General features: G+C 32.7%; 4 protein-coding genes across 4 annotated transcripts in view; 2 read left to right on the forward strand and 2 right to left on the reverse strand.

The window, feature by feature from the left end:
* Positions 1 to 5,066: 5,066 nt before the first annotated feature.
* LOC132758275 (serine/threonine-protein kinase/endoribonuclease IRE1-like) lies at positions 5,067 to 33,899 on the reverse strand. Its single transcript, XM_060749837.1, has 20 exons — positions 33,693 to 33,899; positions 31,814 to 31,928; positions 30,592 to 30,628; positions 27,508 to 27,650; positions 25,161 to 25,289; positions 24,514 to 24,556; positions 23,034 to 23,092; positions 22,012 to 22,258; positions 20,450 to 20,531; positions 19,487 to 19,628; positions 18,985 to 19,292; positions 15,219 to 15,351; positions 14,872 to 14,962; positions 14,458 to 14,587; positions 10,057 to 10,210; positions 9,188 to 9,381; positions 8,409 to 8,678; positions 7,957 to 8,080; positions 7,180 to 7,247; positions 5,067 to 5,927 (listed from the first exon to the last, which is right to left on the reverse strand). The coding sequence occupies exons 1-20, from the start codon at positions 33,771 to 33,773 to the stop codon at positions 5,718 to 5,720; spliced, it is 2,760 nt and encodes a 919-aa protein (XP_060605820.1). The 5' UTR covers positions 33,774 to 33,899; the 3' UTR covers positions 5,067 to 5,717.
* Positions 33,900 to 34,070: 171 nt separating this feature from the next.
* Positions 34,071 to 57,852, forward strand: LOC132758274 (testis-expressed protein 2-like). Its single transcript, XM_060749835.1, has 8 exons — positions 34,071 to 34,215; positions 41,761 to 42,915; positions 44,066 to 45,019; positions 54,065 to 54,285; positions 54,956 to 55,042; positions 55,405 to 55,617; positions 56,498 to 56,618; positions 57,051 to 57,852. Exons 2-8 carry the CDS (start codon positions 41,833 to 41,835, stop codon positions 57,159 to 57,161), a joined length of 2,790 nt encoding a protein of 929 aa, XP_060605818.1. The 5' UTR covers positions 34,071 to 34,215; positions 41,761 to 41,832; the 3' UTR covers positions 57,162 to 57,852.
* LOC132758282 (uncharacterized) lies at positions 35,919 to 36,992 on the reverse strand. Its single transcript, XM_060749845.1, has 3 exons — positions 36,866 to 36,992; positions 36,560 to 36,740; positions 35,919 to 36,303 (listed from the first exon to the last, which is right to left on the reverse strand). Exons 2-3 carry the CDS (start codon positions 36,737 to 36,739, stop codon positions 36,091 to 36,093), a joined length of 393 nt encoding a protein of 130 aa, XP_060605828.1. The 5' UTR covers position 36,740; positions 36,866 to 36,992; the 3' UTR covers positions 35,919 to 36,090.
* Positions 57,853 to 70,707: 12,855 nt separating the features above from the next.
* LOC132758276 (peptidyl-prolyl cis-trans isomerase-like) overlaps positions 70,708 to 72,089 on the forward strand; it is a 9,088-nt gene continuing 7,706 nt past the window's right edge. Inside the window, exon 1 of the mRNA XM_060749838.1 lies at positions 70,708 to 70,874. Coding sequence (XP_060605821.1) covers positions 70,740 to 70,874 — 135 coding nt within the window. The 5' untranslated portion in view covers positions 70,708 to 70,739. The remainder of the gene's footprint in view (positions 70,875 to 72,089) is intronic.

Genomic DNA, 72,089 nt, shown 5'->3' on the forward strand with positions numbered 1-72,089 from the left:
TTGGTGAGCATAGTCTACTATAAAAAATACTGTCCCTGGCAAATTACTGTAAAATTAGTGGTTTTTATATCTAAAAATAGTATTTGAAATTTCATTAAAAAATTATTTTTTTGTAAATTATGTTTATACAAATGTGAATCATCTTACAAAAAAAATTTTGTAAAAATATAAGTCTTTGTTCTTTATAAGATATTAACATCATAAATTCAATATTTTTTTTGATATTCCGAATAACACAAAATTTACACATATGCATTTTTATTATTTCAATTAATTGGTCATAATGTTATTTTACTGAAATTTCCAAAAATGATTTTCAATAATTATATTTTGTATACAGCCTGAAAGGAAAAATATTCAAATCATTTTTTCTAGTAACTTCTTGGACAACCTTTGTAAAAAGGAAAAACTATAACAATAACTCTAGGTTTTGAGATTCAATTTTGTGCACATACCTTAAGCAAAGAAATATTATTTATCATAAAAATGTTTGTACAGGAAATAACCTAATAAAATCCCTATAAAAACTGACTTAATCATACCATTTTATAAAATACTGCAAGAACGCATCTATAAAAAAGCAAGCAATTTCATCATGCAAAAGTATATAAAATTTAACAATTTTATCACATATTTCTGAATGCTTGCAACATAAAATATTCAAAATGGTCTTGTCCATCATTCAATCCTAACTAATAATTTATCATTTTTAAGGAAAATTTCAAAATATGCACAGACAGAGCTCGATTAGATTAAAATGGTGCAGACCTCGGTTAGACAACTAATATTGGTCTTGTCCATCATTCAATCCGAACTAATAATTCATAATTTTTAAGGAAAATTTCAAAATATGCACAGACAGAGCTCGATTAGATTAAAATGGTGCAGACCTCGATTAGACAACTAATATTGGTCTGCACTCGTGACTTGATTTCCACCAGCAAAAGGATTTATAAATTTGCATAAAAAACAAAAATTAAGAAAAAGCTAAAAGTTCATAATTTATATCAGCTGCTTAAGATTACGGAAACAACATGATTTTACCGTTTACTTCTATAAATATATTTCAATAGATATAGATTTATACCCAATTATATTATAAATCTATCTGATATACATGTATATGTGCTTGCATATAGAGTTAATTAACTTTTTGTACTATGTAACATGATTCATTCTACAAAATCTGATCTATATAAGTTAAGGCACATTAGCATTTAAACAATGAAAAGTATAATAAACAATGTACAGTATACAACAATTGTAGTTCAGTAAGAAATCATGGGTATCACATCAATAAAATAAACTAGAATCACACAAATTATCTGCCTTCTTTACAATACATTAGGATTGGAAATTTACTTTGGCCGATCTTAACAAAAAATTGTACGCTAAACCACTTGACAAAAATATTAATAATTTGATGTAGTGCTCTGCTCACTAAACAAGTGTCATGATTATTTGTTACATGTAACAACCATTATAAATGAAGAGAAAATCTTATAAACTACCTACTTTTTAATAACTGCATATGAAATGACTGTTTTAATCTGATTTTTGGCCTTGGGTTTTGGATATACAAAAGCATATCTTACTTTTATCACTGATTTGTACCTTTCTATAAAATTTCAATTTTCTAATCCAAAATCTGACCACAAATGGAATTAACAAATCTTTAAAGGGACTCCACTGATGTTATTTAACATGAAGGGCCTGACAACATTTTTTCTGAGATTTGTTTGCCAATTGATTTAGTTCTTATCAAATAACTTGTGCTTATTCTCTCACCCTGTTTTACTAGAACAATCATTTTCATTGTGAAAAATAGCATAAAAAACGCTTTTCTCTCAAAATTCTGCTAATAACCGCATATAAAATCTATTTAAAATCGACTCTATTTCTTTGGTATCCTTTGCACATTATTCCATTTTAAGTGCTTCACATGATATTTGTATGATTTTTAAATTTTATGTTTTTATGCCTTTAGACCTCAGGACCTCAGTAGAGTTCCTTTAAGTTTACAGCAAATATTACTTTTTAATAAAGTTGTGATATAACAAAAATTATCCTATACCTTATGATAAAATTCATAAACAAGAGGGCCATGATGGCCCTAGATCGCTCACCTGATTTATCAAACTCATCCAAACAATTACCTAGACAAGCATTCTGACCAAGTCTCATGACAGGTGAGTCAAAAATGTGACCACTACAGTGTTAACAAGGATTATCCATATTTGAGCAGTGCGACCTAGTTTTTTACCCAGGTGACACATATTCAAACTTGACCTAGAAATCATCAAAACAAACTTTTAGACCAATTTCAAGGATACTTGGATCAAAACAGTAGCAACTAGAGTGTTAACAAGATTTTTCTATTTTTAGCTCCGGTGACCTAGTTCCACATGCGATTTCGAACTCATCCAAGCAATTACCTAGACAAGCATCCTGACCAAGTTTGATGATAATTGAGTCGAAAATGTGACCACTAGAATGTTAACAAGGTTTTTCCATATTTGGGCGGTGTGACCTAGTTTTTTTCATCCAAGATGACCAATGTACGAACTTGACTTAGAAATCATCAAAACAAACTTTCAGACCAATTAACAGAATATTTGGATCACAACAGTAGCCACTAGAGTGTTAACAAGATTTTTCTATTTTTAACTCCGGTGACCTACTTTTTCATCCGAGATGACCCATGTTCAATTTCTTCCCAGCAATGACCTAGACAAGTTTCCTGACCAAGTTTGATGACAATTGAGTCAAAATTGTGACCACTAGAGTGTTAACAAGGTTTTTCTATTTTAACTCCTGTGACCTAGTTTTTCATCCGAGATGACCCATGTTCGAACTCATCCGAGCTATCACCTAGACAAGCATCTTGATCAAGTTTGATGATGATTGATGCAAAAATGTGACCACTAGAGTGTTAACAAGGTTTTTCTATTTTTAGCTCCGGTGACCTACTTTTTCATCCGAGATGACCCATGTTCACACTCATCCGAGCTATCAACTAGATAAGCATCCTGACCAAGTTTGATGATGATTGATGCAAAAATGTGACCGCTAGAGTGTTAACAAGGTTTTTCTATTTTTAGCTCCGGTGACCTACTTTTTTATCCGAGATGACCCATGTTCGAACTCATCCGAGCTATCACCTAGACAAGCATCTTGACCAAGTTTGATGATGATTGATGCAAAAATGTGACCGCTAGAGTGTTAACAAGGTTTTTCTATTTTTAGCTCCGGTGACCTACTTTTTCATCCGAGATGACCCATGTTCGAACTCATCCGAGCTATCAACTAGATAAGCATCCTGACCAAGTTTGATGATGATTGATGCAAAAATGTGACCGCTAGAGTGTTAACAAGGTTTTTCTATTTTTAGCTCCGGTGACCTACTTTTTCATCCGAGATGACCCATGTTCGAACTCATCCGAGCTATCACCTAGACAAGCATCTTGACCAAGTTTGATGATGATTGATGCAAAAATGTGACCACTAGAGTGTTAACAAGGTTTTTCTATTTTTAGCTCCGGTGACCTACTTTTTAATCCGAGATGACCCATGTTCGAACTTATTCCAAGCAATGACCTAGACAAACATCCTGACCAAATTTGATGATGATTGAGGCAAAAATGTGACCTCTAGAGTGTTAACAAGGTTTTTCTATTTTTAGCTCTTGTGACCTAGTTTCTTATCCAAGATGACCCATGTTCGAACTCATCCAAGCTATCAACTAGATAAGCATCCTGACCAAGTTTGATGATGATTGAGGCAAAAATGCGACCGCTAGAGTGTTAACAACTAAATGTGAACGGACGACGGACGACGGACAATCATCGATCCTAAAAGCTCACCCTGAGCATGCTCAGGTGAGCTAAAAAAACAACAACAGATTATTTAACAATATGTAAATATAATAATAATAGATATTTTAAAAAGAGAAATAAATACATTCCTTACCAAAATGTTCTTTAAAATTATGCATTTTTCTCAAAAACCTGAACTTACATCAGCACATTTACTTCCCAAATTAGCAATTTTTCGTAAAAATGTTTTTCATTCCAGGTATACTGATTACCAAACACTAAATTTGAGCATAAAAACAGTCAAAACATCCTATCATTCTATAAAATATTGAAAAACAGTAAAACATTTAACAATACCCATGACAACTACAGTAAACAAATTTAAGGACTTTTCATGAAGTTCCCTTAATACATTCTATGACAATGCAAACTAACCAGAAATAATTTACTGTAACTATGAAAAATAACTATAACTCTTGACTCTTGTAACACTTGTCTTCAAAGGTGCCTAATGAGTATGTAGACAGTGATCATTAAAGACAGGTGGTTTAAATACAGAGGTTATCATATATTGTTGAAATGACTGAACAATCTTTGGTTTATAAATCATAATGCACACATTACCAAATTAAACTTTTGGCATGTTCCTTCCTTCTGTTCAATTTCATCCTATATATAAACTTGATAAAGGGCCCTACAGGGAGAAGAGGCAGCTATCAGCAGAACTATACACACATCATAATATTATAAATATCTAACATTTCTTAATTCCCTCATAAGCTTTTCCCCAGTCTTCAACATGGGGACTCTTTACTGACATACCATCAATTAAACAAATCATAAATCCATATTATCTCATTTAAAAAAAAATCCTATCAGATAAATTTTACACATTACAGTCTGTTTCACTATGTCAAATTTACACTTGAACAGCTATAACATGATTGATTAAACCATATTAATATATGGCAGATGTCTGTTATAATTATACACCCAGAGTGATCTTTCTTCAACTAAATAGATGATTATCAAACTTTGATCACATGCTGGAAACAACACAAACAGATTCCTAACACATTTGAGCCGCATCACAACAAAACCAACATAATGCGTTTGCTACCAGCATGGATCCAGACCAGCCTGTGCATCCGTGCAGTCTGATCAGGATCCATGCTGTTTGCTATCATTTTCTTTACTTGTTATAGGTTCTGTAAACAAACAGCATGGATCCTGATCAGACTGCGCAGATGAGCAGGCTGGTCTGGATCCATGCTGGTCGCAAACACATTATGTTGGTTTTGTCATGATGCGGCTCATATATATGCATAAATCGTTTTCAGTTCCAATGTATTTTCAGCTATCATTTATCACTGAGAAGTACTACTGTTTACTCTAGATCCTATAATTAATACTTTTAAGACTAGGTATCGAACTGGTTTCTGCGTACTAGGACTTATTTGCTATTTTAAACCTTATCTTTAAATGCCTTTGTAAAATAAACTATTCCTGACCCATGTTGTTTTAGTCATTTATATACTAAAACATTAGAATTTGTGTACAAATTTCACAACATTCAAGAAGCTAGGTACTTCATGAAATTTCATTGTTCATGTAGGCGGCACACATTCATAAAACACAAAATGGTTTGTGTTTAAAAGGTCTCTGCATTCGTATCAATTCCATTTCATCAATTGATATCAAGTCACTTTAATCAATTTAAAAATCACGAGTTTGTGTTTTAATTGTCTCACATTCTGCACATCTCGATTCCTTAACACATTTAAATCCACATAGTGGTACGTACCGGCCCCTCAAGTTTCAAAAAACTTCATTCTCACTTCAAGAAGTCATATCTTTGTCTGTATGTACAAATATATATGTAATTTATCACTGTACTTTCAATCATCTTATATCGGCAGCTTCCGGAGGAGGCGTGTGTTTACTGTCATCATAATATTGTTGGAAAACGCGTTCATGCGCACAGCATTCCATTGCAGTATATGTATGAATGAGAAGACGTGGAAATCTTGTTGTAAAGTAGCGGACAAACTGATCCGGTACAGAACCTAGGGATTCTTTTACGTCATCAGGTAATTCTCTATAATGGTGTTTCTGTAAAATATAAAAGTATTTCACTGTAATGACAAATAAATCTTTATTTCAATACAAAATTCCTAAAAACTGGACCTTGTCATTATAAGCAAGTATTCAAAGTTTCATGTTGATAACTTATAAATTGTTCGAGTTATGGGCTTAACAGAAGTTTTTGCATGACAACAACAACCAAGCCACAGTGTTCATAATAGCTTTAATTTTTCTTTGAAACAGGCGAGCCGAAAACATATTTCCAAGTGTATTTTGATGTAATGAGTATAAACAAAATATGGTAGAGTCACAGTACCTGTGCTCGACCAGCCCAGTGCTCGACCAATACTTCTATTTGTGTATGATTTATGCATTAAGGTGGAAAAACCCTGGGAGTTTGTATGTGCTATTTGTACCTGACCTGTAACCTCTACACCATGTACAAGTATCCCAAGTTTGTTAGAAGAGTGGCCATTTTGCAGACAATATTAAACAGCACAAAAATACATTTCTATAACAAAAGTAGCAGCAAAAACTTTTAAAACACTGAAATAATGATAATTTAGGACAAATGTGGACAATACTTTGTTAAATTGCCTTTACTCTTATGATTCCAATTGATTTCCATAGGAAAGGTGCATAAAAATCATCAAAACCCTGCTTTCCATAAAAGGCAGCGGCTATGAACATGTAAACAAATATGGCAGCTGTACAGAAACAAATCGGGAACACACCACTAAAAGCGTAAACCATTTGTATATTACACCAATTATCACACTTAACTATGTTTACAGAGTGATTTAAGTAAAAAAGAAATGAGAATAAGTTATCTCAAACACCCCAGTATATGTAAATTCCAAAACTCATATAAACACTATTTGTCAATGTATAGCATTTCCCTTGTATCATATTTGCTCTCATATTTACATCTATAGACACTAAAACATAAATGTTTCAAAATATTTTTGAAATAGAATTGTTGAACATAAAAAGTCATATCTATTTTAAAAAAATAAAAGTTCTGATAGAGATAAAACCACCTGGTCGAGCACTGGTTTTGTTGCCTGAAAAATATAGTGGTTTTATACCCTATATACAACTCCGTAGTAAATTGTATCCTGATCTGTGTAATTAAAACACTTTAGCTTATTGTGAGTTTGAAAGGGCCAGCTTTGTAACAAAAATAAGTTTCCCAGCAAACTTTTTGTTCTGAAAGAGTTTTTATGTGATTTTGTGAAAAACTGGTTGAGCACTGATACGGTGACTCTATATAGCAAACCTTGTTCCTCATTGCTCTTAAAAGATCCCGCACATTTTGTCCTTTGTATGTTCTAAACTTTCTCAGATCTGAAAAGAATTGCAAATTCTAATAACTGAAATGTATTAAATTCATTAACAAATTGAAAATTTCTGAGTTTATGAGCTCATGAAATCTTGAATAAAACATAAACTAAGTTATTGAATATCAATTACTTTTACCTAGATTTGATGAGATTTCCCAAACAGTAAATAAAAAGGAAGTTATAGAGAAATTTCTTGAATTCTGAAAAATTGATCTTGGAGGTTAAAGACATGTACTAATGTATTTGAATGATACCCTTTTCTACCTGAATGTTTTGTTCAAGGTTTACTTTATTTACAAGGGGTAGTGAGGGATGTTGCACCTTTTCATTATCCCTCATGTACAGACTCAATCAAACTGAGTCTGTAATTTTCATATAATTTTGTTGTGATTAATGCTTCTGAGGATCACCCTTTCTCCAGATTTTTGTTAAAGGATAGACAAACTAACAAACAAGAAAGAGACATTTAACTCCACATCTATCCACTGATTAGTGCATTGTTTTACTAAAACATCTTAAGTAAAATTTTCAAACTGCAATCACTCTATAAAATCCATTGAGATGTACATAATGTTGATAAAAACCACCTGCTTCCTGAAAGATTACATGTACCATATGAATTCTTAATTCATTCAAAAGAAACCATATGTGAATGTAATCTATAGTACACTAATCATAAAACTGATTTAGTTACAAAATAATTCTATGGTTACCATTTTGTAATTCCATAGAGATATGATTGCGCCAATCCCCTTTCACCACACGGTCGCCACCCCATTCTAATTTCTTAACAACCAAGCTTGATTCACTTTCTTTCTCTATACGATCACTTACATCCTGTAAACAAAAATATTTTCAAAATATATACATATAGCACTGAATTACTGTGGTATACTTAGGTATTTATGATAGCTGCACTGCAATTACTAAAATAAGAGGAGATGACACCTAGTTAACAGGAGAACACCGTACTACTATAACTGCCATACCTTGCCATGGTAATATATCTTTTAATAAACTTTCTAATACTCTAATATGTGAAGCTAGAATTTTTTCTGTTGGGTTTTAAGTTACACCAACACAGTAATAGTCTTATGGCAACTTTTCCTCTAAACTGGTGGACCTCTTAAAATAACAGATACTAAAATCATGATTTTTGTTATACCTGGAAAAAAGAGAGTTGTCTTTCCAGACTCCAGAAGAAAGGATGTTTAAGCACCATCTTTGCCAAAGGCCGATTATCAGGGTCAAAATCTATCATGGATTCAATCAACTGTTTCCTAACAAAACAGTCAGTGACTGGAAGACAATCTGTATTGTATTCCCCTGCCAGAATGTTGGCTTGGCGGCGTAATGGTTCCCCAAATGGATGTTTACCCCTCGTTACCACATAATATAAAACACAGCCTGCTGAGAATATATCCACTGCACATGTCTGGAAATATATCAATTGTTTACTCTAAGTTTTATTTTAAATATTATTCCATGAAAGATATATTAATATTTTGATGAAATAAATAGCTTAGAGTTGGTGTGTATATTGTAATGTATTTCAAGAATAGTTAATTGTTTCTTTTTTTTTTATTTATTAATTTTTTAATGGGTTTTATGTCACACAGACATAATATAGGTCATATGGCGATGTTCCAAGGAAGACCTTCGGTGCCCTTCCGTACACAGACGTTCGTTAAGCTAGCTGGACAGCTTCCTCACATGAAAGAATCCAAAGTCCCTGTAGGGATTCAGATCCACAGCGTTGAGGGGCAAGTGGTTTGAAGTCAATGACCTTAACCATGCCCCCCTTGTTTGTTTTTTTAATGTGAATGTTAAAATGTTTTTACAGTAGATTTACAGAAATTTAGGTATTTTGTAGTTCACTTGTTATACTTTACTTTTGTGAAATTCAACAAATAAAATCCAAATACTAAGTTTACAATTACTTACTGTTCTATGATCTTCATTTAACATTTCAGGTGCAATCCAGCCTTCTGTTCCAGCTGCACCAGACCTCCGTGAGAATGAGAGCCGTCCTGCGGCTAATTTTTTACAAAGCCCGAAGTCAGAGATCATTGCCCTAACTTTGCCCTGAGAATCTGGTTGTGATATCAACACATTTTGTGGTTTTATATCTCTGTGTACTGAAAACATTTAATTGATATTATACAGCAATACAGAATAACAATCTTAGAAGATAATATTGCTTGAAAAAGTTTTCGACAAAGTAATGTTGAAAATTTCTTATTGAATTTTTAAGAGTTTATATAAAAAGATTAACATTTTTTTTTTCAAAGATGGAGAAATTTATTTTCTTCTTTTCCCGAAGGTTGCATATAATCACAGATTTTTTATACAATGAAAATTTAGCTTTTAAAGAAACAAAATATCACCTTTGCCTTGGTTGTTCTGTTTTCATTTGATACAGGTAGATCAATTCAACTCATAGCTATTTTGGAGAATGAAAATCAAGGAATGCAACACAGAGAAATATAAAAATGTATATAAGGAGGTTTAAGCTAAGAATAGATAGGTAGAAATGTGTCCAGAGAACATCAATGCCCCCCTCCCCCCCAATCCACTGCTTTCTTAGTCCTACAGACAGACAGCTTGACAGACAAGTGTATATCTATAAAATATATAATATATTATGCACCCTCCATTCCAGTAGTGAGGGCTTAAAAAAAAGTAACAAAATGATTTGACCCCAATCTTTTGCAAGGTGTCTTAATATTGAAGATACTTTTAATATATCAGTCATGGTCATCATGATTTAAACAAATAGTTTATTAACAGAACACAGAATATAAATCACTCACCAATGTCTAAGGAATGTAAATGATTTAAGCCAGACATTGCCTGATATAATATGGTTATAGGATCTAGGTCAAACTTGCTCTTGCCATCTATATAACTAGCCAGTGTTGCTGTACATAACTCTAGGGCAATATATCTAAACTGGCTGTCTGCCTCCTGAAATAAAAGAGAAAATGTTTTGAATGAAAAAATGTTTAAAACAAATAAATATTGAAATAAAAAAATCATAGGGTTTTACATAACACCAACACAGTATAGGTCACATGGCAACTTTCCAGCTTTAATGGTGGAGGAAATCTTCAGCCCCTCTCTTTGTTATTTTAGGCACAAACAGGTACCCGAGTAAAACCACCACATTCTGTAAGCTAATTGGATGGGAAAAAATGTTTTAAATAAAAGAAATATTGAAAGAGTGCAAAATTCTAAGAGTTTAAACATATTTTAAATGTTAACAAGATTTAGAACTGATTTTTATTTTTGTTGCCATGACAACTAAAATCTTTCTTTAGAAATAGAATTACGTGAAAGATATACAATGATCTGTCATGGTTGGTATTGAAACTGTGTTTTATGAATGTGAAAAAAAAAATAGACAGACTGATGAAAGGACAGCAAAACATAACAATAGCTCTTCCTGAACACACTACTTCTTTTGTAACACATAGAATTTGACATGCAAAATTTAGCCTGTGGAATGTGTTTATATCCAATAACAAGGGTGCCATAGTCACAAAATACGCCCGTTTACGAAAGCTTTAGATGGAGATGGGGGCATTATGGATACGTGTTATCTAGCAAGCAAGTTTTTATTCTTGGCACTGTGTTGTTAAATGGACCTTAAACAAATCAGTAGGGAAGATATGCACAGGATGTGTGACCTTGACCTTGGTCGCAGGGACCTGAATTTTATGCACGGCACTCAGCCTCACAATGATGAACATTTGTGCCAAATTATATTGAAATCCCTCTATGCATGTAGAAGTTTTGCTCCAGACAAGCGTTTTTCTATGAGCTCTAACTGTGACCTTCACCTTTGACCTAGAGACTTGGTTCATGTGCAGGGCACTACGTCTCATGGTGGTGAACAATTCTATAAAGTAACATTAAAATTCCTCCATGCATGTAGAAAATATGCTCCGGACAACATCTGGATATTTAATCATCTCCAGTGACCTTGACCTTGCAAATATTAACCTAAATTAAATGTGTCACACCTGTAGTCATGATAGTTACCATTTGTGCTACAATCCATCAATAAATGATGACTAAATGGTCCCTATACACATCTTCAAATTTTTATCTGAACTTTTACCTCTATGTGTAACCTTGACTTTGGTCACAGGGATCTGAATTTTGCGTGCGACACTCAGCCTCACAATGGTGAACATTTGTGCCAAGTTATATTGAAATCCCCCTATGAATGCTGAAGTTTTGCTCTGGACAAGCATTTTTCAATGAGCTCTAACTGTGACCTTGACCTTTGACCTGGAGACCTGGATCATGCATGGAGCAATACATATCATGGTGGTGAACATTTCCATAAAGTATTATAACAAGAGGGCCATGATGGCCCTGAGGTCGCTCACCTGTATATAGCCCCCCCCCCGGGCAAATGTTTACCCAAGGGCTTTTATTTGTTTATTTGAACAAACTTGGTAGATACCCATAAGAAGATGTTTCATGCTAAACATCTAAGTTCTAGCTCATTGGGTTTTTTAAAAGAAGATTTTTTAAGTTTTTACTATACACATATAGTTAAAAACAATGACACCCCTGGGGCAGGGCCAGTTTTGACCCCCGGGCTTTTATTTGAACAAACTTTGTAGATATTTACTTAAAGATGTTTTATGCTTAATATCTAAACTCTAGCTATTTTGGTTTATTCAAAGAAGATTTTTTTTAAGTGTTTGCTATTATAACACATATACGGAAAATTAATGACCCCGGGGCGGGGCCAATTTTGACCCCAGGGCTTTTATTTGAACAAACTTGGTAGACACCCATTAGAACATGTTTCATGCTACATATCTCAGCTCTAGCTCTTTGAGTTCGTTAAAAGAAGATCTTTTAAGTTTTTACTATATGCACATAGAGAAAATCAATGACCCCAAGGGGCGGGGCCAATTTTGACCCAAGGGCTTTTATTTGAACAAACTTGGTAGACACCCATTAGAACATGTTTCATGCTAAATATCTTAGCTCTAGCTCTTAAGGTTCTTTAAAAGAAGAATTTTTAAGTTTTTACTATATGCATATAGGGAAAATCAATGACCCCCTGGGGCGGGGCCAATTTTGACCCCAGGGTTTTTATTTGAACAAACTTGGTAGACATTCACTAGAAGATGTTTTATGCCAAATATCTAAGCTCTAGCTCTTACAGTTTTTTAAAAGAAGATTTTTTAAGTTTTTACTATATGCATATAGGGAAATCAATGACCCCCTGGGGCGGGGCCAATTTTGACCCCAGGGCTTTTATTTGAACAAACTTGGTAGACACTCACTAGAAGATGTTTCATGCCAAATATCTTAGCTCTAGCTCTTTGGTTCTTTAAAAGAAGATTTTTTAAGTTTTTACTATATGCATATAGGGAAAATCAATGACCCCCTGGGGCGGGGCCAATTTTGACCCCAGGGTTTTTATTTGAACAAACTTGGTAGACATTCACTAGAAGATGTTTTATGCCAAATATCTAAGCTCTAGCTCTTACAGTTTTTTAAAAGAAGATTTTTTAAGTTTTTACTATATGCATATAGGGAAAATCAATGACCCCCTGGGGCGGGGCCAATTTTGACCCCAGGGCTTTTATTTGAACAAACTTGGTAGACACTCACTAGAAGATGTTTCATGCCAAATATCTTAGCTCTAGCTCTTTTGGTTCTTTAAAAGAAGATTTTTTAAGTTTTTACTATATGCATATAGGGAAAATCTATGACCCCCTGGGGCGGGGCCAATTTTGACCCCAGGGCTTTTATTTGAACAAACTTGGTAGACACTCATTAGAAGATGTTTCATGCCAAATATCTAAGCTCTAGCTCTTAGGGTTGTTTAAAAGAAGATATTTAAAGATTTTTCTTTCGGTTGCCATGGCAACCAGAGTTCTGTATGGAATTAAATTCTTTGAACAATTTTTAAAGGTGACCACCAAAGGAACATTCCTGTGAAGTTTGGATGAAATTGGCTCAGTGGTTTATGAGGAGATGTCATTTAAAGCAAAAGTTTACGGACGACGGACGGACGGACGGACGACGGACGCCGGACGAAAAGCGATCACAAAAGCTCACCCTGTCACTTTGTGACAGGTGAGCTAAAAATTCTTCCATACATGTAGGAGATATGCTCCAGACAAAATCTGGATATTTTACCATCTTTATTGACCTTGACCTTGCATATATTGACCTAAAGTACATGTGTCACAGCCGTAGTCATGATAATGACCATTTGTGTTACAATCCCTCAATAAATGATGATTAAATCGTCCCTATACACATCTTCATATTTTTATCTAAACTTTGACCTCTATGTGTGACCTTGACCTTGGCTGCAGGGACCTGAATTTTGTGCGCGACACTCCGCCTCACAATGGTGAACATTTGTGCCAAGTTATATTGAAATCCCTCTATGCATGTGGAAGTTTTGCTCCGGACAAGCGTTTTTCAATGAGCTGTGACCTTGACCTTTGACCTAGAGACCTAGTTCATGTGCGTGACATGGCTTCTCATAATGGTGAACATTTCTATGAAATTTCATTAAAATCCCTCCATGCGTGTAGGAGATATGCTCCGGACAAAATCTGGATATTTCATCATCTTTAGTGACCTTGACCTTGTATATATTGACCTAAATTATATGTATCACAGCCATAGTCTTGATAATGACCATTTGTGTTACAATCCCTCAATAAATGATGACTAAATGGTCCATATACACATCTTCATATTTTTATCTGAACTTTGACCTCTATGTGTGACCTTGACCTTGGCTGCAAGGACCTGAATCTTGCGCGCGACACTCCGCCTCACAATGGTGAACATTTGTGCCAAGTAATATTGAAATCCCTCTATACATGTGGAAGTTTTGCTCCGGACAAGCATTTTTCAATGAGCTTTAAGTGTGACCTTGACCTTTGACCTAGAGACCTGGTTCATGTGCACGACACTGCTCCTCATAGTGGTGAACATTTCTATGAAGTTTCATTAAAATCCCTCCATACATGTAGGAGATATGCTCCTGACAAAATTGGACGCCGCCCGCCCGCCAGGGGCGTTCCCATAATACGTCCCGTTTTTCAAACGGGCATATAAAAAGCCTGAAGTATGAGGAGAAATAAAAGTAGCAGATGACATTACAGGAAAACATATACATACGATACAAAAGTTATTTAAGTCATTAGAAGAAAACATACCATACAAAAGTAGCGTATGACATTAGGATGTTGGTCCGATTCCCGTAACAACTCCACCTCTCTGTCAGCAAAACTAAAACATTCTGGTAGTAACCTTTTCACTGCTACACTACGTTGATCAAATGTCCCCCTGAAATATTAAAATTTTGAGGACAATTTAAACTTTACAGTTAACATAATGCCTGCTTATACTGGAAGTTTTTTTTTTCATTCTTGTAGTAGAATAAAATACAAATAAAACGTATCTATAACCCTTGAAGTTCATAGAGTAGCATGACATGTTCTAGAGCCAGCCTAAACAGCTATACAGTCTGACTAGTCTACTATCGGCTGTTCATATTTAAAATCGAAATCCCTTACAAGTGGATTCTTTTGTTGTTATTTTTGTTTTTAATGATCTCTAAATAAACTTACTTGTAAACAAATGTGCCTTCACATCCATGCCCTAGAACCTCTTTAGGATTATACACAATTTTTCCAACTTGAACATGCCCATCTGGTACAGCTGTAACAATGTCAATAAATAATCATGATAATCATAGATCAAAATTAATTGCCATAGTTTTTAATATATTTGCTTGATTTATCACAAAGACCTAAGAAAATATAACAAAGTTCAATAAAACCAATTGACTGTGGTTCATCTTGACCCTTTTTACATTTTAACAGAAAAGAAAAAGCCACAAAAACTTATCTTTAAACATACATCTTAATTCATAGTGACCGAATCAAAGCAAGACTAACTCATATAAATACTGTACCATCATATTGTAAGTCAGAAAATGATCTGTCTCTCTCATTAAATGAAGTCTGTGCAGATTTCTGTGTCTGTTCATTCAACTTATGTTCTTCTATCTTACGTAATATCTTCTTGAATGACTCCTCATCTGGTGTCTGGAAAAAAATCATATTATAGAACATATACACCAGTCAATTTGTAGTTTATTTCACACTTACTATTTCCATGAATTGAGTCTCTTTCGCTCTCTTTCAACATTTCAGATATATATTAGCAATAGTATCTTGATCTTTCAAAGTTGTTGAAAGTGAAAAAGTGGTTTGAAAAACCACCACTGTTATTTCAGAACTGTAACAAAACTATTATTTGATAGCTTTACAACGATACCATTTAATCAAATTATGAAGATATTGCTTACACGTGACCAAGTTGCTACAGTTGTAACTGTGAAATTATGTACACCTCACCATGAGGGGTTTGAATCTTTTACGGTCATTTTATTTGTTTTCCCTATTAGGAGGCAACCTAGGTAGATAAAGGTTAGTGGTTCTATCTAAATGCCACTTTGTGACTGAAATAATGCTTAGAGTGGTATTCAAGGTTTTTTTCCCAATAATTAAGTTTTCCGACTCTTGGATTGTCAATTTGATTTAAAATATTAGCATAAAGAATTTACAGTTTATTAAGACCATAAACAGATTGGACTAAAGTGGTCTTAATATGCCGGGTGGTCTTAATTGTGGATATGATTATCAAGGCATATATAATTATTTTTTGACCACAGTCTAATTTAATCATTATGTATAAACATGTTCAAACAATATGTATTATAACCTTCAAATGAAATATAACTATACAGTCAAGACTGCCTTAGCGACCCCCTGATTTCAACGACTCCCTGTCTTATCCGACCTTGTTTCAGTCCTCCCAACGTATTTCCCTATATAAATGGTCTGAATTATACGACTCCCTGTCATATGTGACAAGCGACCCTAATTGTCTGGTCCCAATGCATTGCTTTGTCTGATTTAAACAACTTTCACACCTTTTAATTGTCCGTTTATCAGATAAATAATACCTGTTTTAACACACAGAGGGCCAAAATAATTAAGTCCAATTATTATCCAGTAGTCAGTACACTTCAAACAACCTCTACACAACATTGCATCAATACACAGTTTACTTGTACATACAGGTATCAAGTGACGTAGTATATGGTAAGCATGATGCAATCGATGTGTGTTAAGGTGACAACAGACACTTTCCGTGGTACTCACATAAATGTCATTTAAACAAAGTTATTTTAGTAATAATTGTTATTTATTTAATCTTTGTGCATTAAATGTCGTTGATCATCATAAAAAATAACATATTTGAAAAAAATGCCTTTGTAAATGATTGATTTTGAATAAAAATCCTAAAATTTTAAATCGTCACATCAAAGTCATTTTTCAATTTTTTGTCATCAAACTTTTTGAAAATAACCATACTTATATTATCTAGGGAACCGTGTCTCAAATTTTTTCTATCTTTTCTCAAAAAAATATTACGTAACGTCAAACATTTTATGCGACTTTTTTCACCATACATATTACGTAATTAAAGATAATTAAGTCGCCTATTGAGCAAACAAAAATCCCTGACACGGTTCCCTTCGTAAATGAATTTCCTTTCATGTGCTTTAAACCGCATGTTAATTGCTTGATTATTAAAAAAGTTATGCCGATTCAAAGTTAGTCCGACCCGCATCAAATGAAGTGTCATAAATCGGCTGTTCTCTCTCGGACCCCTACGTTTCACGCTAAATAATTGCATAATACACAAATATCGCACCAGAGAGGGTCACAAGTTGCGGTAACATACTCTAACAACATTTTATGACCCAGTGACATCTGACCAATTAAAAAAGCTGCTGATTAATATCAGTTTATAGCTGAAATTTCTTCAATTCTTAACGTGATTTACTGATTGTCTGGTATCTGTCTCACATGTCACGTGACTATCGGTAAAATTTGAGGCACTCAGTGGGGGGGGGGGGGGGGAATGGAACGCATTTGCGCCCGCTAGCGGGGTATTTAATTGTTTCTTTTTTGAAGTTTATTATTATTATCATTAGCATTATTATTGTATTATACCAGTATCACTCTGTCTGTGTATTCGTGTATGAAATTCCGTTTAAATATAAAATAAAATAACACAAAACTAAGCTTCTGACAGTCTTTTAAAGTCCATGGTAGATGTACAAATAAGCACGGGATATTATATATTTTTTCCACCAAATTGATAATGCTTCACATATTTTAATAGAAATAATAGGTATTACTAGATCATTATGATCTGGCCTTCTTGACTTCTATTGTGAATATCATCTATGCACGGCATAGAGATCCAGTTTCTACCGGGATAGACAATAAATTTCATACTTTGTCCCAGATTTATTAGTACTGTGTCCGATTTACTGGCGAACAATTTATTTTCACTGAGAATATATTTTAATATCTTTTTTTTATTTATAGAGAAATAATCATCCTTAGACAATCTAAAATGGTTTTAAAATTTGTCAGGGACACCTTTCCACAAGTCACATAGGCATTCACATATAAAAATGTTGTCTGTTTTTGTTGTTGTTTTACTTGACATTGTTAGAAAACGAGGTTGAATGTAAGGTAAGCCCTTGAATCCGTACAAAAGTCTATCAACTCAACGTAATATCTATCAGAATAACGGGACAGACAAATTATTTTCATACATTATGGATATTTTAGCAACTACATTTTTAATCAACCCCGTGGTCGTGCGATTTGCCGCTATGCTTAATTATTTATGTTTCATACATTATGTTACATACAATGGCCGACAATTTCTTAATTTATAAAAAAGGCTAAATGTTGAGATATTCATAAAAGATGTACGTTAGTTGTACGATACATGTATTACGAGAAGTATGGATCAGTATGGACCTATAATTCACGGATATATGGAACTACCGATTTCCCTCATTGATGCCTCAACAGGGGCGGAGCGTTATCGATAACCGACAGGTTACGCAAATAGCAGATACAAATAGTATAGGTTCCGTTTTAAAACGTTTAAAAACACATTTTTTGGACTAACTGCTTCCAAAATTAAATCACAAATGTGTTCAGAAAAGGTTGATAAATCTACTTAGCAAAAAATCTCATTTTAGGTATTTTCAGTGATAATTGACTCCGTTGTCACCTTAACAACTTGAGGTGTGAAGTACATAATGACCTGATCAAACTGGATTACGATTTTGGGTCAGATTTTTTTTTACTGTTTATGTAATGCCAACAGAAGATTTTTTTAGGCAGCATTTTTTTATTTCACCTTTCTATTGCTACATGAATTCTACGTGAAAATGTTGATAGATCTACCTTCCATTTAAAGAGAAAAAAAAACTTTGGATATGAATATGTCTTAAAGTATGCTATTTATTTTAAGGATTTTGAATGCATCAGATTCAAGTTTATTTGTACTAAAATGATTCAATATAAATCTAATATAAAAATAAAATTTATTTTTATATGATATACATGCAATTAATTATAATGTTTTGCAGTGATTCTCATTTTATTTACATCAAGTATTTAAAGAGTCTATGTTTATTTACAATTGGTTACATATTATTCCTTCACACAGTTATGTATTTTAATTTTCTTTGAGACTGTATTAAGAGACTCCCTGTCATATCTGACCTTTTTCTGAGGATCCCTTGGAAAGTCACATATGACAGTCTTGACTGTATATACTGTATAATAAACACTTACCCTTGGAAATATAACAACCACAGCTCCTATTGATATAAGCAGTATTACAATGGTCAAAAACTTGAAATCCACATTCAAATAATCCATGGCCTGTGCTAACAATCCAATTTCTGTAACAGTATGATTTAACTTCTCCTTAGTACTCTCCCCTTTTTCCAAATGTGGAGGAAATTTTGGTTTTGGTGAGGAATTATGTTTAGAAGGCTTGTGTCTAGGTGGTATGACTTTATCAGTAGTTTCAGACCTGTCTGTAATCTGGATTGCTGAGGTTATTTGGTTTTGATCTTCTTCAGGAACTTCATGATAACCTGTGAAAAAAAATTGTCAAACTTTAAAATTGCTATACAAGTATCTTAAATATTCTGTCATCATCTTTCATATACATTTTTGTCATATCAGTATCCTATACTGAAAGTTTTGTGTAACATAGTTTAAAGTCATTCATTTTACACCTTAATGCCTTATATTCTATAGACATAATCTGAATATTTTAATGTCATACCCAACAACAGTACAGCATCCTCTCTTCTAACTGTATGAGCCCTCATTTTCTCTTCATGTGTTTGAGGTAGATTATTCTTGGGTTTTTGGTCCTGTACACTTCCCTTTGGTCCCTCAAGCTGAGGTATGCCACCTGCCCTTGGCTGCAAAGTAACAAATTCTAGGTTGTTTTCAATATGATAACATACTAAATAAGAGTTGATTGAAATTCTGGTTTGAATTGGTGCACAGATTTCTGACATCAATGTCTAAGTTTAAAACAACTTTTCTCATTTTTGACCCTTATAAATACTTTCTAAATATATGTTTCTCGTTTTCAACCTCAGTCTGTCTCCCATTTGGCAAATTATACAGTGTTTTTAATATCAGCCTCTCTTTTTTGGATAAAATACACATTTTTAATCTCAGTGAGGTCTCTCTTTGGGTATAATACAAACTTTTAACCTCGGCCAGGTCTCTCTTTGGGTAAAATACACACTTTACTCTCTTTGGGTTAAATACATAATTTTAGCCTCAGTGTGTCTCTCTTTTGGCAAAATTGCACATTGCACATTTTTAACCTCTGCTTTCCTTTTTTACTTCAGTCTGTCTCTTGGGACAAAAAATACAAATTTTTAACCTCCGCATGTCTTTCTTTAGACAAAAGCACATGCTAAGCATATTTTTCTCATTTTTTTTACCTTAGCAATCGTTTTCATCATGCTTATATCTCATTTTTAACTCAGCAAAACTTTCCTTGTATTTTTTTTTTTCATAATCAAGGAATTTTTTTGATAAACAGCTGCAATGATAATTTGCCTTTGCCATCAACATAAAAGCAATGACACAGGCTGCACATTCAAACCAGACTCTACAGCATTAATTTCTGTTAATTTCAATATTTGCCTGACTTAAACTCACAATGGAAGTGTCAAACTTCAAAGTAAAGCAAGTCCGCAAAGGTAGGGTTTAAATAACAACTTACTGATATCGTGACAGTCTTCTCATCTACATATGATCCTGTAGCAAAACTTCCATGTTCATATTCTCCAACATACAATGTAGGGCTGAAAAAAATATACACAAATTATTCAGTCAGTTTGATTATTCAGTTTTGTTCATTTTTTACTTGCAGTGATTTTTTCACCTCTAGGGGAATGGTGGCAGGGCAAAATGGGGATTCAGAAACAGATTAAAAGTCAAATTGTGGTATAATACCATTATTTTTTCATACTATAATGTCCTTCTCTATCTAGACTGTTGCACTACAGTAAAATCTCACTGTTGCACTACAGTAAACTCCGCTTATAACGAACTCATTGGGACATTCAAAATCTGTTCCTTATATCCGGAGTTCCTTGTAACAACATATAGCAAATTAGTTCCTTGTATCAGGAGTTTTTATAGCGAACAGATTTACACATGACGAACTGATTGTTTACCATCGTCCTCCATTTTGAAGAGCATTTGTTTAAGAAAAATTAGTCATTTATTTCTTTTTTAGACACAATACCCTAGAGCTTACTTTTTGGAATTTTAAAATCCTTTGCTTTTTCAGTTTCAGTTTTACTCCCTTTCTCAATTTCTAATAGAATATCAGATTTTGTTTCTAAACTCTTTTCGTGCTTTTCCTTTTCTTTCCATGATTAAGAATAAACAAGATTTTCGAATTTTTCCTTCCTGTTTAATTGAATATCTTCTATTATATTTTAAGGGTGGCTTTTACTAATGAAAGATACAGATTTCTTTTCATTTCAATCAAGCATACTTTGTAGTTTTCAATGGATTAGCAGGGAATAGCCTGCATGATTATGCTGAAAACCACATATATAAATGATCATAATTATTTAACTCGAGCAAAACTATTGAAGAAAAGAAATAAAAGAATAAAAGCAATATCCATTTTATCTTGGTGACAAGAAGTCATGCTATAATATCCTAAATAGAAAACTATAACGTACTGCTATACAAATTTATTCAAGTACAAACAACAATAAACGGTATATTCGGCCGAGTCTCAATCCGTGCCAATGAGAACGAAAGTTGAAAATGCTGGATCTTTTTATGGATAGTCGATATTTGGAGTTCGTTATGAAAGTGTTTTCTGTGTACTTTTAACTAAACTGGGAATAAGAAATGAGTTCCTTATAAACGATAATTCTTTATAACCTTGTTCGCGATAACCGAAAATATTTATATCAAATAAAGAAGGGCAAAATTCGGGCCAATAAAGTTGTTCCTTAAAACTGGAAGTTAGCTATAACCGTCTTCACTATAAGTGCAGTTTACTGTATTCTGATAAAATAAACTTTTTTCAGAAATAGGGGGAAATTATATACTTTTTGGGGAGGGGACATTTATCATAGATGATGGCAAACGTTTTGAGAAAAATTTATATGCCTACTAAAAAAGGACAAAAAGCCAACGCAACTCTTTATGTTGATAAAGCTGAAGGTAATTTTTGACTGGTCTTCAGATCTAAACTGTCAGAGTAAAAAAAATATTTCAAACAGTAGCCTGTTGAAAGGAAAATTTTTAGAAACATACTAAAATATCTTCTTCTGTCCATGTTCTAAGAATCTGTTTTTCCAGAGTGTTGAGGAAAGTTGTCCTGTAAGATGATCCAGAGTTTCCGGTGCAAATGTTGTAAAAGGGATTTTCTGAAGCCCCTCGGAGTGCAGCACGTACATAGCGACAACAGGCGAGTCAAAGTCTGTATGCCAAAGTATATCACCAGTCACACTGTCAAGTGTCACTGTCAAACCACTGGAGCTTGCAGTGCAGTGTCGCATTTCTGAAAATATATTTAGATTTTAGAAAAAAAACTTTATGGACTGTAAAAAAGCATCAAGTGAAATTTAGATGAAGATGAAGATCTATCTGTCAGCTTAGCTTTAAACACAAATAAAAGTGCATTATTAATAGTTGTTGAAAAAGATCGGAACTATTTCTTTAACATACAAATTGATCTGAGCAGTAATTGGAATCTTAACATGACAAAATGAATCCTGTAAAATAATTTTTGTAAGTCATTCCAGTAAGCAATTGCTCATATTTTCTGTCAAAGAATCAGTAATAAAAGTAGTTAATTTAATAACCATTCGACTCAATGTCCGATATTAATTACCACGAAGAAATTACACCTCACTTGAGGATAAAGCCAGACACCAGTGGATTACTAGATTGACACTCTCTCTATTTAGTTAGGCCATGGACTAGGATTATGTTCCTTGTCATAAAACTGTTTCTTGTGAATATTTGAAATGATCCTACTTAAAGAGCAATTTGTCAAAATTTTAAGTTAAAATGTGGAATACTTGCTAAGATATTTCTTGCAGAATTATACCCCTTATCTTACAACTACATCTTATAATGATTATTTTATACTCTTTTTAAGTTTTGTGTTGATACCTTTAATACTGTCAGCGAAATAGGCAACATTACAGTTCTTGCAGGATGACAACGACTGCACAACAATCATAATAGCAGGACTTTTGTCTTCGAATCAGATAAGAAAATAATAAATTGAAAATCACTGTACACTTAGATATTTTAGTAATATATCTTACCATAATCTTGGACATCTGGGGCCACATGGGAGGAATAATCAAGATATGTAGCATTCCACCTACAGTCATAAAACACATTATCATAATAATAGACTTGTTAATGTTTTTATTACAGAAGATTTGCTCTTTATGCCCACTAGAATACATTCAAGCAATAAGTACTCTACAGCATTCATATTTGTAAATGGTCATAACAAAAAAAACTATTTTGGAAATCATTTAGTTTTATTTGTTATAGCTATATTTGAGCCGCGTCACAACAAAACCAACATAGTGCGTTTGCGACCAGCATGGAACCAGACCAGCCTGCACAGTCTTATCAGGATCCATGCTGTTCACTATCATTTTTCTACTTGTAGTAGGGTTGGTAAGCGAACAGCATGGATCCTGACAGACTGCGCGAATGCGCAGGCTGGTCTGGATCTATGCTGTTCGCAAACACACTTTGTTAGTTTTGTCATGACGCGGCTCATTTATTGAAATGATTATTCAGGATCAGAACAGATTTATATAACAAAAGTTACAGTATATTTATTTAACTTGTAAGCATTTCAAAATTGTACATGATTTATTCAAGACAGTATACCAAATTACAAACCATGTCATTTAAATTCCTAATGGCTATCATAAATTGTAGGTATATTATTCCAGCACAATATACTTACATCCGCAAACTATTTGTCTTACTTGAAGAGTGCTCCTTTTTTTTACCCTGTATTAACCATTCCCATATTATGAAGCAAGATCGGGGCCAATACCTCCTACCCAAGACCAGTCACCTCTTTCCTTGCTATAAAATGGCCTTGGAGAACCGCACCACAACATTTGTTGGAGAAATTGTGTGCCAGGATTTGGGATCGAAATGACTGAATAAAGACCTTAATCAAGACTTCCTCCATTTAGCTACCATATTATGAAATTTCCTCCTTTGCATATTTGAAAATACCTTCTACCAAGAGCATATTTCACAATATAATTCAACAGAAATTAGATTTTTCTGATTTGATTAAAAACCATAAAACTAAAATTATCAAAGAAAACATTTTAAACAGTATAAAATCTTTTTTGAAAATATTTCATCATTTAAAATATAAAAATATTTGTTTTAACAGTTTTCCAGTTATATACCACTGGGGATAAAGAATTATGATGTAAAGCTTGATTCAAGTAAGAAAATCACTAATAACCTTGTCTTGTGAATCCTTTTCCTGACATTCAATATTTCAACAGTAAACACAATGTACCACGATTATATGTCTTATCATTACAAAAAATTCAAACAGTCTGTCAATGTAGCATTTTGCAATATTGCATCATCTCTATTAATCTAAATAATTCTTACTAAATATGAAAAAAATTAGCAAGTTGAAATTCATACTTACCTATATACATGGAACAATGATGCGTATATACCTGGGGGAAGACTGCTGGCATTAAATTTATTATAGAAATATGAAATATGAAAACTAAATATTGTTACCTTTTTATTCCTGTTTTGCTGTCAAACATAACAATAGTGTATTCTGAAACAAAATAAATATATTAAGATATATATTTTTGCCAGCATTTTGAAGAGAAAAAATGAAACAAAAATAAGCTGCACTTCACTATTAATTAGTGCTGGTGAAAAAACAAAATGCGTGCAAAATAAATCACTGAATATTCATGATAAAATTATGGTAGTTGGTAACTGGCCACAAGACATTTATAAAGTTTAAGAGTATACCTACAGTAGCTGAAGAGATGCAAACAAGCATTTGAAATGAGAACAAGAAATTTGGTGAATTGACGACGGGAAATATTATGGTAAAAATCTATGCTACAGTCACAGGTCTTTGTGACCTAGAAAAGTTACATACAGTAGAGATGGTGTGACTGTATGGATGTGCATGCATCAATTTCAATGGTGGACATACACAATTTTGATGAGCTATGCTGTGTTTAGGAAATGTCCATGAAAACTGATTTCTAGCCATCACACTGCTAATACAATAATCATATCAATTAAGCTGATCAGATAAAACCATGTTGAAAATTTGTTGGTGATATATCTTTCGTTAAAGCATATTATCAATGTACAGTTTCTTTTTTAACCTAGTATACATACATTTTAGATCTTATTCTTACCAGTTCTTCCAATAAATAATGTATTCTCTTTTGTCGAAGGGCAAGTGTTCTGAGCACCATCCATTGTTAGTGTTTGAAGTTTGGCTCCTGTGTGTGGGTCTATGGCCATCCAAATATCACGCTTGTGACCTGAATTGTGAGAAAATTGTAGATGTACATGTAATTAAGCTTATTTATATATGATAACAAACAAATAAAGTACAAATTTTATAAAATATTTTGTTACAATGGTATTCAAACTAAATTTTAACAAATTATCAATTTAAATTAAAATTAAGAAAAAATAGATTTCCCTGTAATTCTTTTTAACCTCATTTTGATAGAATATTTAAAATTACACTAATTTCATTTCAAAATGTGTATACCGGTATGTGATTTAATTTCTAAATTAAAAAGTTTCAAATATAAATCAACTTGAATCAAATAATGTAAAGAACTTAGTACGTTCCAAAGAAAAAAATTCACAATTTACCTTGCCTCAAGGATTAAAAAGTTTCTCAATTTGGCAGGCCCTAAACCTGTTCCAAAAAGGGTGCAAAAACAGCTATAATAGCATTCTGTCTACAGAGAATAAAACAAGAGGGCCATGATGGCCCTAGATCGCTCACCTGAATTATCAAACTCATCCAAACAATTACCTAGACAAGCATTCTGACCAAGTCTCATGACAGGTGAGTCAAAAATGTGACCACTACAGTGTTAACAAGGATTATCCATATTTGAGCAGTGCGACCTAGTTTTTTACCCAGGTGACACATATTCAAACTTGACCTAGAAATCATCAAAACAAACTTTCAGACCAATTTCCAGGATACTTGGATCAAAACAGTAGCAACTAGAGTGTTAACAAGATTTTTCTATTTTTAGCTCCGGTGACCTAGTTTCACATGCGATTTCGAACTCATCCAAGCAATTACCTAGACAAGCATTCTGACCAAGTTTGATGATAATGAGTCGAAAATGTGACCACTAGAATGTTAACAAGGTTTTTCCATATTTGGGCGGTGTGACCTAGTTTTTTCATCCAAGATGACCCATGTTCGATCCTGACTTAGAAATCATCAAAACAAACTTTCAGACCAATTAACAGAATATTTGGATCACAACAGTAGCCACTAGAGTGTTAACAATATTTTTTCTATTTTTAGCTCCTGTGACCTAGTTTTTCATCCGAGATGTCCCATGTTCGATTTATTCCCAGCAATGACCTAGACAAGTTTCCTGACCAAGTTTGATGACAATTGAGTCAAAATTGTGACCACTAGAGTGTTAACAAGGTTTTTCTATTTTTAGCTCCTGTTACCTAGTTTTTCATCCGAGATGACCCATGTTCGAACTCATCCGAGTTATTACCTAGACAAGCATCTTGATCAAGTTTGATGATGATTGATGCAAAAATGTGACCGCTAAAGTGTTAACAAGGTTTTTCTATTTTTAGCTCGGTGACCTACTTTTTCATCCGAGATGACCCATGTTCGAACTCATCCAAGCTATCAACTAGATAAGCATCCTGACCAAGTTTGATGATGATTGATGCAAAAATGTGACCGCTAGAGTGTTAACAAGGTTTTTCTATTTATAGCTCCGGTGACCTAGTTTTTCATCCGAGATGACCCATATTCGAACTCATCCGAGCTATTATCTAAACAAGCATCCTGACAAAGTTTGATGATGATTGGGTCAAAAATGTGACCACTAGAGTGTCACAAGGTTTTTCTATTTTTAGCTCCTGTGACCTAGTTTTTCATCAGAGATGACCCATGTTCGAACTCATCCAAGCAATTGACTAGACAAGCATTCTGACCAAGTTTGATGATGATTGGTTCAAAAATGTGACCACTAGAGTGTTCACAAGGTTTTTCTATTTATAGCTCCTGTGACCTACTTTTTCATCCGAGATGACCCATGTTCGAACTCATCCGAGCTATCACCTAGACAAACATCCTGACCAAGTTTGATGAAGATTGGGTCAAAAATGTGACCTCTAGAGTGTTCACAAGGTTTTTCTATTTTTAGCTCTTGTGACCTAGTTTTTCATCTGAGATGACCCATGTTCGAACTCATCCCAGCTTTCAACTAGATAAGCATCCTGACCAAGTTTGATGATGATTGAGGCAAAAATGCGACCGCTAGAGTGTTCACAAGCAATTGTGGACGGCCGGACGGACGACGGACGACGGACATTCATCGATCCTAAAAGCTCACCCTGAGCAAGCTCAGGTGAGCTAAAAAGCATACAGAAATATCCTTATAAATTTACCTGTATAAAGAATTCCAAAAACAGCTATAATAGCATTCTGTCTACAGAGAATAAAAAAAGCATACAGAAATATCCTTATAAATTTACCTGTATAAAGAATTCCTTCAGTGCTCTTACATGGAGATGCTGTCACAAGCTCGGGGATTGTGAATGGCAGTTTCTTGATGCCCTCTCGACCATCACTGAGGGCATACAAGCTGCCATCTTTTGGGTCAGGAAGGAAACTATACCTAAAATGAGAAAAAAAATAGATCACAGTTCATATGCAAGTCTTCAATTATTAAATTATTTTCGCAAAATGCTGCAATAATTCTATGAAATTTATTTAATTAATTAAGGGCATATTGTTATCATACCACTTAATGGCCAACTTTTATAGTTTGACTAACTTTTGAATTGTAAAAGTTTAAATAAGACAATTATTTAAGCATTTCTCCCAGATTGCTCCAAAAAATTTAAACACAATTTACAGCTAAGATCAAGAGACCAGGTTTAAGTTTTAACCAAGTACTTAATTGATTATTGACCAGATAAATCATTAGTACTGATATATAAACAGCCTAATCATACAGTTTGTCAATATAATAGTTCCATTCGCTACAATTTTTGCCTCACTTTATCTATTGATCTGTTTAATTTTATCTCTAGTTTGAAGTTTAATATTGAATATCAAAATAACTTTGGGCAACATTTGGATATTTTAAATATTTGAAAACACAAAATAAATTTAATATCTGTAACATAAAGTATGCCTCCATAACTTTATAAAATGTTTTTCTTTCATAGATCAGGTTTTGACACTTAAAACAGAAAGTAAAGATACACGAAAATAATAAAAAATACACTCAGAAATAAATTCAGAATCATATTTTCACTTAAAATTTTGTGATATCTGTAGCCCAATTTTAGTGGCTTATGGTCTGAAATTTGCGAACAAGTTAATTGGTCCAGACCTACATCAAATGAAAATTTAATCTCAAAAAAATATTTGTCATGTCAAAAAAAACCTGAGTGGAGTCCCTTTAAGGTTGTTTTTTAGGTTCAAGCCCTTCATGGACTTTGATCATGTTTCCTCACATGACATCAGATCTGGTAAAGCCAGGAAGCAGACTGAGAAGTTATATTATACCCTTTGCGCCTAAAGTTAATCTGGCAATATTTTGCTTTTCTTCAAGGAAAAAAAAACATGACATTTACGAAAATGAGAGTGGCCTAGGTTTTAAATCAGAACATTTTTTCCTCAAATTTGTCAACATTAATTTCCTTTTTGGCAATTATTTATATGAAATCAAAACCATTAAAAAAAGATTGTGGTAATAAATCCTTATAGTACTGCGACTTTAATATAATAATATTATAATATTAAGTTGTGAAGGGTAAGATTTTATTCCGTAATCAAGCTAAAATAAATATGTCAAATCTAAATGCCTGTTATCTTGGAAACCATTTCATTTTATGGGAGCTATATACATGTACTATATAAAATTGTAAAATCATACGGCTGACAGCTGTTGTCATTCTGTAAACAGAAGTCATGAACATTAGTCATGAAGCAACTAATTGGTACAATAAATTATTTGAACTGACAACAATAATCAATATACTGAAGTTACAAAACCACTTCTGTGCCGTAAAATTGCTGAATTTTTGAAAGGCTTCCGTTACATTCTTTACAGGAGAAATTTAAGATTCTCTCCTTATAGATACATGTATCCAGTATATGTATATAGAGTTTAGCAATTCTTCATACAGACTGTCAACTATTTTTTACTGATCATTTACTCAGCATCTTTTCAAACAATGTGTAATTTCTTTTTATAAACTGAAACTTTAGATATCATAAGTTCTAGGTATAAAATAAAAAGAGAAGAAACAGACATTTCAAGTTAAGATAAAAATACTATAGAAGACATTCAAAAACATTATGTAAGTCAATAGAGCAGTAAAAAAATTGATGTCAGAATGTGAATTCACCAACTTCAATGAATAATTCCACAGTGTTTTGCATAAGATGTGGCCTGTTGATCACAACAAGACTTAATAATTATGTCTTTATCATCAAAACTCGCTGAACAAATCTACAAACTTTGCTTAAGGATTCTGATTTTAAATAATTTGTACTTGTGATACTATATACAGATGATTAAGTTATTTCTTTTTAAAAAGTGTGGGAGAGAACAAGCAAAGGTATTCAAAATGTTCTTTCTTTGCTTTTGAAAATCATAAAATATGGACATGCATTGAAAGACATTACAGTGATTTCAAACAAATGTGATTATTATCAGTAATTACACAATGTATAGTTACCTGAACATATAAATTATGTGTTAAAAGTGCCTTTGGCAACAGAAAAAAAATGTGTACAGAATGCCTGGCTGGTTAAGTTTAGTCTTCATTAAAACATTAAAGTAGAATTGTTCTCTGATAAATACATTGGGTAAAACCATTTAAAATTCTCAAAAAAATAAAGCATGATTACAACAAAAACAAGCACTACATTCAAATTAATGCCATGCTACTGATGCCCCTAGGGTGACCTCTTGACCTTGGCACCTTTAAGTGGGCCAGGCAGATAGATTATTGGATACACATGCCAATATGGATGAAAGCACTTTCATTGCTAAATATAGTTTTTATTTGCGGTCATGGTAATTTTGACCTTTTTTTCAGTGACCACTCACTGGGAGGGGGGGGATTATTTGAGATACAATGTACTTGATTAAAACAATTTTAGACTCTCATAAAAACTTAGTTATCAACAGACTCTGAAATCAATATTAATACAATCAACTATATTACATTTTCTAAAACAATCCATCAAAATTTAATTTATGGGTAGTGTTATATAATTCTTCAATGCTAACAGTGCTTTTACCTTCTTAAGAATGAAATCTTAAGATGGGTCTGGTAAATGGAAAAAAGCTTTTTTTTTTGCTCTTTTGCAATATTAATTTCTTCAGTATCTGTTTAACAAGTAGTTACATATTGGGCATGTTAGAATATACATATTTAGTCATTGATAACAGAGGAATACACTTAGAGTCAAAATAAAGCTGTGGTTAGTTTTAACCAACACTTGAGAAAAGCAAAATTGGTGGAGGTGGTATGAGTTCTCCATAATTCAACTGAATTACCATATATATATAATCTAATAATCTTGAAGTAACTTACCCAGATGAAACATCAGTAGGCACTTTGATTACAGGCTCTGTAACACAAAACAGCAAAAATCAAATTATACAATGTATTCTCAGGAAAATCTTAGTTTCTTTGTAAAAAAACTCTGTCTCAACATCTTATACAAAATATTAAAGGCCATCCTTTTAACAATCAGTATTATGGTACTTTTAAGGAAATGTACAACACAGATTAAAACTAGAAATGTGTCCATAGGACACGGATGCCCCCACACGCCACTGTTCTATCAATCTTATGACTCTAGGTCAAATATTTTTTGGACTACATGTGCCACAAGTTGAAAACTAAAAATCAACAAAGGGCCATAATTCTGTTAAATTTGGTCGCAGCAAAAATTTCTTCCTTTACTACCATCTACACATTAAGGTTGTTCATCCCTGGAAGTGTAAGCAAAATCTGCCATCCGGTTTAAGAGGAGTTGCGTTCACAAAATTTCTACATAGTATATAGTGAAAAAATCAACAAAGGGCCATAATTCTGTTAAATTTGGTCCCAGCGAAAATTCCTTCCTTTACTACCATCTACATATTAAGGTTGTTCATTCCTGGAAATTTAAGCAAAATCTGCCATCTGTTCACAAGATTTCAGGACGTACGGACAGACGTATGGATGGACGTACAGACGGACAGACAAGTGCAACGCTATATGCTCCAACTTTGTGGGGGCATAAAAAGAAATTGTTATGTCTGATTCATTATTACTAATCTGGATAATTATGTTGACTGTATTATAGACCAATTATGCACCCAATATTGATTTCATTTTTTTTTACATAAAAGCTTTTCATTTTCCATGTACTCATATATTTTCATGTATTTTTCATGTAGTTTTCAAAAAAGCAACTCATTTCCCAATTACCTGAACCATATATTTCTTCTGCTGCTATCACAACTTTTTCAGGTAGTAATCATATAACATGATTTAAAATCATTATTTAAATGTTCTAAAAGTCATGAATTCCCTTTCTAAAGAAGTATAGATTGTTATAGATTACCCTTCATTTCTATATAGAAACAAAATTATAACATTTTTTATCAGAAATTGAAACAGTCTGATTTTTTAGCAGCTGTTGTGAAATTTGGGGAAAAATGAGGCTATTTGGACTGGAAATTGGGCCTTATTGGTTATTTAGGCACAATGCATCAGACTGTGATGGGGTAAAAATGTCCTGGAAATACATGAAAAAGTTTCATACCTTCTTCCAAGGACCATAATGTTTTTCCAGTCTGTTTGCTTACGGCATAGAACTTTCCACTGATGGTCGACACAAAAACAAGCTCATTATATACTGTCAGGGAGCCTTCATCATGCTACAATACATAAACATCCACTATTATTTCATGTACATGTACAATGTACATTTGTATACAGTACTAGTATGATAATAACTTAATATAAACTTTAAAATTGTAAATCAACTGCAGCTTAAATAGCAAAATAGGTGGTCATACAATACATTTTCAGGGATTTACCAACCCTTTTTATATTAGGAGTCCATTGGATGCAGGATCTATAAAAACAGAGGTCCACCACAAAATTTTGGGGGTCTACTCCCAGACAATTTTCAAAATTGCCCACATTGCTCACAGAAGAAGTACAGTAAGATTGCAATATAAATGACTCAGTGATTTTTTTGGGTTGATTTTGACCCCGGAATAAGGCATCTTCACAATGCCAAAAAAAAAAAAAAACATAAAAAATTCACAAAAATCTGTAAAAAATTCTCAATTGGCAGGATTGCTTTTCAGTACCAAACAAAATAATGAACTGACAAATGACAATCTTGGAATTTGATTGATATATTTGAGGGAATAAAAAGAAGAAAGCTTAAACTATGAACATAACTATTAAATTTATGAATAAAGTGACTGCAGGTGATGATTTATTCTTGTTAATTTTTCACAATTTGACGTAATCGCGTTCAAAATTCACAATTTCAGGGGTATGGGTTGTTGCGAAAAAAGTTTTAAAAAATCACTGTGACTGTATTGTAAACAACAAAAAAACTCTACTTTGGATTTATTTCTTAAATTAAAAGCAACTCTTTAGTATTTTGACTAGAAATATTTGTTCGTCCCGTAGCTCTAACCATTTGTATCTATCTAACCAGACAGACCAGAATGTTCTGTCACTTTTCGATTTTGTGGACTGCTAGGATGATATGCTGCTTCAGTTACAGTCGAAGAGACAGGCTCATCATTTTTGAACAACCCCCACCCCAAAAATTTCTGAAGTCAGCCTGTTTTGCTATTATTTAAACCGAAAGAACTTTCATAGATAACGGTAACAACCGAGCGCTTCGAATAAAGTATTCCTGACAATAATATCTGGGGTACGCTAGTGCTCACTAATGATTGGGCGGTATTTTAAAAGCAGACAGTAACTAGCCAATAAACTGACGCGTTACTATAAATACCCATTGGTTATTCCCTGGACCTTCATCGCTAACCAAAAAATTTTAGAATATTAATTTTAAAATATGGAAGTGACAGTTACTTTAGACAATTTTTCTTCATCAACGTGTACGCAGAATTTATTTATTATGCGTACAGGATAGCATTTTATGCGTATATGACGCATGATTCTGCATCTGGGAAATCCCTGCATTTTACAAGTTTCCGAATGCGTATGTTCATGAACTGATGGACCAAAATCAAGTTTACTTCGTAGATCTGTGTATTTCAGTGTGCTTCAAAACTTTGCATCACATTTTGATTAAAACTTAATTTTATCAAGTAAGATGATGAAATAGTCTTATAACATAAGATTTCCGGTAGTACACTGTGCACTCCAACAGTGTTTGTAGTGCTAACAGAAACATTATAGGACTACATGATCGGATGATGAACATGATGAAATAATAATAACTTAAATAAGACTCAGAGATATAATTTATCTTTATTAAACACTGTTAAAGTCATTTTAAACTTGATTTTGGTTACTCTTTAACAAATTTAACACAATTATTTTACTGATTTAACACAAAACGACGGTGAAAATAAATAAATAAATGAAAATACTTTGAGATGACCCCTTTAAAATTAAACAATGACACCAAAAAATCTGAATGTTACCTCTTTGGATAATGAATTTTCTATGACAGACCAAAATACGCCGAATATAAGCAATGCAAATCGGAAGTGATATAACCGCATTTTCAATTAGCCCAACCTACACTACAGATAACACTATATTCTCTTGTAGCCAGAATAAAATTTAGAGTTAGACACGTTCAATTTACTCCTGTCATCCATGCTTGTTTTGGTTTTGATATAATGGGAACGAGCTGAATAAAATTCTGTAATGCGATTGGTTAAAAATATACACTTTCGTTTTCATAAACATTTTTTATATAAAAACAAAATAAACATATAAAATCAAAATGCGATAAGGAATATTTCTTTAAAATGCGATAATCCTTTAATCGTTAAGGTAAAAAGTTCAGATTATTAAAATACGTATGATTTTCTCATTGGTCCTGAGTATTCATTTCATCAGCTGATGAAACTGAAACAGGAAGTGGATTGCTCCAGCAGACAGGATTATCAAGGAAAATAACACACTGTCTAGAAGTTGTGTAGTGTAGATATTCATAAGGTAAATAGTTATTTAATTTCTCAGTTGAACTGGAAACATTTATACATAGGGGCGTGTTGTAATATTTTACGAATAAACTTGTCAGACTCGGAGCTATATTTCACAGTTTTCTAAAAAAAATGGTATCAGCAACTCAGCAATGCTGTCATTATTTTGGCTTATATTGTAGGTCAATGGGGGTATCTAGAAAGCTGGTTTATGTTTAACATATGATGACATTTTTGTTTAACATATGATGACAGATCTATATCATTTATAAATATTGCTTTTGCCCGCTGCCTTTATTTTTCTATACTTTTTGATTGAATCAGGTGAAAAGGACTGATTTATTTAAGTAAAAGGTGCATTCAGATTGTTGTTGAATAATTAACAGTTCAATTTCAAATGCGCATGAATATAATCTCGGAGTCCCTAGCACTGAGTGATTAATTACAAAGCATTTAAATGAATGTATGTAAGTATGTTTTATACTATGTATGTATTCTATGCTTAATAAGGATCCATCCCACCTGTTAAGGTACAAACCCCAGACATGACACCAGTTGTGGCCTTACAGGGTAAATATTGAATGCCGCCTGTTAAGGTACAAACCACAGACATGACACCAGTTGTGGCCTTACAGGGTAAATTTTGAAGCACAAAGTAGTGATAATTACCTCCATGCAAATCCCACAGAGTATTAGCTAAAGATAACAATTTTGAGCCAAAAGCAGGTCATTGTGCAGCAGCCAATGAGAACCTAAATGTACAGTAACCTGACTCCTGAGGCAATATGAAAATGTGATAGCCCTAAAAAAAGCACCTGCCTTTCAAGCCATCACTTGTTCTGCAAGGGGCTAATGCACCCTAGCACACTTTCCTAGTCAATCCTGCCTTTTTGTAGGGCAACTCTTCTTGGCTTAGAGGTGCATTATAACACTACACCATAAGAAAAATTACAAAAACAGAAGTATTTTTTCTAACATGATTATTAAGTTTATTGATGTTACATCTGACAACATATGATATGTATAATTTTCATGCCATGCATATACATTATCCATTGTACATTATTTAATAATGTACTCATCTGTCCTGTCTGTTTAAAAAGGCAAGTTTGTGAACTTGTTATAATACTTAATATTAATCAATTTACTTTATTCCTAATAACATTGTCAAATATTCAAAGTTTTAAAAGACATGTAAGAAAAAAAGGAGATTTTAACAGTATTGAGAAGTATACATTTTTGTTTTGAAAAACTTTGACCATGCTTATAACATTTTCCAAAAATTCAATGCTACTACAACAGTAACCTGACAACCCATATGCTAGTTATAATCGTTTATGATTGTGTTACGATTGTGCATTAACATATAAATGTTGAATATAAATTTCAATAACCAGTGTGAAATTATTTTGTATCTCTATCTAAACATGGAGGTACACAGGATGCCAATTAACAGACTGCATTGCATATTTCACGCCCAAAATTCTACATGGCCGCATAAAATTTGAAGGCAGGGGCTACATGCACACAGAGTAAAATCTTTAGAAATATTGAATTTTAAATGAATGTTTAAACTTCTTATCTGCTTAATGACATAACCATCTACCTATTGTTAGGGACGGGGTTAAATGGGGTCTCATCTGCATGTCTGCTGCCAGAAATCATGTCATTGTGATTTGTTAATTTTTTAGCCATATCTTGATGTCACATCAGGGTTCGACCTTAACATAAATCACTTGGGATCCAGCAGGAATCTTCAGCTCTCAGACAAGAGATTCCTCCTCAAGTTTAAGGATCCCACATTTATGATTTTGGTCATGAATATGAATTTTATTATAACAATAACTACACGATTTTAAAGTATTTCTTGTTTTATTTTTCACCACAATTACAGAGAAGACAATAGCAATCTCATAGCTTTTGCTTGCAATATATCTCTGTCATGTTGCAGGCAACGGTTTTCTTCTTCTTCATCCTCCTCCTCTTCATCATCTTCTTCACCCAATGACTGAACAATGGTATTAATATCATACTCTACTTCTGGATGTTGTATGGTTTCATCCTCTGGTTGAGTTCTGACAACATTGTCATTGACACATCTCTGAAACATAAGACCTGGGCATTACTATCACAGATTTCAAAATAGTAATACTGAAGTAAAATAATTTGGTTAGAAGTTTCAATACTTTATTTTTATTTGATGTAAATAATTATCAAGTCCTGCAGATAACAGTCATACTTAAATAAGTTATGTTGAGTCTAATGGTGATGACCATGTCTGCCTTAAATTTACCTTTTTGGTATTAATGTATGCTAAGATTCAATAGAAATAAAAAAATAGAAAGATCCTGGATAACCTTTAAATTTCTTTCATTATGATAAGGCCTCCTTGCTCTTAGGGCACAGGAATTCCATAGGTGGACAGCAGGCTCTGGGTCATAGCTTGAAATGTCGTTTGTTTCAATACAAACTAGCATTAAGTCAGTCAAATGATCATCCCTCAGTTTGGAGCGCCAGTCACTCTTTACCATCTTCATTCTATAATATAGTGAAGAATATATACAGTCTAACAAAATTTAAACCATAACCAGTAAAGACTGGTTACAACAGAAAACCAATGAAGAAAAATGATATTGAAATTTATTACAGACATAAACTCATACCTTGAAAACCCTCATTCTGCATCATCTGAGCTTGAAGGAAGTGTCTGTAGGTATGTGACTAAGCTAAGCATGTTTGGGTATTTTGTATGCAGTTGTTCCCACAGTTGTTTCCATGTCAAGCTATGTACATGTATGTCCCTGTTGCTATTAAAAAAAACGAATATGTAATATATGTAAATGAAATTGCTAACCAATAAAGAATTGCATCAGGATGTCAATTGTATAATATACTTTTAAAGTTAAATTTATGGCAATAATTGATTTCCTAGCTGAAATTATTATGATAAGGACAGTGAATAGCTACTTAAACATTGGATATACCTGTTGTACAACTCTGTTTTCAGTCTTGACCATTCATGTTCTATGTTGTCAACTTCAACATTAGCTTCTTTGAGGCTTGACTCACAAACTGCCAAAACAGACTGTATGTCTTTATCACCAAACTCATCTGAAGACAGGAAATTAGTTTTAAAGTTAATCAACTGACTTTTAATGACAAAAAATGTGTACTTACTGGCTATTGGTGAAGCAATTTTTATGTATGATGTTAAGGATGTGCATGAACTGCAATAGTAATCAGTTAATTACTTCTTACATCAAATCAAGTTGCTTGGTTTAATCACAATACCTAAATCTCTTCGTACCTATTCCATCATTTGAAAACTGTGACATGTACTGTTGTAAGAAAAAATTTCAGATATAGATATTTACAACAACTGCCCACAAGTATTTTGAGTTATGTCAGCTATATTGCTAGATAACAGCCTCAAGTGATGAGTCTGTGCCTGTGTTAGTTGTGATACTAAGTGAAACAGCTGTTCATTTATATCATGAGCTGATATTTTTCTTAATTATTTATAATTTGTATATGAATTATTATACAAACCAGTTTGAACTTCTGTGCACCCCTAAATTTTGAAATGTACCCCCATTTTTCAATAACAGGTGGCACATGTACATTTGAAATTGAGTTAGTATGCTGCCTTATTACCTTTTGGATTGGGAACACAACTCTATAGCTTCTCAATATGGGCCAAAAACAACAACATGTAATATTCAAATTAATGTAATAAGAGAAACCCATGTTTTGGCTTATCAAGGCCACAGTTATTACCAATATTTCTGCCATAAATGTTCATAACAATCTTTGCTGTGATAAAGTTGATATGACTATCAGTTACTAGTATTAAGTAGACATATCAGCTGTTGAAGTATAACTGTAATGGGATATGAAACTTGCTCTCTAATCATAAACCAATTTATCTGTTAAACAATAGGGAGCTATTTATCTTGTATTATACAGCAGGAATGAATAAGGGCAAGGTCATTTGCTAACTTCAGGTAAATTTAACCCAAAAGCAGAAAATCATAATATTTTATCATGTTACAATGTAATTGTATGCCATTTTTTCAACTTAATATTTCTTCCTTTTGTTTTGTAGTCTATAATAATATAACAGTGAAAAATTTTTTTTTTTTTTTTTTTTTTTTTTTTAATATATTGATATTTTATTGTATAAATAACAAGGTCAAACACATTTTAGGTCAAATCAATGCCACTAGCACCTGTGCTTAAAACTAGCGATTTTAAAGAAAGAAATATTTTTATTTTGTTATAAGTATCCAATAAATTACAACGCATTCAAAGTTTAAAAGTAGCGTTGTCTTATACAATAATTATTGTCAATAAATGCACAATCACAAATTACGCGGATGAATTTGATTTTAATCAATGAAAATGCTATTTTTAGCGATGTCGATTACCGAATACTACACAAATTAATCTGACTGCCGAGAAGTGGAATATATAGATTTTACATGTTGGACTGTTTCGGCGAGAAGATCTTTTCGCTAAATTATTTACTTCAATTTTAAACAACAGCGTTATCCTGAACAAAATATTACGAAATTAGTAAGGATTACAAACCCGGAATGCAATGGAAGTTCTAAATTTAGAATGACTAGATTTTATTCAGGCATCGTTTATATAACTTCTCCGTGGTGCAGGGGTAACGCGCTCGTCTAGTGTGTGAGAGGTCTGGAGTTCAAATCCCAGTCGAGGCAACTTTTTTTAAATTCTTTTTTAAGTGTCTTTGTTAAGGAAGTAGCCATGATATACAAGGATAAAGTGTGGCTGTCATAAAAAATGAACATAAATGATATTTTGATGCAACTCTACTGTACTGGGATCCTACATATTACCGGACAAAAAATGAATTTTTTTATTTGTAACTTTTATTTAAAATAATAAAGAGGAATGGAATTTTACCCAAGTAATTTTGGGTTCTTCATGCACAAAACATTCCTTTATCAAACATGAAATTAAACATTTGACCGTAGAAATGTGTCTTAAAAGTAGGGCATTATAAAAAGAAAAAAAATCGTGTAGACAACTCAATTTACCGGACATAGTGTTTCAAAACCTTTTGAAGTCGTGAAATGAAATTAATCTTTAATTAGCATCAGAACCGACTATTGAATGGCAAGGTTAATATATTTGAAAAACCCAGTAATTGTCACTAGAAACAGACACGGCAGCCATGCCTGTTATGAAGAGGCCAATATATAGGGTGTAATTGAAATTAACACTATTAACTCAATTAATGTATTGATTCTCCATGATCTTTGAACGTATGAAACATTTTGATATTCAAATGGAATTCTGTTCTTTGTCATACAGTTATACCTGTTGGTCATCATGAAGCATGTTACAAAAGCCATAAAATCTATTTTATTTACAATTCATGTAGAGTTTCCTCCCATGGGCGTAACCCGTTTCTTTATATGTTTTTTAATTTGCACTTCTTTGTAAAAGACAACAACAAGATACTGTCAAGATTAAATTAAAAATTACTTTTTATCATTAAAATATGTTACGATTATCTCTTGAGGTAACATTGAAAAGAATTAAAAGTAAAACCTATCGAAATTAACCCATTAAGGGTCTCCATATTCGGGCCTGCGCAGAACAGATTATTCCCCGGCATGACCAGGTCATGAAATAACTAGTAAACAAAAGGACATGTTAGTAGATAAAGAACTGAATCAACAATATTTACTTGAGAGTGGTTTTGTTGTTATTTACTTTGAAATAGAAAGTGTGTGTACAATTTAGACTGTATGATTTTTGAATCAAAGCAAAAAGTAAAGCACTATTCGGCAGTAATAGCGTTTGTCCGGTAAACTGATTGTCCGGTAAACATGTAGGATCCCAGTAGTTATGCAAAATTCCGTATGTATCAAACTCTGGTGCCTTGCAAGATGAATTATAGTACATAAAAATAAACTTATACAGGAAAATGCATACAGATATACAGTATGATTTAGATTGCAAAGATCAGAAAATACCACAGAGCTTGCAGCCCTTTGATTTGACTTTGGATATCAATGATAATTCACTACTGCTATCAAAGACAGGTGTTTTACAATTTGTGTGCAGAAATATGCCACTTTTACTACATACCTTTATTAAACTATCCAGCACTGAGAAAAGTTAAAACACTGTCCCAGTATTTAATTAATATATATTTTGAAAATTTTGACTGACCTCTCTGCGTTATACATTTTGTATAATCGTACATAATTATATGGCTTTACTTTAATGTTGGTGAGTTAAGTGATTTCTTTATATGAACATGTATACATGTAACATGTACATGTACCTTTACTGACTTACCTGTTATACAGATTTCTATCATACTTACTTAACATGTACAATGTAGGTTATATTGGGATTGATCAGTGATGTAATATTGATGTAATGACAATCTAACTTAAGAAAAAATGTCTTGAAACTGCTATGTCATCAATCACCCACAGAATTCCAAGTAAAAGGACATCATGCATGCATTTATTGTGACTTTGTAAAAATTGATTTATGATATTAACAACAAGATGGAACATTTTCACACTGACTTTGAATATTATTACTCTCACTGTAGGCATTTTCTTTGTGATATTTTCCAGAAAGGACAGAAAATCTGTTCCTTGTAAATGCATGTTATTGAACGTATAAAAACACTAAAAATTCCAGGTGACTGACTATAAAAGGAATGGCAAAACATCAATATTGCATTATTGTAATGCAGGAGATAGAATATAGTCAGTTTTCCAAGTAGACCTTGATACAACAATGCATACTTTAGATAAATGTAAATGTAAGATATTGTCAATATGTTGCACTGAAGCAATGAAAAAAAAATGCCTAGTACAATAATAGATTGACACATGGTGGATGTAAGAATTGAGGGATTATTTGATTCCCTTGTACGGATGCCAACTGTGATCATATTTCAAAATTGATTGTAGAAATAAAAGGTCCAGAAGAGCAGGTTTGAAAATAAGATGATGATTCCATTGTTAAATGTGTTGCTTATTTCCTATCATTATTATGAAAATTTAGGTAATTTTTAATGTTCCTTTTGTACATACTTTTGTAACATAATTATACATTGTACATTTTGGTTTCTTATACTTTCTATACGCTTGAAAATATTTCGAAGTCTAATGTTATGCACCTGGTTGTCTGACCGTCTGTTTGCAGTTTTGTGTCCAGTCTGTACCTTTTGAACCAGTTGAAGGAAATTGGAGAAATGTTAACCATAATGAATTGATGTACAGAGCACAGGTTTGACCCTTTTCAGGTTAATATCACACTTAGTCATTTTGTATTCAAAATTTTGTGTCCGCTCTGTATCTTTTGAACCAATCGGAAGGAATTAAAACTTTTTGGTGGAAATATTACTTATAAGGAGACGATGTGGAGAACACAGGTTTAGGCTTCCTGAGATCAAAATACATGTACTCACTGTAACCTACCATGGTTCACAAAGTAAAGTCAATTAAATGTTAAACTAGTATTTTAGAATTAATTCATTTGGATTTTCTTTTTTCAGGACATTTTAACTGATACTATAGAAGATCCTCTGATGTCCTGAAAATATTCTCTAGATGTTAATGACTGTAAAATGAGTAAAAAACCAGTGCCCCCTCCTAGACCTCCTGCTCCAAAGGTAGGAGGTGGAGGCATAAGTTTCAGTTTTAAAGCTCTGGAGGAAGAGGATGAGGAAGAGCTGACCCATGTCACTGGAAAATTCGACAAACAGGTCAATGAAGAGAAAGTGCGACATGCTCAGGACCGAGAAAGGTCATTGTCAAAATCCCCGGAAGTAAGATCAACTCTTGAAGAGCATATGGAAAAATCTCCTTCCATAAGAAGTCAAAACTCATTTGAAAAGCTTAAAGACTTTAAAGATAAAATTCAGTCTGAAATACAAAAGAAAAAAGAGGAAATATTTACTGATTCTCCTGTAGCAGCTTCAAAGGAAAAACAAAGGATTAGTGCCATTAAAGAGAAACCTAACCAGCTTGGAAACATGCCTGAAGAAAATGAAGCAGAGGTTAAGGACAAGGAAAAGTCAGAAGAATATTTTGAGAGTTCAAATGAACATGATCAGAGTAATGAGACTGATTTCTTTGACACTAAGTCAGATGCTAAAGATGATTCAGCAGATGTAGACCAATTAGAAATCAATGAAGAGTATTTTAAACCAACTGAGGAAGATTTCTCAGATCTTCCAGGAGTTGTACCAATGGTTCGGCAAAGAAAACATTTTCAAAAACTTCGCAAAATCAAACCTATCGTTCCAGTGGCTCCAGTATCAATGGCAAAACTTAGTCAAAAAGCACCAGAAGTTGAAACCGTTTCAAGTAGTTCGGACTCTGAAAAACCAAATGATAATAAAGATCAAGTTGACACAGATAAAAAGACTGAGTCCGCATTACACATACCTGGAACAGTTATACCTGTGAAGCCGGTTTTGGGATGTATGGTATTTCTATTTCTTTATTTACTTATTCCTCTGCCATCATATCTAAGTGGGATGGTTATTGGAATGGTGCTGAGCTCTGCTGGATGGATGTTATACTTCTGGGTGACAGGGTCAAACAAACCAAGGGAGCCTATTCCAGAGGATCCACCTCTTGATAAGTTGCCACCCATGCCTGTCCCAGAAATGAAGGAACCCAAAGGAGATGATTGTTGTTACAAGGTAAGCTTCATGAAAACATTTTGTTTAATTAATATTAGTCTATGGATATCACTTTGAGTTTTAAGGCTGTTTGTTTAAGTGTTCCCATTTAGGATTAATTTGACACAACGGTCACATATATAATATTGCATGCTTTCCCAGAAACTAACTTCATGCTTGGAATTCATCACAATATTGAAATTATTCTGATGGTTACCAACCAGAGAGAAGCTTTTACTATTTCTTTCTTCTATGTATGTGGAGTCGTATCCATTTATTTTGATAAGATTTACATTAATAGACTATGCATGATTCCTCTTGATAGAAATTGAGCTCTCCCACATTTCCCAGATATTGGTATAATGGCAGTCTATTTTATTACTTCATTACTGAAATGCCAACTTGATAAATGAAATTATGAAAAATATCCACAACATCTAATTATCTGGAATTATTCTCTGAGGTATGGTTTCTCATAATGATCATAAATGACAAAAAAAATGCAGGAATAATTATGGATAATTCAAGCATGCTTGATTTATTGAAATGTCACATTCAGTATGACTGAGTCTATGGCTAGTTAAACCTTTTCATTTTTAGCAGATTGCAGCCGAAGTATATTACGGTACTTTGATTTCCTGATAAATTCATGTGATAATAGTTTTTTTTAGAAGAGTAGTCCACATTTTATACGATATTAGATGACATTGGATACAACTTAGTCGGTTTAATTTAAACACATATCTGCTAACCATACTGTTTACTGTTTCAAATTGGTATCAAAGGCAAGGAAAGGTTAGAGGGGAGAGGTTAAGTTAGAGAATTTTATTTGCAGTGTTTCAAATAAGTCAAATAAATTCAAATACAGTCAGCCAAAGACATAATATTAAATCAGGGTCTTTCAAAAAGCTTTGATAGACCCTGATTATATGTATCATGATTAATTTGTGAATATCTTCGAAAGAACTTGCTATTTATTTCCAACTTTATCTTTACCACTTTCAATTTAAAATTGAATAAATTGATGATGACTCTGCACTTTTCAAATTTTTCCCTTCCATATTTAGAAAATTCTGAGTTAAACGTTTTTAAACTTATTTGTTTGTACAGTCAATTAAGATTGAAGAATAAACAAAGCTATTATCTTGCATGTTTTAAATTTGTTTTATAGGGATGGATGAATGAGATAATAGACTATAGTCCAGAATCATATTCTATCAACAACACTCATTCTGTTTATGTACACCTTGACGGAACAACGTTAAGGTTACGCAGGCCGAGAATAAACATACCAAGGCGCGCCATGTGGGATGAGCAAAGCTACAACCCGCAGTTTATTCATCAACGGCATTTTGATATTATCGGCAGTAAAGTGCTTTTACTACCGTCGGGACTTGTTAAGAAAAGACTTTGGAGTAAGAAATATCCTCTTTGCATTGCTCTAGCAAAGGATGGCAGAAAGATAGCTAAGCCAGAATCTAGTTCCAATCTGAATAGCAATGGGAACCAGGCAACTGGTAAAATGAGTGCCAGTCATAGTGCGGATTCCTTTCATGGGTTTGAAGTGGTAAATGATCATAAGTGTGATTCTTCCATTTTGTATTTGTTTGCAAGGACCTGTAGAGAGAAAGAACAATGGTATAGACGTCTTGTTGCGGCTACTAACGGAATGCCAATGAAGAATCATATTCGAGAGGTAAAAAGATTGATTGAAAGTTCAAAGTCTAGTTATAAGCGGTCAAGTAGTACAGACAGTTTAAGACACAAGCGTCAAAATTCATCTGATTCACTTTCATCAGTTAGTACAACAGCATCAAATTTGGAAGATACCAGTGAAACCGATCTCAAGAATTTTGTGATGTATATGTCAAGGTTAATTCCCCGTGATAAGGATAGTCTCCCTTCTAGTCCGGTCCATGCTTTAGCTGGAAAGGAAAAAGATATGAAACATAGTGATTCAAAATCAAGTATTGTGGGAGGCCAAGGGTCAAAAAGTATTGTATGTGAACCAGCATTACTTCCCCTGAATGCTCTTCTTGGGAGGTGTTTCTGGGATTTCCTTGGCGACCAGTACTGGGCGAATAAGGTGCGAGACAAACTGCAGAAGAAACTTACAAAAATTCATGTGAGTAGATATTTGCCTTAATTTACTTTGTTGTTCTTGGTATTCCTTCTTATAGTGTTTAGTATGCTCTCATTTCAGGTTCAATATTAATTCTTGATTCCTAAGTTATAGAATAGAAAAAAATGTTAAAATGCCTGTGTCTTTTATAAGCAATTAATAATCAATTTTAATTTTGAAGTAAATCAATGGTCATTTAACCCTGTAAAGTCATTTGAACCTCTAAACAGTTTCTTGAACAACGATGTAAGTTTATTTTACAATAATGGAGATAATCATCAATTTAATGCAGGTCTTATATATTGATTTTTGAAATAAATAACATTTTGAAATGTTCCCCATATTAAACAAAAACATTGAACCTATTAAACAAAAACATTGAACCTAATTCAATTATAAAGTTAAACTTTATATGCCTCAAGGCTAATGACAACAGTGTATTTGATAAATTTAACTCCATAGTTTTGCTAAGTTGAATAAGTATGAATTATAAATATATATAAATTAAAAATGTATATATATATTAATTGGCAAAATAAAAATTCCTATTTGCATATATTTAGAATTAATATATGTATGATATTTATGCATATTTGCATGACATTCATGATTACTTGATAAATCTAAAAATAGATATTACTTGGAAAGAAAAAAAAAACAACATACAAACATACAATTATTGTATATTATGTGTCCATATTTATAAATGTACATATGAAACTGAAATATGTTGTTTTGCAATCTTGCATTGCATTATTTACTTCAGTCTAAGAATAGATATATACAGGAAAACATGGCCAACATTGATTGTTGTTACAAATGTATATACTAATTTATATTCAAGTCATAAATACAGATGGTGCTAGTCAATAAATGTATAATAAAGATTGTATATTGCATATTAGATATGAGATAGATGATAGGTATGTGGAGGTTAAACTTTCCAAGGCAGGTGCCTGGGGGCTCATATTGTTAAGTAAGGACTGGGTAGTTGGTACATGCAATTTAAAGGTTTTTGCAAAGTTTGCCTCTTGTATTATTATGTTGATATCATTTAGTGAGTCAAGGATGACAATCTGTATTTAATTTTAACCGTTAGCCTGCTGGTGGCAACAAGTTTTAACACAACCCGTGCGCCCAAAACGCAGGGTTGCAGAACCCAAGATAAAAACTTGGGTATACCCATAATGGTTTGTCTGGGTCATGGTCTGCAACATGGGTTCCTTTTATAAATTCAGTATGTCAGAAACCACAGTGGTTTCATTAACATACTTTCAAAAACAAATTTAGTTTTATACAAGAATATCACTTTTTAACCATTTTATTGCATTATAAAATCTGCAGAACCCAGTAGGACTTTATTTAAGCCCAAACCAAGTCCATATGCTTTTGTAGATCGCCAATGTCCATGCATTGAAAACAGTGCATTAACCCTTAAGCAAGATAAGTCCCACTTATGGTAGTTGAGAATTACATTCCTTAAGTAATGTAATAATAATACAGATGATAATTGGTGAGAATATTCATTTTATTGCTAATATTCTTTAAAGATGAATTTTATATTTGATTATTTAGCATGGTCGTATTTCCCTACTCAATAACATTAGATTTAACCACAAACAAGAACATGATTATGCTCTTTTGTTAACAAATCTGTTAGGAGGAAATTCAAAAAATGTTGTGTTGAAATTCTTATTGTTTCCGCTTATCTGATAATTAGAATTATATCTGATAATTAGAATTAAGATAGGCCAGGGATCTATGCATTATTTTTTTTGCAACAAATGATTTTAAGAAAATTCAATGGTCAGAATTTTTTCTTCATTAATATCTTACACAAAAATTGGTAGCAAAGTTTTTACTGTCACATTATTTAAAGTAAAACATTTTTGAACCAAAACTTAAAGAATAGGTAAACCCTGATGGGTGACTGTGACTGCTATGGCTGCCCTGTTTAATGGAGAACTGCACGAAATGTCATGTTTTGTTGAATGACAGCTTGTGGCAATTGATTAGTGCATTTATATAAGATGAAGTTTTCCCACTAATGTTGCAACTAATCAATAATATTGTTGTTTTGTCAACGCTTAATTACTTGCTAAATTCAAGATGTAAAACGGCATTGTCAATAATAAATCAATGCTCTCATGTGATACATAAGCAATATTTCTGTGATTATAAGGTTTCATACATCAATAAATCCTGCCATATCTTATTAGATCAAGAACTATGATACATTGTTGTTTTTTGAATGATGCTTAGTCTGGAATATACAATTGTCATTAGCGAATTTTTTTTCTGGACTAAATATAGTTATTAGAGAGTTTTTCTACTCATCTGGGAATCCAGGTTCACCTCAAGGCATCTGAGTCCATGTCAGTGTCTTTTTTTTCCAGTATTGGTTTGAAACGTAATATTGCATATCACAGCCATGTAAAAAGTACATGATTCTGTCATTGTTTTTACAAAATTATTCCCTCCTTTTTAGCTCGACTTTTCTATGAAAAGGGGAGCTATCCTACTCGCCCCGGCGTCGGCGTTAGCGTTAGCGTTGGCGTCACACCTTGGTTAAGTTTTTCGTACCACCCCACTTTATTTCAGAAGTATTACAAGTATGGCTTTGAAACTTACCATACTTGTTCACCATCATAACCTCCATCTACAGACAAGAGTACATAACTCTGTCAAGGTTTTTGACAGAATTATGGCCCTTTTTTGACTTAGAAAGTGTATTGAGCTTGGTTAAGTTTTTTTGTACCACCTCACTTTATTTCAAAACCATTGGAGGTATTGCTTTGAAACTGACCATACTTGTTTACCATCACGACCTTCATCAACAGACAAGAGGACATAACTCTGTCAAGGTTTTTTGACAGAATTATGCCCCTTTTTGACTTAGAAAATACATTGAATATGGGTAAAATCCACTTATTGCCTTAACCCTTTGAGATATTGCTTTGAAACTTTTAATGCTATTTCACATCATTACCCCCATCTGTACGCAAGAGAAGGTAACTCTGTCAAGGATTTGTTTTAAAAATTAAGGCCTTTTATCGACTTAGAATCTTGGTTAAGTTTTTAGTACCAGTCCACTTTTTGACTGAACTGTTTGAGATATTAATTTGAAAGTTGGAATACTTGTTTACAATCATGATTCCCAAACATGTCCAGGAGAAGGTAATTCTGTCAAAGATTTTATTTGAATTATGGCCCTTAACTGTCAATGTTTTGTATTATAGGCAAGCACTAAAAAACTTTGCTGCAGTGTTCAAGGGTATCACACAATTCAGTAAAATAATTCTTCACTAAATATCTTAATGCTCATGGCCATTGTTCACTTTAAAAATACAGAGATTCTTGTATTGCCTTTTACTGCAAAAACTTTTTTTATTGGCAAGCAATAAAAAAGTCGAGCGCGCTGTCTTACGGACAGCTCTTGTTATTTCACTTTTCACAGAACACCTTGAGTTAGTATTGGTTTGAAATAGAATACACTAAAAGTGACTATAGTATTATCATTGAAATTATTTTTGAATGTTCATGGGATAAAAATGTTGCAGTCACGAATTAAGATCTTAGTGAGTGTTTATTAAAAGCTTACATTCCCGTAGGAAATTCTATAATGCCTCAGATGTCCCAAAATCAGTAATTAGTGTGAAACAAGCCTCAAGTTTGATATATTTATTAGTTTTTGGGTCTTCTTCCTTGGTAAACCAGAACTGCTTTGATTGTTGTTTTGGTAGGGCTTGAATTATGCAAGGTGAGGTTTGGAGGGAGACACTTTAATGACTTGGCAGCACTTCTTTTGCTGCTTACATACGACAGTTTTTATTTTGCTGGGTATTATATGTAATACAGTTGTATTTAAAGCTTTTAAATGTAACTTATGAATTGAGAATACACATATATTATTTTATTGTATATTAAAAAACAATTCACAACTTCAGATTTCACTCAATGCATGCACAAATATATGAGGACTTAAGGGTACAATGTAGTTATATAAGATACATTGTAAGTAGACTAATTTTGTGCAGCATCAATCAATACCATTGTCAGATATATTCATTATATCATTATCAAGAATATAGGAATCAACCAAGGGCTACATTGTTTTTGTGTTTTTAAGAAAACTGAGTGAAATGGAGAGAGTCAGTGACTATTTTTGTCAAGTTGCCTGAAAACATGATCTCTTCTTTTTTTTAAATTCAATGAATTGTACATCATGCGATAGTTTGGAATGATCAAATAGTTTAATAAAAAACCATGAATGACGAAGCACTTTACTTCTTGTAATGTAAAAATGCAGACTGAAACAAGAGTTGCAATATTGGAACAGACAATCATTGGATAGGACAATGTCATCAATAAAGAAATGAATAGATTGTAAATGGATCCAGGGCTCACGCTGTCGGCCGCCATAGTCGCCATTTGCGATTATTTTATAAGATTGGCGATTATTTTTGCATTTTGGCTACAAAATCTGGCGATTATTTTTTACTTCCAACAGTGTTTATATAAGGTGTAAAAATCGATAAAGAATGCAGTAGACCTAAATAACACCAGCGGGGTGGATTTAATTGAGTGTCAACTTTTTACCGGTCACGTGCTGCTTACTATATTGCCCGAGGTGATAAAATACATGCGAGATGTATAATTGATGTATAATTGTATAAGTACTTTAAAGATATTGTCCAGCATTTATAATAGCCATCAAATATCCGTCAATTAGCCACAAAAACTGTTTTACAATTGATTAACTGGATATTGACTTACCCAAAATTTACCGTGAATTGCAAATTTTGATTTTTTTGGTTTTAAGCTACTTGACTAAATCGCCAGTGGAAAACAATAGTAAAATATTTAAAAAGTATTAACTTCCAAACAACTATCTGCACAACAACCAAAATTGTGAATATTTCTTCAGAAAAAATCCGATTGTCACATATTTTCGCGACACCGATAATTTTGATATTTATTTAAAGGTGAAATAAGCTATGTTCTGTTTAAAAATCTTTACTACTATGGCAGAAAATTTGTATTACATTGGTGATGATGATATTTTTCAGTAAATTATTCAGAAAAAAGGCAACATTCTGAGAATGAGTTTGCAAACTTGTGTTATTTCTATAGGCTTAGATATGACCTAGATCTTCTCCAGTTCTGTGTGAAATGTGGAAATTGACAGTGGTTATGGCTGACAGAATTTAAATAGAACAAACAAAAGAAGTTGTCTGATAACAGCATTATGTAAAGTTATAATGAATCTTTAATATTATTGTGAAACAGTAATTATACTAATTACAACGTCTTTATTCTGTTCTATAATAAAAATTAAAGTTGTGGTTCTATTTTAAAACAAGAGCTGTCGGTAGGACAGCAACGCTCGACTATTCTTGTGCTTGATAGTAAAAAAAATGGCTGATACAGTTACCTCCTCCTGTCTACAGGTTGGGGTCATGAGGGTGAACAAGTGTGCAAAGTTTCAAAGTCATATGTCAATGGACTTTGAAAATATTTGAACTATTACAAAAACTTTAACGTAAATTCTAAGTCGAAAAAGGGGCATAATTCTGTCAAAATGCTTAATAGAGTTACCTCCACCTGTTTACAGGTTGGGGTAATGATGTTGAACAAGTGTTCAAAGTTTCAAAGCCATATGTCAATGGACTTTGAAAATATTTAAACTATTACAAAAACTTTAACGTAAATTCTAAGTCGAAAATGGGGCATAATTCAGTCAAAATGCTTAATAGAGTTACCTCTTCCTGTCTACAGGTTGGGGTCATGATGGTGAACAAGTGTGCAAAGTTTCAAAGCCATATGTCAATGGACTTTGAAAATATTTGAACTATTACAAAAACTTTAACGTAAATTCTAAGTCGAAAAAGGGGCATAATTCTGTCAAAATGCTTGATAGAGTTACCTCCTCCTGTTTACAGGTTGGGGTCATGATGTTGAACAAGTGTGCAAAGTTTCAAAGCCATATGTCAATGGACTTTGAAAATATTTAAACTATTACAAAAACTTTAACGTAAATTCTAAGTCGAAAAAGGGGCATAATTCAGTCAAAATGCTTAATAGAGTTACCTCCTCCTGTCTACAGGTTGGGGTCATGATGGTGAACAAGTGTGCAAAGTTTCAAAGCCATATGTCAATGGACTTTGAAAATATTTGAACTATTACAAAAACTTTTACGTAAATTCTAAGTCTAAAAAGGGGCATAATTCTGTCAAAATGCTTGATAGAGTTACCTCCTCCTGTCTACAGGTTGGGGTCATGATGGTGAACAAGTGTGCAAAGTTTCAAAGCCATATGTCAATGGACTTTGAAAATATTTGAACTATTACAAAAACTTTAACGTAAATTCTAAGTCGAAAAAGGGGCATAATTCTGTCAAAATGCTTGATAGAGTTACCTCCTCCTGTCTACAGGTTGGGGTCATGATGGTGAACAAGTGTGCAAAGTGTCAAAGCCATATGTCAATGGACTTTGAAAATATTTGAACTATTACAAAAACTTTAACATAAGTGGTTACGCCGACGCCGACGCTCGGGTGACTGCAATAGCTCTACTTATTCTTATCGAATAGTCGAGCTAAAAAGGTAGTTTATATCAATATACACAAATTAATGTATCAGTTTATTTGAGAATCCTTATCAAACTGAAAAAAGTTTTATATAAATGTAATGTTTATTTAATCAACTGCTTATGTTGTTAATCGCTAATTCGTGAATAGTCCGCTGAACTTTTGGCTATTATTTTTTTAAGTTGAAAATATTGGCTATTATTTTATTTGAGCCAGTGTGAGCCCTGTGGATCTCATCAGTATATGCATGTGATTTAGGAATTAAGCCCATATCAGGAACATCTGTCTATCATATATCAGCTTAGGCTAGGCTTTGTCGGTCAGTTAGTCATAATATTGGTTTCACAACTCTCATTACATCAGAGTATAAAATATTATTGTACATGTATATACAAATGTATTCAGAAAAACCATGCAGTTTTCATTAAAAAAATCTGCTTTTTGAAGGCTTTTTAATTTCTTACCATAAAAGTGCAGTTATGTTAAAAGTTTACATATATTTTCAAATTCTTATTGAATAATTTCCTCAGAAAAAGATTATTTCACATTCACTGTAGATAAGAAAATTTTCAACCCATTCAGCTCATAGAACTGCCCTTGCCAATTGGCTTGCATCAATAACTATCCCCCGCCGATGGAATCGGGAGGGGGATATAGTTTTGGCGTTGTCCGTCCGTCCGTCCATCCGTCCGTCCGAATTTCGTTTCCGGAGTAGCTCTCTGCAACTACTGCATGGAATTCAACGAAACTTTATGGGAATCATCAATATCAAGAGGAGATGCGCATCTGACCGTCTGTTCGTCCGTCCATCCGTCCGTCCGAATTTCGTTTCCGGAGTAGTTCTCTGCAACTACTGGCTGGAATTTAACGAAACTTTATGGGAATCATCAATATCAAGAGGAGATGCGCATATCGTCGGCTTGTTCCGGTCAGACACTTTAACTCAGAGTTATTGCCCTTGATTAGTTATGTAGTATGCATATAGAGTAAAAATCGTTTCCGCGCTACTTCTCTGCAACTACTGGCTGGATTTCAACAAATCTTTATGGGAATCATCAATACCAAGAGGAGATGGGCATATCATCGGCTTGTTCCGGTCAGACACCTTAACTCAGAGTTATGGCCCTTGATTAGTTATACAATATGCATATGGAGTAAAAATCGTTTCCGCGCTACTTCTCTGCAACTACTGGCTGGAATTCAACGAAACTTTATGGGAACCTTCAATACCAAGAGGAGATGAGCATGTTGTCGGCTTGTTAGGGTCAGACACTTTAACTTAGAGTTATGGCCCTTGATTAGTTATACAATATGCATATGGAGTAAAAATCATTTCCGGAGTAGTTCTCTGCAACTACTGGCTGGAATTCAACGAAACTTTATGGGAATCATCAATATCAAGAGGAGATGCGCATATCGTCGGCTTGTTCCGGGCAGACCCTTTAACTCAGAGTTATGGCCCTTGATTAGTTATGTAGTATGCATATAGAGTAAAAATCGTTTCCGCACTACTTCTCTGCAACTACTGGCTGGAATTCAACAAAACTTTATGGGAACCTTCAATACCAAGAGGAGATGCACATATCATCGGCTTGTTCCGGTCAGACACTTTAACTCAGAGTTATGGCCCTTGATTAGTTATGCAGTATCCATATAGAAAAATATTTGTTTCCTTGCTTCTTCTCTGCTACCACCGGCTGGAATTCAATGAAACAAAATGGGATACTAAGAGGAGATGTGCATATAGTCGCCATGTTCCAGTCAGATACTTATAACTCAGATTTATGGCCCTTGATTAGTTATGTAGTATGCATACATCTCATTGGCATTTCCAGATTTTACTATTTAACACAAAGTTATGGCTCTGTTATTTCCCTGAATATTTATCAAGTTCAAAGAATATTACTGTTTATGCCATGATTAATATATAAATAAAGCCTTATGTCTTCAGTTGTTGTGTTAATAATAACCAGTACTCGGCGGGGGATATAAATTCAACAATTTGCTTGTTTTGACTTTGAATTAGCCTGTTTCTATACTGACATCCATTTATTCCAATGTTAAAAAAGCCATTTCTGATCAAAACATGCAGAACAGGTAAATGTGTAATGTATAGGTTGAAAATGGTCTAAATGACTCTCCCAAATGTCAAATCTTTCATGTGAGACTTTGCATCATTTCTATCAGCCCTGATCTCGCTGCCTATAATGCATGATGCTATATTCATTTAGCATTTATGAGAAACCTGTTGTTGTTCAATGAAATATTTATGTGTATGGATGGTATTTAAACATTTGCTGATTGTTATCCTGGTACATTGTGTTTGTGAATTATTATTAGTCTGGCCATAGGTAAAATATGTTTTGCTCAACTGAAAGTATATCCAATATACAATTTGCTTCCTTTGTCAAAAATACAAAAAATGTGATCTTATTATTTGCATTGGTTTTTTTTTTCAGATCCCATATTTTATAGAAGAATTACAGATCAGTAAAATCTCCCTGGGATCGGAGGTACCTGTGATAAGACGAGCCAATAAACCGTTCCTGGATGAGAATGGCTTCTGGATTGATCTCGATGTTACATATAGCGGGAAGTTTAAAATGACCATAGAAACCAAAGTAAATCTACTGAAACTTAAAACCTCCGCAAGTCAATCGGAAAGTAAAAAGAGCAAAAAGTGAGTTTGTTATGGAATTATTATATGCAATATGGCTGTCTGTTGTCAACCAGAATCTTCCTTGTCTATTGACGTGGTAACTTAAGTAAAAGCTTGTGTTATTTGAGTAGTTTGCAACTGTCTACAAATAGGTAACTCTATAAAATTAAACATAGTGATTTTTGCAAAATGGATAGATTTTCTGAACATGTGGTGATCTGATATGCTTAAAAAAGAATATAGATCCTTAAACACTTCACATTTTTCTTGTATGGTTTTCTTTCCCAAAGCAGCTTGCATCATGTGTATCATATAAAATCATTTTAGAATGATTCGCCATGCATTTATATTGAAAGCGAATCTGATAATAAACTGGAAATCAATTTACAATTTATAGTTACCAATTTTTCCAGGGTAGCAACCATGGTGGCTACTTGAAAAGCATTGGTAAAATCTGTTGTAATGGAAAATGCTGATGAAATTTCTAATATCCCAAAAGACCAAAGGTCAATTAAGACCTTGGCTCTAAGGACCAAAGGTCTAAGACCTTGGCTTTTGGGCTTTACTTCTGACTTGTATGATAGAAAAATAGTTTGCCTTTTGATAGTAATCAAACTGATGAGATATTTTGTTTTGAAATACATAAGGTCAGGGGTAAAGGTTATTTTATTTTATCTTCTTTATTTTCAAGGTCAGCAATAACAGATAGTGAAGAGGAAGACAGTGCTGAATCTTCTACAGATGAGGAAGATGAGCCTGTTAATCTTGCTGAGGATGGGTAAGTTTATATTTTCCGTAGCCTTTCAAAGGTCATAGGTCAAAGTTCATAATTATGTGATGTAAAATGCAGGATTGAAAAATATAACTTCATTAAGAGATATACATGTACAAGTGTATTTTTTTCTGAATACTAGTGCTTTAATGTGTATCTTCTGAATACTAGTGCTTTAATGTGTATCTTACGCCACTCAGTGTAAAGCCATTAGAGCCTGCACCAATCTGACTGCACTTGTTGAGCATTGATAATGAAATCCCTCTAACAAATGATGAAATGTTCCATTTTCGAAGCATTATAAATCTATTACATTGTACATTTATTAAGCGGGCTGAAGGTTAATTAAACTATAATTTATCATACAGGTCTGCTCAATCTGGTGGAACTGGTAAGAAGATTTTGAAGTACATTAATAAGATAACTGCTTCCAAGTATTTCCAAAGTGCCACAGAGAATAAATATATAAAGAAGGCTATGACAGAGGTCTCGAACACGCCCCTCATTCTCACTGTAGAGGTGCAGAAGTTGAGTGGCACACTGGCTGTGAATATACCACCCCCACCATCAGATAGACTCTGGTAGGTTTATAAACATTTACTCTTTCATAATCAATAATATTTTGTAACAGTTGTTACATCATCACAATAGATAAACGAAATCTTGTCTTGCGAGCCTATACAGTTCAATGTGCACTATGTTTTATTAGTACAAGCACATGTTACTTCAGATCACAGTTCCTTTCTTGGGAGCCGTTATATTTCAACTGTAACCTTTCTTGCGATTACAGAAAGTAGACATGTTTATATACTGTGATAATAGAAAACAAACCAATTTATAATCTACATTACTGACTTGAGTACATGTATCTCAAACAAGTATCTTAAAGCATAATTGGTTAAAAATCATGTCTTGGCATCATTGTACGGTAATTGTCAAGTCATGCCTAATGTTTACTCCATCAGCTTCATTTAAATTTCATATATCATCTAATAATGCAATATGTAAAGTAATGCAATTATTAAAATTTTACAATAAAGTAAGTAAAGTGATCAATCTTTATCTTTTTACATCCATTTCAAATTTTCTTCCATCAGAGAATTAAATACAATTGAAAATGGTAACATATTTCGAAATGGCAATTGCTTACAATGTGTGTAACAAAGGGGACATTAGATCATGCACTGCTATTGCCAAGACTATGTTTATACATTAAATAATAGCACTTTATAGTTCAGAAAACAAATCTGATTGTGATTTATATTTAACTCTGTTATGACATTTAAGCAAAGCAAATATTTTTAAAGCAATAATTTATAACAATTGTTGTAGTTAGTTATATAAGTTTAATCATGTTTTATTGTTAGCATTGTATTAGCTTGGCTTTTAATTTAATTGCTTTGCTTTTAGAATTACAGATTTACACTAGACAATGTTAACTTTTCTCTTTTAATATTTTAGGTATGGTTTCCGTGGTAATCCACAGCTCTGGCTTGTAGCTAAGCCAAAGGTTGGTGAAAGGGAGGTAACTATGAGTCATATCACAGAATGGATAGAGAAAAAATTAGCAATGGAATTCCAGGTAATCAGATTGTTTCTTGTGAGATTAATCTCTTCTATATTCATTTGTATTTAGTTAATATACTTATTATGTTTGGTATATAGTCACAACAGAAAAGGTATATAGTCACAACAGAAGATGTTATATGCAGTGTGGCAACTGTAATAAGTTGTCCCCTGCTTCATCTGTGTTGCTATTCATAATGGATCAAATATTTTAAATCATTGATATTGATAGTGTATTTTATTAAACTAAATTTTCATGGAGTGTGAAAGATGTTATGCTGTTCATATTTTTTTTCTCTCACAAATAGATTCGATAAACGAAAGCCTGTACTTTTTATCTGCTTGGTCAATATTACATTTTGTGATCTTTCCTGTTACAGAATGTCCTTTTCTTCGTAATATGATGAAATGTTTTAATGAAAAAAAAATTATATATGTTTTTATACAGCATGTGTTTGTGATGCCAAACATGGACGACCTTGTAATTCCTATCTTAATGCCAGGAGAGGACGTAGATGCTGCCACTTCCGATGTACCGCAATCCGAGAACGACTTCTAAACTTCAATATTTAATCAGATTTATTTATATTTATACAATATTAACTCTAAAAATAATATTGGAAACCTTAAGTGAACAGTCATTGTGACCACTAGGCCTCGAGGTTATTAAGATTTTTTTCTGAGGCTTCTCTCAAATCTCAAGATTTTCATTGGTCAGTGTACATTCAGTGGGAGTTTCTAACCAATCAAATAACGGAGATTTGAGTTTGAGCTCGGAGAATTTCTTTATATCCTCAGCCCCAGTATAGAGCCAGACTAGGAAGCATTTTCTTGCAGTTTAACCTTGCTGTGATGTTCAATGGACATTGTTAAATCCTCATAATATTTCAAGAGTTGATAATAGACAGTTCAAGAAATCGAGGCTGGACATTGAAGATATTGTGCAGGTTATTAGATGACTCAGTCAAATATTTTCCTAACATTATAAAAATTCGACAATCTTGTATGCCAGTATCTGAAATACTGTCTGTATTGGTACATAGATTTTTGTTTGTTCTATCACATTCATATATTATTACTTTTTATATAACTATACAAAGTTAAAGAAGTGTAAAGGAGACTACTTTAACCAGAAATGTCGTAGAAATACAATCTAATGTCTGATAACAGTTTAACAATATTTTTATTAGGTTTTTAATATGTTGTGGGTTTTTTTCCCAATCATTAAGAAAAAAGAAGAAATGCCATTTGATTTAAATATTGACAGTATGTCTTCATATAAGATAAGAATTATAGAATCAGTACGCTGTTTGGCTCACTCCTTTAGGATACGCACTTATATAATTTCTGGGATTATAATTATTATGGGGGCTTCTGGGTGGGAGAATTTATGTCGCAACGTGGTGGCGCATGATTCATTACCCTAATTTTAGCATTTTACAGTGGCTAGTTTATACACTAAAGTTTTCTATGAATTGGGGAAATGTGGATAATATGATCGCTCTGTCGCACACAGACCATTACAAAAATGTTTGGCAGTTACGATTAAGTTTACTTTGATGTTTAAAATATCCAACTGTTTTATTTCGTAACCAACATTTTGTTGAGACTTTCTGACATACACACTAAGGGTGTTGACTCTTTTAGGACCTGTGATAATATGTTACTTTGAACCTATGAAATGAAGTTGCCCTTATTTAGAGACATTGGAAACATTTTCTGCAATTAATTACCTAAACAATTTCAAAACTTGAACAACAGAAATTTGAAATAGATTTTTTACATTCTTGTCTTTTTTTCTCAGTTTATTACATTTGGAGTTAATGGTGCTAATGTGTAAAGAAAAATTCAGTAAGGTTGTGCCACTATTGAACATTATTTAAGTTCTTTTAGTGTAGATTTGAATTTTCATACTTGAATAGTGTTATAAGATATCTTGAAATTAGATTTGAATATTCATCTTGAAATATTGTAAACAAACTTTTTGGACATAGATTTGAATATACTTTCGGAGGCGTCCATGGCCAAGTGTTTAAGGTGGTTAACTTCAAACCACTTGCCCCTCACTGGTGTGGGTTCTAATCTTGTTGGATCATTTAATGTGAGAAAGCTATCCAGATAGACTACAGAAATTTGATGGTTTTACTGTGGTGCCAGCTTGTGCCTGAAATAATTTAGGCCTACCTCCACCAGTAAAGCTGGAAAGTTGCCATTGGACCTATACTGTGGTGGTAGGATGTAAAACCCAACCAAAAAAAAAAAAAAAATATTTTACCAGCAAATTTTTGAAACTCAGATTTGAATGTTCATTCCAAAATTTTACCAAATTCATTAGAATATTCACACTATGATTTTGTTACCAATTTCCTTTCAACTCAGATTTGAATATTTATTTTGAAAATTGTTATGAAATTCTTTTGACTTAGATTTGAATATTCATTCTGGAAATATTTTGACGGATGTTTTCACTATAGAGATAGTAATTATTGTAAGCAGTTTGCTATTTGATGTCTGCTATTTGATGTCTACATTTCTTGCCTTAAACACTTGCATTAAAGCTTCCAAAGTTTTGTGATTAAATATAGTATGGTGATGGTCCCTTGAAACTAATAAAATGTTTTTACTTTTTACATCAGCTTTTTTTTCATTATGGATATTAGAGCTTGTTTCTTAAGTGGGTTTGTGTATTAACTTAATTTAAGAAGTGAATCATAAACTTTAGGTCCACAACAGGACCTTAAAATTAAAGTTTGTTGTTGTGTTAACCCCTATGGTATTCTTTGGTTTGTTTTGGTTTTCTTTCCTATTTATATTCTGTAAATTATGTTTAGAAATTTTGATTTCATGTTGGTTTCAGAGAAATTCTGATAAGATTTCTTACATTGAATGTTTATAGAGTTCTGAAAATTGTGAGGAGTTTCAGTATGTTTAAACTTTCATATTTTGTGTAAATTGGTTAGAAAATGTACTTGTACACTTTAAAGCAAGAACAAATATGCAATATATTTCTTTTTAAAGCATGGTCAAAAATATAATGTGTTTCACTTTAAAGCAGAAATATATATACAATTTTACTTTAAAGCAAGAACAAATATGTAGTATTTTTTCACTTTTAAGGCAAGAACAGATATTTTATTGCACTTTAAAGCAAAAACAACTACACAATAGATTTCACTTTAAGGAGAGAATAAATATACAATGTATTTCACCCAAAGCTTAAACAAAAATATGGTATGTATCACTTTACAGTAAGACATAATTATATATAATGTATTCACGTTAAGAAGAGAATAAATGTACAAGTTATTTCAATATACAAAATATTTTGTTAAACATGTATCTTATGCAGATTTTTTTTCTTAATTGTTTTCTTTAATTAAGTATTAGTTGTTTTATTTTCTTTTTTGTTACTAGTATTACATACATTTTTGATATATCATGTAACTTTTATGAATGTTAGTAAGAAAATGAGGGTAATTATGTTTCTTGGACATTCCAACATTGTGTTATGTTTACAGATATATTTACAATCAAAGACTTAATGAGCAAATGGTTTTTTTTTGGAGAAAATAAATATTTTTGCGGAAAACTATGTATTTTGGGAGAAAATAAACTACGTTTTATTTTGAAATTTTGAAAAAAAATAATGCTGCCATAGATACTAATATGATCTAGCTTACAAATTGTTCTGATTTTGATATAAATTGAGAATATTTCTTTTACATCAGTTCCTTTTTTTTACAACTTCTTTGAACATATTGAGATATTGAGTTCTGCAGGAATGTTATTTTAAAGCTTCTGATATGTATAGAGCATTTAGACCAGTTGGCAACTTTGTTATATTTCATAAAACAAAGCTTCTGATATGTATAGAGCCCTAGACCAGTTTACAACTTTGTTATATTTCATAAATCTCAAAATTGCTGAAAAATGATATACCTAAGAAAATGTCATATTATATGATATTCTTGCTGTAATAGGATGGATTTGATTATTTCGTCTCTCAATGGTTGTAGGACAGATTCATTATTTATTGCTATGTTTGCATTATTTGCAGGTTTAATGTTCTTTCTATGAGGTGATGTTATATTTATATATTACGTTTATATATACAGTGCCATAAATGTATGTTATTATATTGATGATACAGTTTGTTTATTTGTTTATGGTTATCTAAACCTTCCTAGGTTTAACCTTTTACCCTGCAATGATCGAATTTGCAATTTGATACCCGTATAGAGCAAGGCCAGTCTGCACATCCTAGCCTGGGTTCCAGTCTGTCAATTCTTTTTATGTGTTTCTATTCCGCCAATCAACATATTGTTGATATTATTAAAAACACGAACGAATATGAAATAGCACAAGCAAAAAAATATTAACGCCTGAATCCCAGGCTATGCACATCAATGCAGTCAGACCCGGTTTCATATGGTTGGCTGACAAAACTTTAAATTTTCATCTTGATATCATCTTGATATCCCCAAAATTGATAATAAGACAGTTCCAAATATGGTTGCTGGACAAGTCCATTTAGGAAATTAAGCAGATTAAAGGTTTATTGGTATAGTGGACTAATCCTGCATGGAATAATTGTCTGAACCCACGGGTACTGATTTCGCTGAACTGCATCCATCAAGTGCCAATGAAGTGTATATGTAACTAGTACGCTGGGTTACTGAGGATGGCTTGGATTGTGAACTGTACGTCGTTTATCTGAGGATTTTTTTCATATCAAAGTTTTTAGCTGTATTGTCAGAGTGTATATTTAGCTGGCATTACTTAAGGCATTTACAAGTCATTAACGCCATGTTGAAGGGTTTATTAGTTATATCTTATATTGTTTCTTTTTTGTTTCTTTGTCAGATTGTTTCTTTATTGTTACATTCTTTGCAATGTTGTTTATATAATTGTTGTTGATATTGAACATATTTTATTGTATACATGTATGTACAATTGTTTAATTTTTGTGGCCCTAAAAGCTTTATGGGCATTAGATATAAAGAAAAAAAAAAAAAGTATACAATTTTGCAACCTGAAAATATTATTTGGAATTAGATTCAACAGGTATTCACATTGTCGATGGCAAATCCAGATAAAAACAGCCCAAATTAATGTAAACACTTGCTAAAATGTTCATACTATATTAATATTATTTTCTCGTAATAAACTTTTAGTTATATGTCAGCACTGTGCTGTGATAGATCCCTTGATTAAATGAATTGAAACAGAAAATCTGTGCTAGAAGGCAATAGATTGTTCAAATGCTTTTAGCAAAATGGAGAATAGATCTACATCAATACCAAACTAATTGCCTGCAAGAGAATCGATCATTTCTTATAACAGATGTTAAATTATATCCTTTTATTGTGTTTACTTATTGGTTAAACAGTCCAACTTTTTTTAAAACCAACTTCAAACAAAGATCATCCTGTAAATAAAGGCCATTTTTCCATCAATCCTTCATTGATAAAATAAAGTAACCTTCAAATGAAGACCACTTGTCTATAAAGGCCATGTTTGGTTTCACCTTTGGTTGGCCCTAGTTCACAGGTGTGACTGTACATATACTTTGTTCTGTTTTTGTTCTTAATGAATGAAACTCTCAATATATATGTAGATGGTCTTGTTTAACAGGATGGTATAATTTAATGCACACATATATGAAGGCACATGAGATCTTTCTTCACCAGAAAAAAAAGAAAGCATTGTGATGTAAAACTTAATCAAAAGGAAAATCCTGTTTTCAGAGTTTATTTTTAGCCAAGTGATTTAATGAAAGTGATCTTGATCGTGAAGTTTTGAAGAGTATTTATATTAATATGAACATGATTGTTTAAATCCCCCCACTCAAGTACTTATGTTCATGACCAGATTCTCAATAAAAATTTTATTTGCTTCCTTAATGCTTAAGCAGGCTAATTTTTTGTTAAGTTGATAAATGGACATATATAATACTGAATGCTTGATGTTACAATTATAAACTTAGTTTAGAAAAATAATGCCATTACATAAATTTTAATTGTCAGTTGATTTTGTTAACATGTTTTTGTTTTTCTGAATTTTATTTTGTTGTTGTTGTTTGACTATGCTCAATTAGCATCGTATTTAGGAAATATAGTTATACTATGATATAGTTTCATATTCAATACTTTATTCCAATGACCTGAATGTACCATAGATAAAGTGACATTATGTTCATCAAGTAGTATATAGTGAGAGAAGGTGAAAGTCAAATCAAGATTTATTTTGCCATAATTCCTGTCTATTATATAGTATACTTCACTAGAATGATAAATAACTCATGTGGCCAATGGAAATTTATGTTGATATTGAAATTTGCCTGTATTGTTTAATTTGTAAAAAGAGTGGGGCAGTCTTCTTTTTTTTAGGCAGCTTTATATTTTATCCTTATAACTCAGTCACCATTACCAAAGTCTATTCTTTGGAATATTTTATAATTCAGCCCAACTTGACAAATAATGTCATATTAAATATCTGTGCAATCGTTTCTAATTGGTTTATTCAAAATCTATAATATCTAATAAAAATCTGCTGTCAATCTAGTCCTAAATTTTCAATTTTACCACATGGAACCCTGCTGTAAAATTATAGCTAGTATAAATGTTTAATACAAAAATTTAGTGTACATCAAAAACTTGTTAAATGTTGTTTAGCTTTTTTTACCAGTATGTTGCGTAAATAAGTGTTAAATATACATTGATATTTATTTTGAAATGTGCAATAATAAAGGACATGGTCTTCCAAGTCCCGATATAAGTTTGAGTTTTTTTTTGTGATATTTTTATGGACCAATCATTTACTAAGCATATCACTTCATAACATGGGCTCTGCATTAAAAATATTGTAATTATATGTTTATCAATAATGAAGCATGTAAGGAATTTTTCCATTGTGTTCTTCTAATCTGTCAGATTCATTGCTGTTACTGTAGAAATACTAGATCCCTGTGAAATTGTTTGTGTTAAGGTCATATACATGCCATACATTGAATGACTGCGTTATCTGTTATATAATTTGCATAATAAGTTTAAAGTCCTCTTTTTTCGATTGTCTCATATTTTAAAAGCTGTTATAGTACTTCCAGTTCAATCATAATTGCCATTTTCATTAAAGCTGCATGCCTCCAGTTGAGCCAGAATATGTCAAGTAAATCAAACTTGAGCAAACTGTAGAAAAGTTTGTAAGAAAAGTATTGGTAATAATATTAAAGATTCAAGAAACAATTTATATGCTGTGTGGATTAATGACTGAGTTTGCATTATTTATTTCCATGTTTTTACTGCTGTATGACTAATGCAGTAGGGGCTATATTTGCATATTTTGACCTCTTTGGTATTTTACAAGGATTAAAAGTACTGATTGTGTAATTTACTTTATTGTTCAATATTTCCTATATTTTACTTTTAGATTTTTATACATTTTCAAAAATGTGCATGACAGCATGAATCTGGAGGTATGTTGCTTTAAGACTTTTTGCACATATCTTACAACAGGTTGTCTTTATTTTGAACTTGTGTTACTGACCTCTAGACTCAGTTCCCTCTCAAAATATAGAACCCTTTCATTCAGCTAAATGTTACATCTTCTCTTCTTTAATATACTGATGAAAGACAGTGACCAGAAGTCAAGGTCTCTGACTGCAAATCACTGTATCACTGCTGCTCTGGGTTCAAACTGGGACAGACAAAAGATTTTTTCATATAAGTTATATCTAGCTTATTGTTTCTCTCCTTCAAAACTGATGAACAACTGTGGCGTGAAGGTCAAGGTCACAAACTGCAAATCACTTTTTCCATACTGCTCTGGGTTCAAACTAGGACCAACTACAGATTCTTTTAAATGAGAAAGTTATACATGTATATAAATACCTAGCTTACAGAAGGTCAGTCGATGTCATTACATTTTTTCAGCATTATATATTGTTTCTTTAAGTTTATCTTTACATCTCAAATTGAAATATTTTCAGTAATTCATTGATACATCTCAGAAATCTTCAATGAACTCTAAAGTTTCAAACTGAAGTACTATTAAGGTTATGATTTGGGTGTAAGGTTAAATTTATGTTCTTATTTGTTTATGATTGTTTAAATCAAATTTTGAGAAAGTTATATTAAGAATTTACTTGTGAGCAAAAGATATATGACTGTTTAAAGAGTCAATGATTGGTGGATGTAATTTTAATGGTCACTAACTTCAGTGATCTGAAAGTTATAATCATTTGTTTGCAAGTTTATAAAAATAGATATTTGATTGCATAACATAACGTAATAAAAGAATTCCTTTATATTAGTATAGAACATGCAACTCTTGATTTTTTTTATTTACGATGTACCTGCATTGTAGCATACAGCCATATGTCTTGTATTTTGCTCCTAAATTATGCTAGGTGTACATGTTGTACTTTTTGTGTGCTTGTGATGTTGGCAAAATTCAATAAAGGAATGTTGACTTATTTCCAATAGAAGATATACATTTTTGTACTATGTATTGTTGGCAAGTTCAATGTTACCAGGAGAGTTGTTTTTGTTTTTTTTCGTGGTCATAATGTATGCAGGGTAGTGCATGGTTTAGCTTTCAAAAAAAGTATGTATAATTTTCATTAATTGCAATTGTCAAAATCAATAAATGTTAATCTTTAATGGGGTCAAAATTGGCCCCGCCCCAGGGGTCATTGATTTTCCCTATACTTTGCATATAGTAAAAACTTAAAAAATCTTCTTTTAAAGAACCAAAAAGCTAGAGCTAAGATATTAAGCATGAAACATTTTCTAATGAGTGTCTACCAAGATTGTTCAAGTAAAAGCCCTGGGATCAAAATTGGCCCCGCCCCAGGGGGTCATTGATTTCCCCTATATGCATATAGTAAAAAACTTAAAAAATCTTCTTCTAAAAAACCCAAATAGCTAGAGCTTAGATATTTGGCATGAAACATGTTCTAATGGATGTCTACCAAGTTTGTTCAAATAAAAGCCCTGGGTCAAAATTGGCCCCGTCCCTGGGGGTCATTGATTTTCCCTATATGCATAAAGTAAAAACTTAAAAAAATTTCTTTTAAAGAACCAAAAAGCTAGAGCTAAGATATTTGGCATGAAATATTTCTAATCGGTGTCTACCAAGTTTGTTCAAATAAAAGCCTGGGGTCAAAATGGCCCCGCCCTAGGGGGTCATTGATTTTCCCTATATGCATATAGTAAAAACTTAAAAAATCTTCTTCTAAAAAACCAAAGAGCTAGAGCTTAGATATTGGCATGAAACATGTTCTTATGATGTGGACCAAGTTTGTTCAAATAAAAGCCCTGGGTCAAAATTGGCCCAGCCCCAGGGTCATTGATTTTCCCAATATGCATATAGTAAAACTTAAAAAAAATTCTTTAAAGAACCCAAAGAGCTACAGCTAAGATATTTGGCATGAAACATGTTCTAATGGATATCTACCAAGTTTGTTCAAATAAAAGCCCTGGGGTCAAAATTGGCCCCCGCCCAGGGGGTCATTGATTTTCCCTATATGCATATAGTAAAAACTTTAAAAAAATTTCTTTTAAAGACCAAAAGAGCTAGAGCTAAGATATTTAGCATGAAACATCTTCTAATGGGTGTCTACTAAGTTTGTTCAAATAAAAGCCCTGGGTCAAAATTAGCCCCGCCCAGGGGGTCATTGATTTTCCCTATATGCATATAATAAAAACTTAAAAAAATCTTCTTTTAAAGAACCAAAAGCTAGAGCTAAGATATTAAGCATGAAACATTTTCTAATGAGTGTCTACCAAGATTGTTCAAATAAAAGCCCTGGGTCAAAATTGGCCCCGCCCAGGGGGTCATTGATTTTCCTATATGCATATAGTAAAAACTTAAAAAATCTTCTTCTAAAAAACTCAAAGAGCTAGAGCTTAGATATTTGGCATGAAACATGTTATAATGGATGTTTACCAAGTTTGTCAAAATAAAGCCCTGGGTCAAAATTGGCCCGCCCGGGCTGACATTGATTTCCTTATATGTGTATAGCAAAAACTAAAAAGTCTTCTTTGAAAAAACCCGAATAGCTAGAGTTTAGATATTAAGCATGAAACATTTTCTAGTAAGTGTCTACAAAGATTGTTCAAAATAAAAGCCCTTGGGTCAAAAACTGGCCCTGCCCCAGGTATGTCATTGTTTTTAACTATATGTGTAAAGAAAAAAAAAACTTGACCAGCTAGACCTTACATGTTAAACATGAAATATCTTCTAATGGGTGTCTACCAAGTTTGTTCAAATAAAAGCCCTGGGGTTTAAACTGGCCCCGCTCTGGGGGCCTATATACAGGTGAGCGACTTCAGGGCCATCATGGCCCTCTTGTTTTTCTCATTCTCCAAACTGTGTTACAGGTTCAATCATAGACTTTTATAAAATAAATACATTGTGAAGACTTGAAAATCTTCTTCCCAGAGTTTATAGATACTTTACAATTGACATGTAACAGTATCACCAATTGTCCTTTACAGAAGTTATATATATCGTGTCCCTGGCGTCAAAATTGGTTCTTATGTAATTTACTAAGATAAAGCATGTCTTAAGGCCTCAACAGACGGTAGGATTTAGTTGTACAGCACTAATTGGAGATAAGATGTACAATTTTCAAAGCAATACAACACTTGCATTCAGACGGTAATTCTACACTGTAAGGGAAACATCTGTGGTTTCCCCTTTAAAAAGGGTCCCTTTCAAATTGATCCTTTTCATACTTACTCACTAAATACTTTTCGCCATGAGTAATGATTGCAACACCTCCATTTAAAAAAAAAAAAAAAATTTTTTAAATGTAAACCCCTGCCCCGAGACTCAAACCGGGGACCCTCAATACCGTACTGCGGTCTTCTGACAAAAGCTACCCGGGCACCTACAAAACCCCCCCCCCCCTAAAGGAACAGTTCAATACCGTAAAAAATCATTTTGGGAATTTTTGGGGATTAAACATAACATAATTTTGGGTTCCTGAAGATTTTTTCAACATATTTTTCCCCTTTTTACTATATTTTACTTTTACCCCTAATTGTTCTGGAATTTTTTTCTTTACACCAAATTTTATCAGGAGATTTTTGGAACGTTACATGTATTGGGGAGGTCTGTAGAATTGTACGCAAGTTTTTCAAAATAGGATGCCCTACCCCTTACACTAACAAAAAGGTTCCAAATAAAGAAATAGTACCCTTCAAAATTTAAAAGTTTTGTCTGTAATTTATTTTTAAATTTGGGTTTTGATTTTCAATCCTACCGTTGTTGAGGCCCTTTTGGAAAATAAAATCAAGTATTTTTGTGGATCAATCTCCTTTATTTTTGTCAGACAAGGGATATGTTAAAGTACGGAATCAATTTCTATTACAAAAAATCTTTTTTCCCACCGAAAACACATAATTAGTACATTCAAAGAAAAAAATTACATTAAACACCATGATTAAACCAAATCATTAAAAATATATCCATTTTTTAAATTTAACATTGCAAAAATGTACATGATCATGGTATATAAAAGTGTCAAAATACATTCAATTTGTTCAATCTTAACATCTAAATTTTTTTCATGATACAATACAAAAACACAAATTCATTTCAAAAAAATTAGAAATTTACCAAATCGGAACTAATTTTTACATTTAACAAAAAAAAAAACAATACACTCTTCTCTCTCTACTGTGCTGTTAATTCTGCAAATTATACTGGAACAATGTGCATTTGTAACAGTTAAAATAGACTGTAAATTGAGATATACATTGAAAAAAAATAACCTTATTTATTTGTATTTTTAATGAAATCAAATGATATCTACTCCAAAACCTGCAGAGACCAGTCAGTCAAAGCTTGTGATACCGGGAAATACCGAGGGGAGACCGCAAATAGTACATCCCATTAATTTATAAGATTTATTAGGATACCACTATATTGAACCAATCCTTAAAAGTAGTCCAAAAATGAATCATAGAAACCATTTACATTACTGATTTCATTCACAATCATTATTTAATTAAAAAACAATAAATCATCAAAAGCAATACAAACTTATAACAACCTAAAAATAATGATAATTTTCCAGAAATCACAAAATTCTAAAAGTGACAACCATGAAAACCTGAGCTCAATTGAACACAAAAATGGTCACATGATCAAACTTGTACAACCACATGCAAAAACACTGTTCAAGGGGAAATAACTCTCTTAATGACAAAATATTAACAATCACAGATTGTGTCCTATTGTCACTTAGTTTATATAGACTTACATAATGTAAAACACATGTAATTATGTTATCTTGTGTGAAAATACAAATTGCCAAGAGTTTCAATATTTGCCATGAAGCAATTAGTTGCAAACACCTACAAACATTGAAAAAATAAAAAAAATTGTCTTTTTCTGGCAATGTATCTAAGGTGATCCAGGGACATCATGGCCCTATTGTTTTATTTTTTCATTGGCACTGCTCAGATTTACAGGCTTCAATTTTTAGCTCGATTTGTTAATAGAGGTATTGTTACAGTCATGTTGGCATTGCTGTTGATGTCCACAAATTTGTTCCTTGACCAAAATTTTTTAGGGACTTTGTGTATAATGTCTTCATACTTGGCCACAACAACCCTTGGGACAAGACCCTCAAGGAGACCAGACTCACTTTGATCTTCATTCATAAATGACATTGAACTTCAAGGTCAAATGTCTAAGTTTTGGTTGATTTTAGCTATAAGTGGCTATAACTTTGTTATTTTTAAAGAATCGTCTTCAAACATGAACATAATAATCCTTTAGAATAGACCTACAAGTTAACTAGACTGACCTTGACCTTCACTCATAAATGACCTTGACCCTGAGGTCAAATTATTGAAATTTTCTCTCTTTTTTTGCTGTAACTGGCTATAACTTTGTTATTAATGAATGGATATACTTCATCTTATAACCTTGACCTTCAGTCATAAATGACCTTTACCTCCAAGTTCAAATTAGTGAAATTTTCTTTTTTTGCTATAACTGGCTATAACTGTTATTAATGAATAGATTGACTTCATATTATAACACAGCATTCTTTAGGATAAAACCTTCATGTATATATAACTCAAATTGACCTTGGCTCTTTTATGACCTTGACCTTGAAAGTTGAATAATTAAATTTCCACTGATTTTTGCTATAATTGACTGTAACTTGGTTATTAATAAATGAATTATCTTCATACTCCGACAAAACAACATTTTGGACAAGACCTTCATTAAGGTTTAACCTTTTTCCTCATGTGTTTTGACGGCTTTTTAAAACACTTGTGACCAAACAGACATGTGGAATAATTTTAGAATGGCCTTGACCTTCAATTGACCTTGACAGTCAAATGATTTAATTTTGATTATATTGTCTTAACTTTGTCATTTATTTATTGAAAGGATTTATACTTAGACAAAACAACAAGTGTGACTAGACAGACCAATTAAAACTTTAAAAAAGGAAAAACTTATTTTTATTTCCTTAAATTTCCTTTTTAAAGATTGGTTTAAACTATTGATTTGTTTGTTTTAGAAGAAGTAAAAAAGTTGAGCATTGCCCTGGCCAGCAGTGTTTGTGATTTACAAGTAAAAATATCTGATTCATTTTCTTTCATATTAAGAGGTAATTTATACCAATATATTACCATTGAATTTGCTTATTTGACTGAAAAAAATTTCAAAACGCTGAATCAGTCTAAATATTTTTATAATTTTCTCCGCTGTGAAGTAACAATTAAATTACAAACATTCCAAATTATGGCCTTGCAACCAATGCCGATGTGAAAAATTGCTGTTTTCATTGAAAAGTCTCCTGTTACAAGTTCAAATTACTATAAAAAATGAACACCAGTGCTTTTTATCAATGTGGTCATATTTTCTTTTCAGGTCCGATACTCGTGCCTGTGCATCAGTTCATGGATAAATATTTATTGTAATAATGACAAAAGCAGATATTTATATTACATGAAATCAGGGATTATTACATATGTTTTATGCCCCAAAATATATATATAAAATAAGTACTTTCCGTCAATAAAATATCTTTCCGTTTTTAAGTATTTTTTTCGGTTAAAATAAGTGTGAAAGTATTCATCACAACTTGCTAAATTAACGAAACTCCATGGTCTTCCACGTGCGAATCGCTCATATTTTGCGAACACAAGGAGTGCGCTATTCATCATCTGCAAAAATGCCGATTCAGACATTCTTCGACATAACAATTGGTGGCAAACCAGCTGGCAGAATTGTCATGGAGGTAAATCATCATAAGGATCGTCGATAATTTCTATAGATTTCTACAAGCCTTACATAACCTGATTTTTAACCACAGGGACCCAGCACAGTGTTGGGATAGTGTAAAAAAGTAATTCTAGAAAAAAATATATACTGTATATATAATATATAGACAAGGGGTTGAACTCGCCAAATCGGCCGAATGTCACTAGTCCAGTATAAGTCAAAATTGCAAAGTCATTTTTACGTAAATCATATAAAGCTATATATCAAATTGCAGCTAAATGACATCACTAGACGTTGACAATAACATAAATGTCCCCACTTATACCGTTTTTGAACAACAAACCGAAATTTTCGGATAGAATATTGTATTTTTGCTAGGTCGGACACGATCGCGTAACCTGTCCCTACGCGATTTTCTACGTGTAAAAACACAATTTTAAACCATGTCATTGTACCAACCCGCTATAAATCGATAAAACAAATTCAAAGAAACAACTTACTGCTGGAAATTGTTCCAAAACCAATCAAGTATAGCAAAAATTCAGTTCTTTTTTTATTACTTTTCCGTTAATTTTTTTTTGAAGCCATGATACATACTCGACTCCGGTTGTAAGACGCCGTTTGATTAGACGATACTGTGACCTAGGTCAGCTTCGTATTTTAATCAACCAATGAAATAATCCGTTTCAAATCGTTCACGTGATAGCCAATGGATGCTGATTTCAACTTTCATTTTCACATTTAGAAATTTGTTGTTTAGGCCGTCCTTAATAATATATATGTTTGCTATTGCCGACCCAGAGTTATAAGGAGTGGGTCGGTAGGTAGGCTTTTTTTTTTTTTTTTTGATAATATAATTTTTACTGAACGTAAGTTAATACGCTTAGTACTTGTAACAGATTGGGAAATTTGGGCTACCACTATCATCATCGGCAAAACTAACATGTTAAAAGACAGTCAAAAACAATAAAAAACATGTTCACTAGTAATCATAACATGAAATAAAAAAAAAATGACTATGTGGACATAAATTCAAGCATGGTCAAATTTACCGATGTGATAAACTAATCCTGCGTAAATATTCCCGTACGAACGGGAAAAATTATATAGTGGATCACCAGGACATTTCGTTCTCACGGATGCATGATCATTACTCAATGTATTACAGGTCTGTTAAAAAAATAACACACGCAAGATTTGTCTCCTATAATTTCTGAATGGCGGATCGTTA

The sequence above is a fragment of the Ruditapes philippinarum genome, unplaced genomic scaffold (assembly GCF_026571515.1).
Source record: "Ruditapes philippinarum isolate M1 unplaced genomic scaffold, ASM2657151v2 ctg2122_1_1_1_1, whole genome shotgun sequence".
Taxonomy (NCBI): Eukaryota; Metazoa; Mollusca; class Bivalvia; order Venerida; family Veneridae; genus Ruditapes; species Ruditapes philippinarum.

Excerpts from the sequence above, each read along its gene's own strand:
- LOC132758274 (XM_060749835.1), top strand. The coding sequence starts at position 41,833 with ATGAGTAAAAAACCAGTGCCCCCTCCTAGACCTCCTGCTCCAAAGGTA. Across the intron at positions 54,286-54,955 it reads GAAAGTAAAAAGAGCAAAAA|GTCAGCAATAACAGATAGTG; the intron begins GTGAGTTTGTTA and ends TTTATTTTCAAG. Across the intron at positions 56,619-57,050 it reads AATTAGCAATGGAATTCCAG|CATGTGTTTGTGATGCCAAA; the intron begins GTAATCAGATTG and ends GTTTTTATACAG.
- LOC132758282 (XM_060749845.1), bottom strand. The coding sequence starts at position 36,739 with ATGAAGATGGTAAAGAGTGACTGGCGCTCCAAACTGAGGGATGATCAT. Across the intron at positions 36,304-36,559 it reads ATAATGAAAGAAATTTAAAG|AGATGTGTCAATGACAATGT; the intron begins GTTATCCAGGAT and ends CTTATGTTTCAG.
- LOC132758275 (XM_060749837.1), bottom strand. The coding sequence starts at position 33,773 with ATGCGGTTATATCACTTCCGATTTGCATTGCTTATATTCGGCGTATTT. Across the intron at positions 19,293-19,486 it reads GGATGCTGTACTGTTGTTGG|GTTATCATGAAGTTCCTGAA; the intron begins GTATGACATTAA and ends TTTTTTTCACAG. Across the intron at positions 7,248-7,956 it reads CTCTATGGAATTACAAAATG|ATCTGAGAAAGTTTAGAACA; the intron begins GTAACCATAGAA and ends AATTCTTTTCAG.